The following is a 72089-nucleotide window of genomic DNA, read 5'->3' on the forward strand; positions in this document are numbered from 1 at the left end:
GCTCAACTGCGTTCAGAGAGAAAACTGACCTCCCCTCCCCCAACCAAAAGACTGACAGTACTACAAGCACAAGCTTGTTTCCCAACAATGCCTATAACAGCAGAGTCAGCAACAGGAAAGGAAACACACTGTCTTGAGAGCATTTGTCTCTCTGCTGCAGTGCGTATTGTGATTGGCAATGCTGCGCCAGTATGCAGCAAGTAATTTACTAATTCAGGCGACAGACTGCCTGGTGAGTGGTATATTATGTGGGAAGGCTGATAAAGCGTTTATTGACATTTAAAGTAAGTCATTATCATATGAGGCTCTCTAAATGTCATAATGTACAAGGTACGTTTGTTATAGTACATGTTTTCCAAAGAAGCAAGAGAAAATATATTACTATTTGTTGAAAAAGGCCACACCAAATGTGCTCAACGTTTTGGAAGAGTACTTTTCTCAATTAGAGAATGTGCTACTTTTACATAAAATGGTTGGTTTGAGTATCTACATATATCACATTCATGCCAACATTTTAGAACAGGAAAGTGGGAGATTTCTCCATTTATTTCTATTGAAGCGGAGGCATTTTCGGGTTTGAGATAGCTGACTTGACTAAAGCCATTTTTGGCTCCCAGAATCTGGAGTCTCACGCCTGATTCAGGTCCGTTCTCATGTATGAGATCAGAAAAGAATGATGGTCATGTTTTTGATGTTGCCTACTATCGATTCAGCACTACTGGATTACGTCTTAAATGGTAGGTCTCCTTCAGCCCATATAAATAATAAATGTTACCCACTCAAGTTTTGCAGTGTGGAGATTCATGTGATAAGTCATGAGCAGCATATTGGCCATTCATGATATCCCACTTCAATGTAGACATGGGGTCATATTTTTTATGATGCCACAAATGATTCAATGGAAAATATATTGGTCACCTTGCATGATCACTTTAATCAAAACCGTTGCAGCTGGTTTATGTCAGTTTCAGAATGCCGACAAACCCGATTCAGGAGGGAGATTGTAGGTAGCTAGCCGGCCACAACAGGGGATTTGGGGCTATGCATGCACTCGTACGGCCGGGCGTGGCCAACAAGATAAATAAAGGTGCCTGGACCACTCTAGGTCCAGTGCATGTTACCACCACAAAGTGTACAGTCATCATATGTGAGTGTGTGCGGGATGCAGCCCAGGAGATTGTCACTACATGACCTTCTACATTGGCGATGAGTGGTGAGCACTACTCACCATGTGTTGACAATGGTGGTAACGAGTTGCCAGCCGGGACGGAGGCGTCTGTGTCGGAGGGAGTCAGTCCAGGGGAGTTCCTGCCAGAGCACGGACGGCCATGCACACGTGGTGAAGGCTGGCCCGTCCGCACGACGTTAAGGGTGGCAGCACACCCGTGGAATATACAGCCCCATGAGGAACCATGCTAGGCAGGCGCGTGCCAGAGAAGCCTGGCAGCAGAGCATTTCAGCACGTGGGAGTGCACCTGTGACCTGAGCCTGCCAACGGGGGCCTACCAATCGGACTGGCATGTAGGAGAAGAATTTCCTCTTGCTCTTTGGCTTGTGGGACCCTCCCTTACAGCCAACCTTCAACATAACAAGGTGGACATCATGGTCACGTTCACCAGCCCAGGGAGATTCAAGGTCACGGTGTGGTATCGGGTTCAGTCAGGTCAACATACTCTGCAAAAACTCTTGAACACCTTAAAATAGAAGTTGGCACGGAAACTGGAAATGCAAAAGACAAGTTTATTAAGACCCCATGGGGTGGTGGTACAATCCTACAGCACCCTTCGGTAATGCAAGAAGTATCACACCGAACATCGGTGCGCGACCTCTTTGATACAGTTTAACAGTAATAAAAAGAGTAGGCGGTATACTTTTGAACAGTTTAGGTACATATAAGGGCATTTTTGGAACACAGCCAACATGTGGGAGGAGTTCAGAACCACTGGTCAGTTGTAGAGAACATTCCTAAGAGATGACCACTCGTTAGTCCATTTGTGCGAGTACGCATGTGCAAGATTGACCAATGCTAAAAATATCCTGTTGCTGGGCAGGGTAAATGATCATTGGTACAAAGAAAGGACGAAAGGGCATGCTGACCACGAGGCAGCATGTTCAAGCAGAATGGAAGCCAGGGAATACAAAATGGCTCCCGCACGTTTGGTCAAGTTAACGAAGAAAGCTCGTGTAGCTGAGCTAAATGCCAACTCAGGTGCTGCCAAATTACGACAGACGGCCCTTTTGGCATTTAGCTAAAGCTACCTCATAATGGAAGTAATCAGGATGTTCATCGTCAATATCTATCAGCATCAACTTCGCTATTTCCTTGTTAATTATTTTCTCATTTTGGACAATAGCTCGTTTGGATGGAATACAGGCAGTAATACATATAGAACATAAGGTAGGGCCACATTGAATACATAAGCAAAAGAAGAAAAGTATTCCAATAATCACACATAGGATCGTTAATAGTTTCCAACCCCAAGTACTAAGCAAAGTCCAAAACCAGCTAGAGAATGTCCATGTTCCATTCTCGGGGTGTATTTCAGCAGCAATTTTGTGCAATTTAGAAATAGCATCATACACAGAAGGCGAGTTATCAGGCACGTAAACACAACAACTACTTCCGATAATGCGGCACGCACCCCCACGATCAGCTAATACTACATCTAGAACCATTCGGTTCTGGAGCGTAACAATTCTAGTAATTTGAAGTTCTTCAGTCAAGTTCCCTAAGGCGGAGGCAGTTTCATTTGCAACAGCTTCTACAACACGTGTTAGTCGTCTTATTTTCCTGCTGTTTAAAGCAGCACCAACAAAGGAAAACAGGCCTAAATTGAAATCTACATATTGCTGTAAAGAGGTGTCGGTTTGGTCAATATTGTCAAGTTCTAATGTTCTCTTAACCCTATTTAATATGAAGTCGTGATACAATACAAAATCATTATGATACATAGGTGGAGCAATAAATACAGGGGGTAACACAAAAGAAATGTAACAAGTTCCTAACCACCCAATGGGAAGACGGTGGTATCCCTTATTTCCACAAATGAAGTAAGTGTTACGTGATGCTACAAAAGCAATACCATTTGGTGTATCAAAAGTGAGAGTAGTGTTACACTCACTTCTACCTACTGGAATGGTGCCTTTATTACGGACGTCAACACAAATGGAGGTTCCCCTATGTACTGTGTAACAGGGAGGGGGAATAGATACGGTAAGAAAAGGGAGAGTCCCTGTAAAGGGTAGCAGACAGGGATAGCTGTGGATGGAACTCAGGGGGAATGCTTTTGACCTATACCTGCTAATTTAGCCAACATAAGTATCAAACACAAGAGTATGCAGTACACTGTGACTAAAGCAAATGATGCAAAAAATTTGTTAAGACCTTTTTTATTGTATATCTTGTTTTAATTGTGTATTTCTTATATGTGGTACTATTCCGAATGGTATTGGAAGAAAGTTTTAACTTTGTAATAGATTGTAACCCAAGTGGGAGGTACTCATGAATAAATTCTTCATATTTTTTTTAAAAATTTTTTTGCATCATTTGCTTTAGTCACAGTGTACTGCATACTCTTGTGTTTGATACTTATGTTGGCTAAATTAGCAGGTATAGGTCAAAAGCATTCCCCCTGAGTTCCATCCACAGCTATCCCTGTCTGCTACCCTTTACAGGGACTCTCCCTTTTCTTACCGCGCCTTTATTACGGATGCATAATTCAGCCTTAGTATCAATAACTGTAATCACATGTAAACTAGACATATTCGCAGTTCTTTGATTGGTGAAAATGCGAGGTGTAGATACATTGTCCGGTCGGTATTCTTCCCACTCGAATTTAGTTCCTTCTGCTTGTGGATGACCATCTCTGTCATTAAAGCAGATTTTATTCAATCGAAAAAGCAGTCCACCTTTTGTTGGACATCTTAGGGTGAAAAGAAGAGTATACCAAGCATTACAAGAACCATTATGAGAAAATGGAAGGGGAATAAGTGGAGTTCCTCCTTTCTTTTGATGTCCAGGCAACATTCCACATACCCAACAGTTCGAAGTGTTCGTCATATTATGGGTATGGTGCAGAATCTGAATGAAACTGTTATTCAAGTAAGTCTGTCTATGTCTCTCTTCATGATAAGGCAAGGTAAAATGAAAATTTTCAGATGGGCTTGGCGTGGTAGGCAGTAAATATTCTCATGCAGGAAGCAATCGTTCTATAATCCAAGCTATTACTGCTATTACCACTATAGTCGTAACAAAAAGCACAGCACCAAGAATTTTCTTGTTTCTCGTTGTAGCAGGTACCATAGTTCACAGAACCAAAATCTTCAGAACAAAACTAAAAAATAAAAAAATGAGTGCTAAGAACTGAGGCTGCCGCTGGTTTCTTCTCCAAGATTCAAGACGGGTGTCGCTACACTGGACAGAACTGATCCCCCCCCCTTGATATTCTCGGTTTCCGTTTTCACAAACCTCAGAACGGTCACTCAGCCAGTCTTGGACAAAACAACAGCTTTTCTTGAACGCAAATTATACTTCGCTGCACCAGAAACAGTATGATCCGGGAAGACTCCCTCCGACTCGAAAGGCGTAGTAGCTGGGCTCTTCTCTGCATCCAAGATGTCTCGATAATCAGACAGCACCGCAGGATTCACCAGATCCGGAGAGACACGACGGCAGTGAGTAGAGTGTATCCACCGCTTCTTGTTCGTGCCTCGCACTGCAGTCCGAGTTGTCAGCAATATCTGTTCAGGGCCGCGCCATCTTGGCTCCAAACTGCTGGCTCCCTCGAACGCACGGATCATCACATAATCCCCAGGACGGAGATCATGAGCCTCTCCACTGGATTTGTCGGGGAGCGCTTCTCGAACCTGTTGATGAATAGAAAGTAAATCATTTGTTAATCGTGCCAAATATTCGTTCATCATTATACAAGGCACATCATGTATCAAACGAGGCTTAGGAACTCCCCAAATGTTCATTGGCCTTCCAAACACCACTTCATAGGGTGTGAGGCCAGATCGTGAATGTGGCACTGATCTAATAGACAGTAATGCCAAAGGCAAAGCGTCTGGCCATTTCAAAGACGTGGATGCCACGATCTTTGCTAGCTTCAGTTTCAGGGTTGCATTGTATCTTTCTACCAGACCTGCTGACTGCGGATGGAATACAGCATGGAATTTCTGCTTAATTCCCAATCCTTATAGGACGTACTCCACTACTTTCCCAACGAAATGAGGACCATTATCATTCCACAAAAATTTACAAACACCATAGCGTGGGAAGTACTCTTTAAGTAACACCTTTGCTGTGGTCAATGCTGTATTATCCTTTGTGGGGTAGGCCTCAATCCATTTACTGAAGGCACACACCACCACTAGGACATACTTCAGGTTATTACAGCGCTCCAGCTGGATGTAATCCATTTGCAGTACTTCAAACGGTGCAGTAGGTGGAACAAAACCTCCTTTAGGAGTATAAGTCCCTTTTGCAGGATTGTACTGTAAGCATATCAGACAGGTCTGTAGTACCCTTTTAGCCGTGCTAGCAATCTCAGGATGCTCCCAAACTCGCGTAAGCAATTTAGTAATTGCAAGAGCTCCAACATGTGCCAGCCCATGTGTCATTTGGACCATTGCTTTCAAATAAGCGGCAGGCAATTTCCATCTCTCCATATCCTTGCTACGCCAACAACCCTCATCGTCCAACACTCCCTCTGTTGCCCACATTGCAAGTTCTGCTTCAGACGCTGATTTTTGTATGTCTAGTATTTCTTCTCTAGCATCATGCCATCGCTCAGCCTGTGATTTCACCACATACATGGGAGAGACATTTTGTAACATGGCAGTCTCTCTCGCTATGCTATCTGCAAAGGCGTTTCCTTGTCCTATTTTGTCTGTCACTTTCTTATGTGCACTACACTTGATTATCGCTACTTTCTTTGGACATAATAGTGCATTCAGGAGATCACGTACTAATTCTCCATGCATAATGTGCACGCCATGTGAGGTCAGGAACCCTCGTTCCTTCCAGAGTAGGCCAAAATCGTGCACTACTCCAAAAGCATAACGACTATCAGTGTAGATATTCACACATAATCCAGCACTTAGCTCACATGCTTTCGTTAACGCTATCAGTTCAGCTGCTTGGGCCGATTTCTGCGGTATTCGTGCTGTTTCTACCACTGTCCTAAGTGTCGTGATCGCATAAGCTGCGGAAGTCGTACCATATGGCAATCTTAAACACGATCCATCAACCCACAGTTACCCATCTACATCTGGAAGTGGCGTATCCTGTAAGTCGATACGACCCTTTGTTTGTTCTTCGGTCAGAAAAACACAATCATGTTGTTCTTCCTTCTGGGTCTCAGCAACAGGATAAGGCAATAAAGTAGCGGGGTTCAAAGTGGCGCATCTCTTTAGTGTAATATGTGGCGCCAACAGCGTTAACTCGTATCCTGTTAAACGAGCACTAGTTAGATGCTGTGTTTTCGTTTGGTTCAACAAAGCATCTACCGCATGGGGAACTAACACCAATAATTTGTGTGACAACACTATTCCCTCACTCTGTCGTATGGCCACTGCTGTTGCTACAACTGCTCAAAAACAATCAGGCAGTCCTCGAGCCACTGGGTCGAGTACTGCCGAGAAGTACGCACAAGGTCTCTGTTTGTCTCCGTGTGTCTGCACTAAGACTGACAATGCGCACCCATCCTTCTCGTGTACATACAGTGTAAAGATCTTTGTATAATCAGGTGTACCTAGCACTGGTGCAGAACAAAGAGCTTGTCTCAGTTGCTCAAAAGCATTCTGACATTCATCTGTCCATTCAATGGGAATCTGTGTAGTTTTGGACAACAATGCTAACAAAGGTTTTATAATGTGTGAGAATCCTAATATCCATTGCCTACAAAAAGACGTTAAACCTATGAAAGCACGAACATCTTTTTGAGTGCAAGGGACTGGCGTATCTAAAATTGCTTGAATTCGATCTGATGTCAATGCACGCCCCTCCTTAGACAAAAGATGACCGAGGTAGGTCACCTTTGGTCTACAATATTGCAATTTCTTCCTTGAAACCTTGTGATTTGTCCGGGCAAGAAAAGAAAGCAGAGAAAGTGTACTCTCCTCACATTGCTCCTGTGTGTCTGCTGCTAATAAAATATCGCCCACATATTGAATAAGAGCCACCCCAGATTGTAAATCAAAAGAATCAAGCTGTCTTTTTAATGCCTGGCTATACATGCTAGGGCTTTCTGTGTAGCCTTGAGGAGCCCTACAAAATCTATACGATTTATTATTTAATGTAAAGCCGAACAAATATCGGCTATCAGGATGAATGGGAATCGAAAAGAAAGCGTTTTTCAAATCGATTACCGTAAAGGTAGTGGCTGTGGGTGGAATCAAAGTGAGTAGAGTAGTAATGTCAGACACCACTGGATACTGGGGCACTACTATGTTATTGATTTCCCTCAAATCAATAATAAAACGATGAATTTTAGTGTCCGTGTCTTTCTTGAGGATCGGCAGAATTGGACTGTTACACACATTATAAGAGACTTCCTCCACCACCCCTGCTGCAATCAGGTCATCTACAATATGTGTCAAGGCAACTTCTTCTTCTCTAGAGATTTTATACTGCGCTATGCGAGGCAAAGACACTCCCTCCTTTACAGTAATACGTACGGGAGGGATAATCATTTGACCCACATCGGTGTCAGAAGTGGCCCATAAAGTGCTTGGGAGAGAGGCTAACGCATCGGCCTCCTGCATGAGGCACAATCTCTCAACCTCTGGGTAGTTCTCATTCAAAATAACCCGCACCCCTTCAGGGGCACAGCGTATAGTTGCTCGAAAATGTTTTAACATATCCAATCCCACAATATTATCTGGCGTGTTTGGAAATAATAAGAATGGACATGGAGCAACAAATTTATCAATGTGAAATGTAAGGGGTTGGGACAGTGGGCTAAGGGAAGATGTTCCATCGAACCCTATTGATGTAATCGTTTCGCCAGACAGGGGAGCCCTTGGAACCAAGTGTTTGGACAGAGCGCTACGAGTAGCTCCTGTATCAACCAGAAACTGATCAGTAGAACCCAAAACATTCGCTGATATATAGGGACCCCTTTGATCTACTGGTACTTCCACCGATTCCATACCCCATCCCATGCAATCCTATGCATAATGACTATCCTGTGCCTCAGCAGATTCGCCCTCAGCTATCTGATACTGATTCCGTCGATCAAAAGTATTATGGTCAGTCTGACCACGACCTCTCGCTTCAATCCTTCCACGATCACTCGCTCCTCCACCCCTCGATCCTGTATAATTATTCCGAGACCTTCCACTCCCTCGACCACGCTGATTTCGCTGTTCTCGAAGCACCGGACAATCCGAAGCCCAATGTCCAAACTGTTTACAGTATGCACACTGATCTTCAGAAATATCGGTACGGGGAGAAGACGCATCATACGATCCTCGTCTACCCCTATTGTTCCCTCTCGACTGCGTAGCATAAACCTGAGCCAACATCACCTTCGTCTTCAAATCCTTCGCTTTCTTATCACTACATTCCTTAGCCTCCAATTCCTGTTGTTCATAATACTGAGCCATAGTCAATAAAGATGCAGGGGTTGCGGTGGTCCATGAACTTTCACTAGTCTTTAAACGTTTTGCAATCTCCGGTAGGAGGTTGGCCACGTACTTATCGACAAACAAATGCCTGTCCGTGTCCTCTGTTAATAATTGACCACTTTAATCATGAAACGCTTCCTCGAAAAGTGAAAGGAAGTCAGAGACCGTTTCGTCCGGCTTCTGTTTGCAAGACGCCAACATTGTCCAATCAATTTTCTTAGGGGGAACAAGCGTTTTTAATTTATTTAAAATAGCCTCTGGGAGGATTAATTGGCATGGTTTACACGCGGGTTCCCTGTCCAAATCAGCTTGAGCTATGTCCTTCCAATCTGCACCCAAAATCGTTCGATCATCAAACTTACGAATCGCCCTCCACATATCAGGAGGGAATATCAACCCAAAGAACAGAGCAATATCAACTAATGTCATAACACACGAAGAAATAGCACCTTCCACACCTTCATAGAAAGCTGCCGGATTTTTACGGGGGTCAGGCAAAGCATTCTTAAGCGCCATAACATCTGTTCTATTCCAAGGCGTGTAAACCCAATTATATATGAAATAACCCTTAGCGTCTCTGGACATTTTATCATCATCTGTGCCTAGCCCTTTAGGAGGGACATACAAAGGCGCGGCCTCTCGCATAGGCATAACATTAACCGCAGCGCTCTTATCTGTTCCAGAGATAGGGCACTCTTTGGACACTTCCGTAGTTTCAGACGTAGACGAACCCGGTGTCTTTTTCAATACCCGTAGCCGTGACACTTCATCCCGTAGCTGAACCAGACGCTGGAAAAACTTATCCGCATCTGTAAGAACAAAAAGACCTTTACGAAAATTATCACGACCAACTGATATATCCTTAGGTTCCAATTCAGAGGAATAAACCGTTCGACAACCTCATCTCCAAAATGATCCAGAAACTACAATCGTTCTTTATCAGACCATTTACCCATATGATCATCAATCTCTGAAACAGTTATAGAATTTGTATTAAGTTTACAAGCAAACCCGCGCAATTGCGTAGCTCGATCTGCAGTTATCCTAGTATGCTGTTTATTCTGATCTTCCTCATCCGAGTCCTCGTCCGGGGCCGTAGGCGGAACATACGGAGGCGGGCAACGATCTAATAATGAAAAATCATCTAATTCATTAGTAAGGACAGGATAAAGAGGACGTCGGACAGGAAACTGACCATTAACCTGTAAATTACGTTCTCGAGTCTCCCTCTCTTTCTGTTCCTGCAATTCTTTTTCCTGCAGCTGTAAAGCTTTGTCACGAGCAGCCTTCCGCTGCTCCTTATCCTCCAAGGCTTGTTCACGCTTCATTCGTTCACGCACTGCTTTCTCCCACATACGCACACAATCAAACATATCCTGTCTAGACCTGCGCTGAAACAAACACTGCTCCACATACTGAACCTTTCGTAAGTCAAACGACCCATGTAGTGGCCATTGCAATTCACGATCAGTTTTTGTATATTTATGCCATAATGTACTATACATTATTGGAGGGAGGCAAAATTTTATGTACATTTCACGGTTAGGTGTCCCCTCTGGGGGAGCCGGCTGAGATTCATTTAATCGATAATTGGTACCATTTCCAAGACAGCACATTCCTCGGAGTGTGCTTAAAACAGGCATGTCAAAATATCACGAAAACACGATAGTACATAAAATGGCACTTGTTGGAAAGGCGATCCCGGGGGAGGCAGACAATGTCTGACTGACCACCCCTAGGTCCACCTCTCCGTCGAGAAGCAGCCGAGCGTTATCGAGAGGCCTCCTGGGTGAGAGTCCTCTCCTAGGATCGTACAGCAGAGTAACCACAACACTACAAACGGACACCACACAAGAGGTTAAGTTCTTAAGCTTTATCAGGAATAAAGGTTGCTGGTTCTCAGCGGTGTGTACAGGCAGATCGAGGGATCTGTAGAGTCTCGTAAAAGGGACGTGGTAGCGGGACAGTCTCAATATGGGTGCAGGAAGGGATACCCTGCGCACAGCTCTCAATCCTCGAGCCGGGGATTCCGAGAAGCCGAGCCGCTGCAGCGCCAGCAGGACTCGACAGGTGGTTGGTAACGGAGAGGAGACCGCGGCAGCGCCAGCAGGCCTCGAGGTGGTTTCGGTGAGGAGGGGCCGCGGCAGCGCCAGCAGGCTCTCAAGATGGTTCAGCAAAGGTGGGCCGCGGCAGCGCCAGCAGGCTCTCAAGATGGTTCAGCAAAGGTGGGCCGCGGCAGCGCCAGCAGGCTCTCAAGATGGTTCAGCAAAGGTGGGCGGCGGCACCGCCAGCAGGCTCTCAAGATGGTTCAGCAAAGGTGGGCCGTGGCAGCGCCAGCAGGCTCCCAGGGTATCTTCATGTTACAGGAAATGAGTTCTTCTGGGGTCGGCCGTGACAGCGTCAGCAGGGCTTTCCAGTCCAGGATACAACTGGCCTCCTACTCCGGGGCTGGCCCAGATATAGGACTGGGGTCCTTTGATGTCCGGACCCTCGCGCCTGGGGGCCAGAGGGGCCGGGATGATGGTGTCCAGACACCCAGCAGGGGGTGGAGCCAGCGCCCAGGGAGGCCGGAGGGCAATCGATACCAGGCGTCCGGGGACGGCTGGAGGGCCATCGAAACTCCCCTTCCTCCGGGATCTGTCGAGTGGCCACTCGACCACCTGGGTGGATCTTGGTGCCTCGATGTCGGGGCTTCGCTGGGGCCTGGGCTGGGGCCGAGGCCACGTGTTCGTGACGTGGTGGTCCCAAGATGGAGTCGGGCGAGGCCTCGTGCTCAGGATATGATGGGCCCAAGATGGAGCCAGGCCGGTAGTGGTGATCCGGGATGGTAAACGGACCGGCAGTGTTGGGGCGTGCAGGGTCGGGCAGAAGGGGCTGCCCGAGGCTCGGTGGAGGTCCGATGTCGTTCTGGGCCCGCCATGCGGGAGGGGTAGGACCACGCCATGAGGCCGGGTCCAACAGCACTTAAATATGCTTTTACACACGGTGTGCCGTTCAAACAAAATACAAAGTCAGAGAAATATCCCTACATGCCTGCCTATGTGAGGTGCACTCCACATATAAGTCAAATCATAGGTCCAAATGTTAGCTAACTCAAACAAATTCAAAAAGCCACAGTAAGTGTCAGTAGACTACCTTACCAATCACAAGCTTACCAAAGATTCTCAAACATCCAGGTTCCAACTGCCAAGTTCTTTTAATCGAATCAGCCAAACGGGCACTGCACGACAACCCAACCGATCAGGATCTCAGTCGAGGACCGGCGCCACCTGGAGGGTCAGATCCGAAGGAAAGGAAAAGACACCGTGGGTGCCAACTCGGGTCACTCAGTGGCAGCGTACGCGTCCATGGCGAGTTTCCAATCCTTCATCACGACCACTCCTTCGGGCATCCGAGTCGCCGATGAGTCCCTTCGTGGTCGCCAATTGTGGTATCGGGTTCAGTCAGGTCTACATACTCTGCAAAAACTCTCGAACACCTTAAAATAGAAGTTGGCACGGAAACTGGAAATGCAAAAGACAAGTTTATTAAGACCCCATGGGGTGGTGGTACAATCCTACAGCACCCTTCGGTAATGCAGGAAGTATCACACCGAACATCGGTGCGCGACCTCTTTTATACAGTTTAACAGTAATAAAAAGAGTAGGCGGTATACTTTTGAACAGTTTAGGTACATATAAGGGCATTTTTGGAACACAGCCAACATGTGGGAGGAGTTCAGAACCACTGGTCAGTTGTAGAGAACATTCCTAAGAGATGACCACTCGTTAGTCCATTTGTGCGAGTACGCATGTGCAAGATTGACCAATGCTAAAAATAGCCTGTTGCTGGGCAGGGTAAATGGTCATTGGTACAAAGAAAGGACGAAAGGGCATGCTGACCATGAGGCAGCATGTTCAAGCAGAATGGAAGCCAGGGAATACAAAATGGCTCCCGCACGTTTGGTCAAGTTAACGAAGAAAGCTCGTGTAGCAGAGCTAAATGCCAACTCAGGTGCTGCCAAATTACGACAACGGAAGGAGGCGGCATACCAGTGTTTGGGTGTGTGGCAAGTGAGCACGCCTGCATGCATAAAAGGTAAATTAATTGGTAACTTGATGGATCAGCTTTGCTACATACAAGGTAACAAGGAGTGATGTCTCACCCCACGCAAGCTGCTGCGCCACCTGCACAGCGCCAAAGTGTTCAGGCTCCAGTGGAGACATTGCCACCCTTGAACCAGTTGGCCTATCCTGTGACTGCCGCGTTGGGAGGGTGCCAATGGGTAGGAAGACTACAGAATTTCGTCTCCGCGATGTGCGAAACGGATGGAGCAGTAAAACGGTCCCAGATGCTACATATGGGTGGGGACGAACTGTATGAGCTCTTCGAGAACCTTTCATACACAGGGGCATCAGATGACCATGATGCTGAGGTGGCAGCACAAATAGACACTATGATCCACAAATAAACCCCGACTAGTAGAGATTCAAACTTAACCAAGCATATCAGGTAGAAGGGGAGGACTGAGGATACTTTCTTTGTGAGAGCTAAATGCCAACTCAGGTGCTGCCAAATTACGACAACGGAAGGAGGCGGCATACCAGTGTTTGGGTGTGTGGCAAGTGAGCACGCCTGCATGCATAAAAGGTAAATTAATTGGTAACTTGATGGATCAGCTTTGCTACATACAAGGTAACAAGGAGTGATGTCTCACCCCACGCAAGCTGCTGCGCCACCTGCACAGCGCCAAAGTGTTCAGGCTCCAGTGGAGACATTGCCACCCTTGAACCAGTTGGCCTATCCTGTGACTGCCGCGTTGGGAGGGTGCCAATGGGTAGGAAGACTACAGAATTTCGTCTCCGCGATGTGCGAAACGGATGGAGCAGTAAAACGGTCCCAGATGCTACATATGGGTGGGGACGAACTGTATGAGCTCTTCGAGAACCTTTCATACACAGGGATCCACCCTTGTGGTGGATGCTCAATGTGTGGGTTGACACAGAAGACAAGCCAAATTGATATAGGGACTGGGCGCCCGTGGATTCTAAAGCATTTTTCCAACTGTAACAGCACAAATGTTATATACATTCTCACGTGCCCGTGTAATAAAAGATATGTGGGCATGACAACCCGGAAAGTACGCACCCGCATGCTTGAACATAAAAGTTCTTTCAAGTGCAAGAAAACGGTGTCCAAACTAACCAAACATTTTTTGGAGCTCAATCACAAAGAGGACGAGTTCAGTTGGGTGGTCCTAGAAAAACCATTCATACCCAATCATGTTACGAACCCCACACGGTTTCTTTATTTGAAAGAACAAAAATGGATTTATGTATTACGTTTGGAGAGCCAGGGACTCAATGATGAAATCCCGTGGACTACTCTGTAAGGACCATGGTAGTACTGTCCATTTAGCACTAGACATATTGTGCATAATTCAAAAGGCTTCTCAGGGTACTGTTTGCCTATAGACTTTTCACGGAGACACTGTCTGTTTATAACTCGTGAGTGGTCACCCTCAGCAAATTTGACGAGTTTAAAGCCCCCATTGGGATTCCTACCATGCGGGCAATATCTGTACTTATAGGAAGAGGCGCAGCGTTCCTTTAATATAACTTGGGAGTTTTCCATACAGCGGGGACTATGGTGTTCTAGGATACTTATCCGTTGCCTACACAGTCCCTAGCATAATAGAGAAGGCTCTTTATGCCTACAGCGCCTTTCCCATTCCCTTTGGGCTTTCGGAGCAGGCGCGAACTACAGGAGAGACGTGATTGACGTCATTCTGTAGTTCGCTAGTCTCGCGCGACTTCACCAATCACCATTGCGCATGCGCATAGCTATACACACAATCACCGGTGAGGCTCGCGGTGTAAACAAGTAATGGCGGTGCCGTTTTTCCAACTAAAACGGTTAGTACTGATACACGACCCGCGATTGACGGGAACAGAGGACACCTCCCTTTGGGCGGGGCCCGGCGCCGGTTCTTAATGACCGGAACTTCTCCCCCTCGTTGCCTCCCCCTGACTCAGCGTTTGACTGGGGCAACGACGGAGAGGTAAGGTTTGTCACGGGCAGATTGGGACCTATATGATAAGGTTTTCCTGGCATGCCTTTTCTGTGATTACACTGGGACCTTTTCACCTGACAGTGTATTAAGAGTAGTACTTTAATGGACTTATGATTACATGTATTGTCCTTAATTCACTGACCATCATATAGGTCAATAACTATTAGTTGAGAGGAGTGTTATGAGGTAGAGCTAGTTTTTCTTGAGTTAGTTGTTCGAAGAAGTGGATTTAGGAACAGAGGCTTGACACATTTGTGTGGAGGGATAATATGTTAAGCAGGGTAGTACACCTTTGCACTGTTTTCCACTCCTGACGCCTCGTATTTCCTTTTTAGAGCGTGGCCTCCCCTTTATTCCTGAGTTAGAGTCCAGGTGAGGTGAGGTCTACTCCCCGGCAGAATAGGGTGAGTGGTATTTTTTGACCCTTATGAAACACTGGAGGTTGTAGGATTGAAATGTGAGATGTTCTGATATTTGGGGTGTTTCTGTTGTTCTTGTAGATCACTGTTTGGAACCTTCTGCACGACGGAGTTTTGAACCCAAACGCTGTATCCTTTTGTTTGGTTATTACACTGGATCTGTAAATATTTGAAAATAAATTATTTGTTTCTCACTACGCAGTAGCAACATTGTGAACAGGGCCCTGATGAAAACCTTGGGTCCTTCCCTTTGAGGTTGAAACATGTTGGCCTGATATGCAGTAATTTGCTTCCATACTGCATCCTTGCACTGTTCATGCTGTTTTTAATTAGGAAGAGGACAGCGTCCTAATAAATCTCTTTTTTTCTGTCCTCTATTCTATTTTAAATTCACCACTCTTTTTAGTTTTGCACTGCACCTATACCCATCTTCAGTCTATCACTGGTTACTGAGTGCTTGTGGGCATTGACCCCGCTCCACTACAGGGGACATTTGGGTCTCAATGATCTAGAGACACCAGACCCCTGAGGATGACCAAATGATAGAATTTGATCATACAAGTGTTTGATGGGAATCCTCAAAACCGAGCGGGTTTCTTTGTTACAATCACTTACACCTCTTTATTTCAGTTGCATCTGTTTTCCACCCCTACTAGAGTTTTCCAGCAAGCTGGCGCTGCGGTTTAAGTGTACGAAAGGTACCATACTCCAGACCCCTAGGTTTTCTTGTGTTTAAATGTTCGCAAGTTGACCCAAGGAAAGTCAAAGCCATCAAAGTGACAGCCATTCCTCGCAATCCTTCTGAAATGCGCAGTTTTATGAGGAAGGCTAACTAATGCTGCAGGTTCATTCCAAACCTGGCCACACTGGCTAAGCCGCTGAGAGTATTAACTCGCAAAGATGCAAACTGAAAGTGGAACGACAGGGTTGCACAGGCATTCAAGGATATCAAGAATGCGCTCTTACAGGGTGCCACCATGGCCTATAGTGATCCTTTTCGGAAGACAGAACTAATCGCAGATGCAAGTCCGGTGGAACTCGGAGAGGTGCTACTGCAGACCAAAAGAGAAGGTGAATGGGTCCCCATTGCATACGCAAGCAGGGCATTATCAGCTTTGGAGACTCGCAGATCGAGAAGGAGACATTGGCCATACGTTGGTCCTGTAAACATTTCCATCTCTACCTGTGTGGCCACCCCTTCCAAGGTGTAACAGATCACAAACCTCTGGTGCCACTGTTTGCAGGATCAGCTCGCAACGGTCTGACACAAATCGGAAAATGGGCTATCCAGCTTCAGCAATACTCATTTGATGTATTGTACTGGTCCTAGGTGAACAACCCCGCAAACTATTTGCCACACCACCCTCTGAGTGAAGCTTCAAGTGCTCAAATAGAGGTTGATTCCAGGTCAGAAGCGCTAGTTAGGATGATCACTGAAATGGCATGCCCCAGGGTGCTGACAGTGGCAGAAATAGCTGAGGCAACAATGAAAGATACCTGCTTAAGCCGTGTGGCCGATGCTCTCAAGAGACATAAATGGAAGAACTTCCTTGACGGAGCCGGGAAGCGGAAGGCAGAAGAACAGAAAACCTGAACACACATGTGGCACTGCCGAGATGAACTCAGCGAAACCGAGGAAGGACGGATATTAAAAGGCCATCAAATTGTCCTGCCAAAAAAGCTGTGGGCTAGCACCGTGGAGCTAGCACACTAAGGACACCAGGAAATGGTGTCTTTGGAGATTGTAGGCATCAAAGGAACTATGGTGACGGCAAAGAGGGGAAACACCGAAGTGTCAAGAAACATATTCTGGTTCAGAAGAATCCACCCTGAAGTCATGGGGGAAAGTTGTGAGAACGGATAGTGGTGCGAGTTGGATGCAAGAGGGGTGAGCTACAAACTTGAGAACACCTGTCCTCCAGAAACCAAGGCTTACGTGGGAGTGGTTCCTGTAGATCGAGAGAAGAACACCTGGGGCAAAATCATGAGGTCCCGTCTTCCAGAGAAAAGAGTAGCCATAGGCGTCCATACAATCCGAGGGCCAACCAGCAACCGAGTTAGCCAATCCAAGACTACATCTGCTGTGAGCATCAGGAGGTAAGGAGTGACGAATGAGGCAGCCGGTGTTCCTGACCTAGAATGGCAGACAATGGACCTGGTGGTATTCTGTCATGTTGCTGTAATACCTATTTGCACACCCTTCGGTCTTTTTTCTCTCTCTTGTGTCTGACATTTCTTCAGTTGCTGATATTAATATGATTCTGATTTGGAGACCTTTGCATTTTGTTTATTAAGTTATCTGGTCAGCCAAGAATTGTATTTGTCCAAAGTTTGGATGGGATGTAGAGAGCCATCCGGCCATTACGTGGGAATTGGGGCTACGCATGCACTTATATGGCCGAGCGCCAGACAAGATAAATGAAGGACATGAAAGTGAAAAAAAATGGATTTAGGCCCAGATTTCTGTTCTGGGGTGTATGTATGACATTGTTCTGCATTCTGTCCATTAATTGTGCTTTTTGCATTCGTCACCCCGAGTGGAACGGGTATGCACAGACGTGGGTCCCGTGCTCTCCATGCCACTGGATTCAAGCTATCCTGGCTGATGAGGGCTGAAAGCCCGATACGGGTCCTAGGACACTTGTTTCCAGTCCAGGGAGGACCTGGCCTGGCAGTTCGGCTGGACTGTTCCCATTGGGCGCAGGGTCAAAACTGATTTGCATATGGCTTGGTTCAAACTGGAATGGCATGGTGAGCAAAAAAAAGATGGATGTAGGGCCAGATCTCTGTACTGGGGTGAATGTATGACATTGTTCTGCATTCTGTCCATCAATTGTTCTTTTTGCATTTGTCACCCCGAGTGGGACGGGTATGCCCAGACGTGGGTCCCATGCTCCCCATGCCACTGGAGTCAAGCTATCCTGGCTGATGAGGGCTGAAAGCCCGAAACCGGTCCTAGGATGCTTGTTTCCAGTCCAGTGAGGACCTGGCCTGGCAGTTCAGGCTGGACTGTTCCCCTTGGGCGCAGGGTCAAGACTAATTTGCATATGGCTGAGTCCAAACTGGAATGTTATGGTGAGCAAAAAAACAATGGATTTAGGCCCAGATGTCTATACTGGGGTGAATGTATGACATTGTTCTGCATTCTGTCCATCAATTGTTCTATCTGCAAGATAAATGAAGGTGCCTGGACTGCTCTGGAGCCAGTGCATGTCACGATCACAAAATGTGTGGGCATCATTTTTGAGTGTGTGTGGGTTGCGGCCCAGGAGGTCGTACTTTTTTTTTATCAGTCTCCCTTCTTAAACTGCCTCCAATATAAGGCAACAGGGAAAATACATTCCCACAATCCTTTTTTTCAAAATCTCCCACTGTCCAGTTTTAAAATGTTTGCTTTGTATGCAGTTTATACACTACTGTAATGCACAGAAGGGGTAACTGTCCCATCTGCCTGATTACATTTTCATAACCGCTTCTTGCACTCACAATAAAGTGTTACACATATGGCAATAAAATGCAAAAATTACTGAAAGCTGTGAAGCAAAGCAACTTTCCCAAGGACAACAACCGTCATCCTAGACAAAAGGCTCAACCAACATTCCTATATCAATACCATCACCAAGCATGCACGTTACCACTGCGCCTTTTCTGGAGGGGTTTGGCGTTTCTTTCCTGAGCAAGACTTAAAAATCTTGGTCCACTCATTGGTTCTCTCCAGCTTGGACTACTGCAACTCTCTCCATAGCTGCCAAGGTTTCAGATTGCTATGAGTGACGTGTTCATAATTTTAGGGAAATTATGAGTGACATTTCAACGACTATGAGTGACACTTTTTTGCGAGTAAAATCAAGCAATGAAAACAAGGGAAACGTAAATATCAGAAATTATACCCATTTGAGCAATGCGACTGTGCCACCAAAAGCAAATTTTCATAGCATAGAAAGTCAGTGCAGCAGTAGAAGATCATGACGTACACCATAACAAACACGTTTTCAGGTTGTCCTCATATGCTATATACCTGTTTTCCATGTCAGATTCCATTCATTTAAGCTTACTGAGGGATTTTATTTTCTTCAGAAAAATCAGCAGTCCAGCCTGACAAGCCGACTAACAGACAAAAAAGAAAACACCTCACACACTGTGACCTGACCCACCATCTGGAGTCGGACTGCACTGGTGGCAGAACGTCAACAAAAGAGATAGCTGCAACCTCATCTCAGGGGGGAAATCGCCATACAGCTTTTTGTCAGCGCATGCAGCTGTACCCTGCATGTGCTGACAAAAAGCTTGTGTCCAGTTTAGGCTTCATTGAAGCTCCGGGGCGGACCGCCGGTCCAGCTCTAAATTATCTATAGATTCTCTCACTGTGGCAAGCCGGATACAACCTCTTCCCTCCAAGGCATAGGCTTCCCCACTGTGCAGTTCCAGGTCAGGAGCTGCGACCTATGCTGTGCTGCCAGTGCTTGAATATCTGCTGCAATTGTGTAGCATGCACTTTGCAGCTGCAAACTGACTTTGTACTGCACCGGGCAACCTAACGGAGCTCTGGCCTGTGTCACCCGAGATTCGCTTTGGACAGGCAGGATCCGGCTGGCATGGGTTCCTCCCCGACAACCACCACTTTCCGATATTATCCTGACGTGGTCCTTTCTGCCTGGGAGTCCCGGTCAGAACCGAAATGAAAGGCCACCGGGCACTGATGCAGGGCCTTGTCAAGTGTACTGTATCCAATTAAATCAGGGGAGACAGCCAAGCAATGAGAGCAGTAACAGGCACACCACAGTGATTACTGACGCTCAAAAATAAATAAAAGACTATCAAATTACCTGATTGAGAACTTCTGGCACAGCGATCAAAGGAGTATTGTCGGGCCCAGCGCTATGAGAGGCTGCATGCAGGCAAAATGTTCTCCGGCAGCCGCACCTGGGCCCGAGTCATGCAGCATGATACTACAGTAGGCTACAGGCACCAACTACAGTCTGACCGGCAGCCTCAGCGGATGTACTCGCATGAGAGGCAGCAGGCACACACCAAATACTGCTGGCGGTGCAAGCACAGGTAAGCTCACTCTTGGCAGAATTAAACATTTAGAAAATGTCATAACTGGCGCCCATTTCCGCGCCGCGTGCAGCACCACGTCCTATTTATAATTTGCATCTCGTGTCTCGGCTGGCATTGCTGTGCGAATTAAACATGGATTGGAGCCAGAACATACATTTACAAATGGGCAGCCCTGCGTTATTAGCGGTGGTTGCACTTTAAAATGTCCACAGCTGCAGCAGTGAATTTTGCGGTGTTGGCGCCCCTGCGTCTGTCCATCCTGTTCCACGGCGCCACGGCCTGTAACCGAAACTACTTCGGAGGGCAGGCCCCGCCCGGGTCTCGGTAATTGGTCTGTCAGAGTCAGCGACTCTCCGTGACAGCCCGCCGTGCAGGCACTGGCAGCAGGGCAAATGGAAACATTTGTAGCACTGAGTCTAAGAGCACAGATTTAACCGTTTACTAACTGCGCTGCTGCTGGCCGCAAGTGAAGTCTGCTGCCTGCGGCCCGGGGCACACACAGGTGTGTCTGAGCGCCAGCGCCGCTAGCACTTGGCGTAGCGGGCAGCCAGTTTCAGCACTGTCAGCAGAGAGTGCGGTCAGTGGCAAAAATGCGTGACAATGCATTTCAGTGCGGTCAGTGGCAAAAATGCATTTCAGTGCGGTGTTGCGGGAACACCACACTGAAATGCGTTAGCATCACGCCCGATGTGTGACACTTGGCAGGCCTGTCTCTCCTTGTTGGCCTCCCCAAAACCCACCTTTTCCTGTCTAAAATCCATCTTCCATTCAGCGACACATTTCGCATATGGGGCCAAAAGAAATGATCACATCACACCCATACTGTTTTCCCTTCACTGGCTTAATTCCCATTGAAGCCATGTCAATTTAGAAGACTGCCTTTACCACTATTGAGCTTGCAATTTCATGACCCTCAGTGGCATTCACTTGAGCTCAACTTTGTAAATATGTATTCTATACATGTATTAATAAAATTTTGCCACCTTTAATTTGTTTTCATAATCCTGATTGTGTATGTAACTTGTTAGTATGCAACTCTTCTTATATAACTTACTTTGTTCTATTGTAAAGCGCTCAGACACCTTTGAGTAAAGTTTGCACTATATAAAACGACATTAAATTAATAAATGTCACTAATCCACACGCTAAATAATGGAAATGTCACATATAAGCATAATGAAAACTTGACACCTAAGATTCCTTTCGTGAATGGTCGCCACATATACTTTCGATCGGTGAGTTCGACGGAATTCCTTCTCTAATTTTCTTTGGCGGGTTCGAACGTATACTTCCTGACACGCCTAATATCCACTTGGCCTAAAAGGAATGAAAACGAAGACAGCCAAAAGCAACACATAAGAAAGAGCATAACTGAACCTCTGACCTCTACCTCTTGGATTAAATCGTTTCCAAGTTACGCAATAACGTACTTTTGTAATTATGACGATTTTGGAGTCTTTCGAAACATATATTTGAATTGAAAATTAAATTATCACCTACTCGTAAACGCTTGCAAGTTATTTTTGTAACTGAATTATTTGATTTTGACAGCCATAGCGTTATCGATGCCTGATAGGAAAATGCATTACTTTTTCGAGTCTTAACAGGTATCATACATTTTAAAAGCATTCATTTTTTTTTTCTTCTCTAAGATGCGTTTCCATATCAACATGTCCGCCGGATTCCATAGACCACATCGATGACTTCCTTGTCCTTTTTCTATGCCGTTGAACTGGTCTTTTGCCAACGATGGCAGTCTAGGCTATTCTGTCAAGAGCCATCGGACTACACTTCCCAAGTGGGCTTGCGCAGGCGCGGAGAGCCCTGTTTGTGTGCGGGCAGTGACGGTGTCAGAAGGGACTGTCGGCTGCCCAGAGTTCCGCCGGGGCCCAGGAAGAACACCCGGCCCCCCTGAGACCACAACAAGACGTCTGCGAGCCCCGGCCTCTCCCGAGCGCCGCCGCCGGGGAACGTAAGAGCTGCGCCCGGCGGGGTGAGCACAAGCGGCCTAGACAGGAAGGAGGAGGGACAGCCGGGAGGTTGTGGGATCGCTTCCTTGCAGTCACTGCCCTTGTAGTACTTATTTGGGCCCTTTATCATATAAATGACCCTTGCCCTAGCCTTCAGGCCCAATGACTTTTCTTCAGAGGTGCCTTTACCACTTCGCTTAGACGTTTCAACACCTCTGCCAAGTGCTCGATAATTTCTCAAAAGTACTGCTACTCCCAGGCATAGAGTTCCTCGCCCGTAGTGTTCAACTCTGTCAATTCATCCGAATACATGCCCTTTCGTCACTTCCCTCGTAAGTCTTAACTTGGTGTTCCGCTCTCTTCGCCATTTGCTAAATTGTTAGGTAGTCGGCCTGGTATTCCACCCATAGTTGATGACCTCTCCAGATACTACATTATATTTCCTTACAGTCCTCTTCACCGTTCTCATGCTTGTCTTTATCTTATCATTACAGGCACCCATTCTTGCTGACTATCCCTACTAGAAACGTTTCACCTGCTAAACCGGACCGGTGTTCCTTTCCACCAACCCAGATTAAGGAATCTCCAACTGTGAATCTGACAGCCCCCACTGTTGCACGAACGAAATAGTGAAAGCTCTTGTGTGAGGAAAAAAGTTAATCCTCAAATGCTATCCAACACGGAAAATAACATGACTGCACTTTTGCAGTGCACCGCGAACTGAAGGGTGCCAAGCCACAGATATCGAGGCAACAGTGTCCTCGGGAGAACTGCTTAGGAAGCAGAACCACAGCGGATCGGAAAGAATCAGTTTTAGTTGTCGAGAAGGTGTGGTACTAAGCTGAAGACACAACTTGATTGTGAGGTAATACACAAATGTATTTGGGGTAACACACCTTGTGAGAGGATAAACACCAGGAATCCTAACTGCGTCTGTTAGAACTTTTTATGAGTTTCCAAACTGGCTGTAACGAATGACATTTTCCCTTTTTTTGTACATTGATTTTTAAGAAAAAAAAATAATGAACCGATATCTCCCAGTCGCTCAGCAGCACTTCTTGGCTGTACTGGCCAGCACAAGTGTAGTGGTGAAGTCGATCTGTGCTACTGTCCTCCTATTGTACTTGATCACCTTCGGGGTAGACACTGTATCCACACTAGGTGTGACCCCTGGATTCCTTTTCCCACCCAACTTCTGGATATGGACACTTATTACGCATGGCGTGGTGGAAAAGCACATCTGGGATGTAGGTGTGAGCCTGGCCACAGTGGTGGTAGCCGGCCGGCTCCTGGAACCTCTCTGGGGGGCACTGGAACTGTTAATCTTTTTTGCAGTAGTGAACATTTCTGTTGGCATCCTGGGTGCTTTTTCATACCTTCTAACATATGTAGCTACTTTCAATCTGGCATACCTGTTTAATATCCAAATCCATGGTGTCCTGGGGTTTCTCGCAGGGGTCATGGTGGCTCTCAAACAAACCATGGGTGATAGCATCGTCCTGAAGGTCCCACAAGTTCGCATGAAAGTAGTTCCAATGCTCTTGCTGCTGATACTGGCTATCTTGCGATTAACTACATTGATTGAGAGCAATCTGCTGGCATCCTATGGATTTGGGGTGCTGTCAAGCTGGGTGTACCTGCGTTTCTACCAAAGGCACAGCCGGGGTCGCGGAGACATGTCTGATCATTTTGCGTTTGCCACATTCTTCCCAGAGATCCTTCAGCCTCTTGTGGGACTGGTTGCCAACTTGGTGCATGGTGTCTTGGTGAAAGTGCGCATCTGTCGGAAAACAGTGAAGCGATATGACGTTGGTGCTCCATCTTCTATCACTATCAGTTTACCGGGGACCGACCCTCAAGATGCTGAGCGAAGAAGGTACTATAATTCATTACTTTTAATTCCTGCTACATATGTGAAGTGTGTTCATACTTTTGTAAGACTTATTATTTGTTCAATCAATATATGAAAAAAGCAAAATTTTACTTTGAGTTTACAGGCAAGGATGTTTAATTTAGAATAACCATATATATAATTTTAAAATTGTACACAATTTACACTGTAGCTTGAAGTAACATCATACATAAGAAATGTTATTTTTGCAGTCATGCCATGTAGCAGGCAGAGAGAAAAGTGAATTTTTTACCAGTCTTAGCGGGCAAGGGTGTGTTTCATTGGTTTGATTTCCCAAATGGTTATAAAATGATACACTCCGCAGTTATCCTGAAAAATAAAACCTGAGTGTCCTGAAAAATATTTTGTGGCATTTCCAAGCGTGTTTTCAGCGCAGTAGTGTTTTTTTTTTTAGGTGTGACAAGATGTTTGTAGTTATTAAAATAAGAACAGCTTTGGAATATATTAACTCAGAACTGAAAAACATTTTTTTAAGTAGAGGTTAAGACGTTGCTCAAAATTGGCTTTATGGGTCACTGGGATGTCTAGCACCATCTTTCAATCCCCTCGGCCATTCTCACTCCTTAGAGACCCAAACCGGCATTTAGTGTTCTTTGAAATACACTTTGTGCAGCTTAATTTAACAAATTGTTAATTCCAGTAACGATCCTTGTATGAAAAATGGCATTCTATTGTTCATTGGTTAAAGTCCCTTACAATTTCCCCTGGATTGACAAGTCACACTCCTACATTTTGATATACCAAGCAAACAGCTTTCTAGTGATATAGGAGTGTAGTAGTCAGCTTGGTTTCTTGTTCTATCAGACTGTTTGTGCGGCAAATAGTGCGTCATACTGTCCTCAGAAGTACAAGGGATAAACTAAAAGACCCTTACTTGATATCCATAGTTTATAAACTAGTTTGGAAGGAAATAGCTGTATCCATCAAATATAAGTGTGTTGCCAAAAGAGTAATAGCACAAACGGTTGCCTCTTTGTAGTCCTTCTTTCATGTTAATGACTATTGAGCTTGCAATTAGAAATGACGACAGCCACCACCCCCACCCCGTTTTTAGGTCTGGCATTAACCAAACCTTTTGATTTTAATTAATGTTATAGGGTCTTTCAGCCCAGTCTCTTCATACATTGGTCTGTAGTGTCATTCACATTTATGATCCCACCACCAGAGGGTAGCATGTGGAACAGGGTCAGCCTATTTTTGCCGTTGGCTTACCTCTGAGTGACTGCATGCAGCTCTTGCCCAATATCTACTTGCACACAAAGTAGTCCCCTTAAACAGTTTTACAAAAATCATTACAAAATATTTGCAAAGCCAAAATTTGACTGCCAACGCCAGGCCGACTGGCTTTGACAATGCTAGTTTTTAGGCCTGTCGTTAGCGTTGAACTTTCAAATGGACTAATATGTAATGTATAATATACTACCTGGGGCTTTCAGCCAACCCCTCTTCATACATGGTATGTTATTGTCATTCACATTTCCACCCATTTTCTTTGACCCACTAAAGCATAGGGCAGCCCACTTCAGTCATTTGCGAATGTCACCGTGAGTGATTGCATCCTACTCTATTCACACACATTGAGCCTGATTAGGATGTCAAGCAGATGCCGTTACGGGGAAGGAACCGCCCGACCATAGGTCGGTGGTTCCGACATCCCAATTTGGATGCGACCGCACATAGTGCGGTCGGAAACATACATTTTCCAATAGGAGCAGGCTGCAAATGCCCGTTCACAAGCTCCCCTTGCAAAAAGGATTGTTTTCAAACATCCCTACACCATGTGGCCTGCATCTCACGGTGCTGGGATGTTTGTTAGGTCCCATACGTGCCCCCCCAGGCCATGATGCGCAGGGCCAGGGGGCCCCCAATGTTGATTTCCAATAGCCTTTCCATGTTTGAAAGGCCAACATGGAATGGCTGTCAGTAACCGACATCATAATCCTGACTGCAGAGCCGTGGTCATAAAGGGATTATAAGGAGTTTCCAACGTAAAGTGTTGGTTGGTCCTTTCTACTGAACGTATTGTAATGCGTTGTTCGGATCGCAGCAGCAGATAGCGGTCGGACCCAACAAGCCACCTGTTACAGTCTGACAGCCATAATAATATGGCCCAAAGTAGTTCCCTCCTGTGCCAGGGACTACTATGATAATGCGTGCTTCTTAAGACCAAAATATAATTGTTATTAGCCAGTTTGGATGTTCTTTAAATTGACACGGCGCGGTAGCTTTCAGAACAATATTGTTTTGCAAAAACCACAATAAAACAAGCATTGACAAAGCCAAAAGGATAGCAGCCAATGCCAGAACTTTTGGCCACATATCTACAGTACTGTAGCTCGATGGGAGTTCTATCAAAGAATACTTCTATTGCTGCAAGGATGAGTATACCTACTCCTGCTCAAAGATACTCAAGCTCCCTAGGGTTCAAGTCTCAACTTCTCTGCCAAGTGGAAGACAGAATCTGGTTGCAGGGTGTGCCAGGCAAACCCTATAACTATACAGGTACAAGAGCTCCCCTGCAGATGCCGGAGTTCCAGATGCCCTGCGAGTCAAGCAAAAGTGTCAGTGTGCAACTGACCCAGTGATTTATGCACTGCTGCTTTTCTGTAGGAAGATTAAATGACAACCGTCTGCTGTCAGAGATCCAGATGCCGGCGCCACGTACTTGCAGCAGTGCTCCAGAATCGGGACAAGTCGCACTAATTGGGCTGACGCAGAGCAGGCCATTGCCAAACTCTTCTTTTCTGCTGACTTTAGAATTTTGCTTTTTTGCTCTACCTTGGACGTTGCCATATTGTTTACACACTTTGAGGCCATCTAATACGAACACTCAAGAAGAAGGGAAGCTTGCCTATATTCTAGCTTTTTTTTCTTTTTTTTTTTTTTTTTGTGTCCTCATTAGCCACTTAATCGATCCAGGGGCATTCCAAACGCAAGACCCAGTAACCTCTGTGCCTTTAAGATACCGTCAAATTTTCCTGAGAGGCTGGTCTGGTGTCGAAGCTGAGAAATAGAACCCCACACGAGCTACCTCCAGTACAAGCCCAGTATGGGCTGATAGTCCAATATTACTATGGCTTGGGGTGCCTCCCATTGGACATGGAGACTAAGGCTTAATCATCAGACCCGGGGAAAAAAAAAACCCGGAGTCCTAACTGTTCCGACTCCACTCCATTAGTAAATTCCAAAATCTCACTGTACGGGGACTACATGTTCTGGCCAAATCTACTTTTGACGTCATGTAAAGCGAGGATAACCACTCTGCATGGGTTGGTGGGTTGATGTTGACCCAGTGTTTGCAGATTTGTCTTCTTGCTAGTAGTATGGCGTAGTATAGGAACTCTCTATCCAATCCTTTGATGTTATCACTCAGTCCAAATATTACTAGCGACCAAGAAAAAGGGATGGAAATTTTAAGGATTGACTCAAGTGATATCTTGACTTCTTGCCAAAAGATGGTAACATTCGGGCATTTGTGTAAGTGAGAAAGGTTTGCGCCACTGCCTGTAATGTTCATTGACTGTGTATGGGATTTTGTATTGCTGCTGGTCTTGTATATGCATAAGTAAGATTGCACTAATGTAATCCATGTTCTAATTTGTGCGTATGGTGGGGGGGCTTCCATTACCACGGCAGCATGGTTTGCCTACCTCCTCGGATCTGCATGTGTGTTTTTTAGGTTGAGCCTGGGTAGCGTATGATGCACTGCTCTGCGAGGTATGCTGTATTGGGGTAGGGGCTTGAAGCTCTGCCCGCTCTCTGCCTATATTTTTAATTGGCTTGTGTCATTGTCCACTTTAAACTGTGGCTGTTCATTGATCAAAAGTCTTAGTAGTCCCTCCTTAGTACCGCCTTGTCTAATTTTGTAACCTCCCGTGGCGACACACCCTGTTACCTGTGCTGTTACTCGGTAGGCTCCGAGCCCTATTTCTTTAAATGGTTTTCACCTGCCTGCTGTTCCAGGCAAGACCCGCTCTCTTCTAACACTTTATTATTATTATCATTTTTTTTTTTTTTTTAGTACCAAGGCACGCCACAGTGGCGGCCACTTCTTTGTTTTATTTGCGGTGCCGAACGCAGCAGCATGTTTTTTTTCCCCCTTTTTTTTTATTCACTGTTGTTTCTTTTGTTGTGAAGCACCCCATGCCACACTTTCACATTAATAGAGGCCACGCCCCTTTCTTTTAGATGAGCCCCGTCTGAAGAAGCAGCAGTAGCTATTAAAGTGAAACCTCGTCATGGGGCCCTTTTACAAAAAAAACATTTGTTTGTCAACTTGACAAACGAATGCTTTTTAGGTTTTGCCTGGAGCACGGAGCTTTAGCTCCGCCTCCAGGAGAAATCTGTAGCCTTCAATAAGGGACACTTGAATACGCCCTCTGTTCCATTGGCTAGCTCCATAAATGGAGGCTAGCCATTGGAACAGAGATCAGTCCGTCAAGGCCGGACCAGATTCGGGGGCGTTCCCGAGATTTTTTCCCTCTCCACCCTTTTTGCCTCGTCATCTGGCGGTGGGCGTGTTTATTTTTTTCTTCTTTCTGCAGCATCCTTCCTCACACCAGCTGGACGGCTCTACGTGTGAGGACGCAGACCTGACCGGCTCTCTACTCCGAGCCGACACAATGGAAGTGCCCGTTCCCGCCCCTGCCCCCCCTCACGCTCTCCGTGTGTTCGTTCCCGCCCCCCCCCCCTCCTGCTCTCTGTGTCTTCGTTCCCGCCCCTGCCCCCCCCCTCCCGCTCTCCATTTTCGTCCGTGGGCGTTTTCACTCCAGCTGGGCGTTTTTTTGCTGTCTGTTTCTTCCGGCCGGCCAATCCCTGCGCGGCTGGCCGGAAGTCCCGCACCCCCCCCCGCAGCCCGGGAGACAGGAGAACAACCATGGCGGGCGCTCTGCCGGGCTCCCGTGAGCTGAGGGAGCCCGGCGGCATCAGAGGCGGGAGAGCCCTGCAGCACCACCACGCCGCCCGCAGTGGGCCTTGGAGAGGAAATGCTGCTGGGATCTTCTTCCGGCAGGTCGAAGGATCCCAGGCATGTGTTGTGGGCGGGAATGGGAACAGGCGGGGAGGGGGTGCATTGATGAGTGCTGTCGTCATGCCCGAGCTCTGACCCTAGATTAAACGCCTGCTTCCAGGGGTGGGGGAGGGGCGCTGTGGACACCACATACATTATACATCAGGGCTGGCGCTGCAGCATCGCGCTGGGTCGATACCTGCTGGGAAGGGGCGCTAGGGAGGGGCCGAGGTGAACTCACGCGCATTCACCCTACACCCGCGATAAATGGAAGGCATTTACAGAGTCACCGGTTATCATGAAAATCTGGCACGGATCGGGCATTCCTTGACCCTTGCTGGACAGCTATTCTTCCTCGCGGCAGCACATAGGAGACTTTTAAAGGCTGAGGCTGTAACAAGAGGTCAATCCTGCTGTGTCACTGGGGTCACTAGTGAGAGAGGTCACCCCCGCGGCGCTAACCAGCGTCTGCTGCTGAACACACGCCGACAGGGCTAGGGCAAGGAAGCGCTCCACTCTCGACATATTTGTTTAAAACACGTGCGGCACGTTGTATTAAAGCTACTGTAGGAACATCGGACTACCTGTGGTATTCAGTGTCTTCACGCCAGGATTGGTGGCCACCATTGCACTGGACCTGTCTCAACAGCAGTGACTGACGGTCACATTTGCACAGCCAGGAACACAGATTCTTAGCTTCCAAACTGTGCCGTCTTTTTTTTATTTTATTTTATTTAATTTTTTTTTTTTATCCAGGAGCACTTTACAGGCTTGGGAGTTTGAGCGCAGACTTTAAATGTCAAAAGTGGAACTACGAGTCCCATAATGCAACATACATAGGTGGTGCTGATTGGCGCCGTCAAACATGACATGGGACTACTTGTCAGCTGAACGGATTTCAAGGGATTAGAAGGTTTTACCACTTCCCCTCCACCCCACAACTCTAACTCTACCCTCACGTAACACCCCTTTCTGTCCGTCACTCCTTTGCCTTGTAGCCAGGTTTGAGTTATTTAAATTTCCATGCATACGTATGCATCTTAAACCCTGGATTACAATATATAGGCATGCATCTAAAAAAAAAATCAGCTTGCTCTACATAATCATGGAGGCACACATCTTGAGACAGGGCGCGCCGGGCATAACACGGCAAGCCCAGCGAGTGCTTGCAACATGGCTTGGCAGGCACATCAAACGGCTGAACTTCCCTGGGCGTCCAGCAAAACCAGCGAGTATGGAACCACAGCGAAGACGTCACAGCCATCTATAAGGAGTGAAATTCTTACATGGCTCAAAAAGTTACCAAAAAGGTTGAGCAAAATGATTCTCCCTTCGTTTTTTCATGAGTCTTACTTACTTGCCCTCTTCCCATCCTAGGGTTCTGGGAAATCGGACTTCACAACTAAGCAATCTAAAAGAAAAACTTTATCAATTTCGCTCAATTTAAAAACAAAAGCTAAACGCCTGCTATTGCATGAGAGCAAAATTTGTATAATGCATATTTTGTTTGAAAATGTTCCCTTATTCCTGGAAAAATCAAGACAAGTGTTAAAGGGCAAAATAAATACTGTCTCTGAGTGTATGTCCGAGAGTACCGACAGTAAAGAAAGAAGGGCTCCCCACTGACCAGAGATGAGCACCCCACCTTGATTCAGGTATTCAATTGTGGAGGAGACGTGATCTTAAAAAGCAAGTACAAAGCAATTCAAAGACTGAAAGGGACAGCTAACCCCTGCGGGTCACCAGCATTAGTACGTAGGTTTAGTGCAAAATAACCAACACGGAAACCAACAAAAACTGTTCTTAAAGATATGTAAATAACGGCTCCGAGCTCATAGACTGAACCAAAACACTTCATCCACCGCAACTCAATTTCATGACACAACTATCGATTTTACTTGAAATCGAGGGGAACCTGGACCCACTCTGCCATTTATTTATAGGTGTATATATTTCCCAATTCTCCGCAGTACGGTCTCTATGTTTAAGGTACCAGGCAGAACAAAGCTGGTTAGGACCAACACATTTTTTTATTGCAATTCAGATCCAACCATGTATTGTCTTGTGTGTCCCTGCAGTAAACAATACATTGGAAGCACCACATACATCCAACCTAGACGAGTATTCTAGAACATGTGTGAACCATAACCAAGGGGGATTCTTCATACCCAGTGGTTAGGCGCTTTCCGGCACCTCACACCAGTAGTTGGAATATTTTGAGGTTTTCTACTGTGTAGAGTAGTTCCCAATGAGGTGGTAACCGGGCTTCGGCGCTACGAAGACTTGAAATGAAATTAATTTTTACCTTGCAGACCAACATTTCCCATGGGATGAACATTGATGACGAGCTGGCAGTGCATTTGGGGTAGTGGGTGTGCCTTACCAATTCTAGGAAGGTTGGCGGCACCACCAGGAAAGGTAGGGAACCATGCAGGTCAAGATCGCCAACGTTTGCCCATCAGGGCTTGATATGTAGCAGTGACCGACTTTGTATAGGATGATAGACAACCAGGTGGGCACATATACGAAATCCGATTAGAAATGATTTGGGGTCTGGTCATAGTGTATCTGTGGGTGAGCCTTAACACCTTTCTATGTTTCTGTTCTGTTAAATAAGTATGAGCAAAAGGCAAAATAATTTATTTTGTTTCTGGGGTTTTATTATTCGTCAAATGATGGTATGGGATCTTCGAGATAACAATCAATGAGTGAGTGAAGAATGACAGTGTGCGAGAGTGACAGTGAGTGCAGAGTGAGTGAAGAATGACAGTGAGTGCAGAGTGAGTGAAGAATGACAGTGAGTGCAGAGTGAGTGCGAGTGACAGTGAGTGCAGAGTGAGTGCGAGTGACAGTGAGTGCAGAGTGAGTGCGAGTGACAGTGAGTGTGAGTGAGTGAAGAGTGACAGTGAGTGCAGTGACAGTGAGTGCAGAGTGAGTGCAGAGTGACAGTGAGTGCAGAGTGAGTGCGAGTGACAGTGCAGAGTGTGTGTGCAGAGTGAGTGCGCGAGTGACAGTGAGTGCGAGTGACAGTGAGTGCGAGTGACAGTGAGTGCGAGTGACAGTGAGTGCGAGTGACAGTGAGTGCAGAGTGAGTGCAGAGTGAGTGTGAGTGCGAGTGCCTGTGAGTGCAGAGTAAGTGCGAGTGCCTGTGAGTGCAGAGTGACAGGGAGTGCAGAGTGAGTGCCTGTGAGTGCAGAGTGAGTGCGAGTGCCTGTGAGTGCAGAGTGACAGGGAGTGCAGAGTGAGTGCCTGTGAGTGCAGAGTGACAGGGAGTGCAGAGTGAGTGCCTGTGAGTGCAGAGTGAGTGCGAGTGCCTGTGAGTGCAGAGTGCCTGTGAGTGCAGAGTGAGTGCCTGTGAGTGCAGAGTGACAGGGAGTGCAGAGTGAGTGCCTGTGAGTGCAGAGTGACAGGGAGTGCAGAGTGAGTGCCTGTGAGTGCAGAGTGACAGGGAGTGCAGAGTGAGTGCCTGTGAGTGCAGACTGAGTGCAGAATGAGTGTGTGCAGAGTGAGTGCGAGAGCGACAGTGAGTGCAGAGTGAGTGCGAGAGCGACAGTGAGTGCAGAGTGAGTGCGAGAGCGACAGTGAGTGCAGAGTGAGTGCGAGAGCGACAGTGAGTGCAGAGTGAGTGCGAGAGCGACAGTGAGTGCAGAGTGAGTGCGAGAGCGACAGTGAGTGCAGAGTGAGTGCGAGAGCGACAGTGAGTGCAGAGTGAGTGCGAGAGCGACAGTGAGTGCAGAGTGAGTGCGAGAGCGACAGTGAGTGCAGAGTGAGTGCGAGAGCGACAGTGAGTGCAGAGTGAGTGCGAGAGCGAGTGCGAGAGCGACAGAGAGCAGAGAGTGCGAGAGCGACAGTGAGAGCAGACTGACTGCAGAGTGAGTGTGACTGCAGAGTAACAGTGACTGCAGTGTGTGAGTGTGCAGGGTGCACAGTGTGTGAGTTTGCAGGGTGAACAGTGTGAGTGTGCAGGAAACAAACACTCAAACTAAGTCCACCACACACTACTGCATATACTAGTGAATACAGTCATCTCTATATAGCGAAAAAATGAGTTTTATTTAGAGGGGTCGGAGTGAGACACAGTGGGTGGGTGGATGGATGCATGATGAATGGATGTATGCATGATGCATGGATGGATGGGTTGTTGGTTGGTGGATTGCATAAATTGTTGAGGGATTGGCTGTATATATGCATCTATCTATCCATCCACCCATCCATGCATCTATCCATAAACCCATCCATACCCCCATTCATGCATGCACCCATGCATGCATCCACCAACTCATCCATGCAAGCATTACAACAAGAGCCCGCAGCTCTCCTTCGTCTCTCCTCGCCCCCCTTCCCTGTGCCCTGCCCTGCTATTGTAAATGACAATGCCATTTATTTATGTTAAAAAAAAACATAAATAAAAAAAATGTCAAGAGCAATGCCAATAGCTCTAACTTTAACAAAGGCAAAACCATTGCATTGTAAATGCTTGTTATTTTGTAAAATCGCCCGATACAGCGCTTTTACTTTAATTGTGGCCGCAGACCTTTCTTCAGATGCGGCTCGTCTAAAGAAAGGGACATGGCCTCTATTGATGTGAAAGCGCAGTATAAGCGCTTTTACAAACAAAGTATTTGCAATGCAGTAGGTCTCGCATTTGCGAGAGTTTAAGCAATTGTCATTTACAATGCCAATAGCTCAAACTCTTGTAAATAAGAGACTTGTTGCATTGCAAATGCTTGTTTTTCTGCTATTCTCTCATGGTTGCCCTGAAGATTTATTGCTGTCCATTGCACTAATCCTTCCAGTCATTTCCCTTCCGTTTTACTCTTCGCAGTCCATTCCTTTTACCCTCCTGTAACACAATTACCAGTGCCTCTGCCTGTGCTTCCCCATGCCTAAACAACTCTCTGCACCAAACAGCTGTGCCACTCTCTCTTGTTGCTTCTGTACCCCCAATTTCTATGGCCACGTTTTTTGTCTCTGTGCACCTTTTTGACCTCGTTTTTTTTACCCCCTGTGTTTCCCTCCATGTTTTCTCTTGACTTACCCACAAATTCACTGCCTCTCATCTCGTATATTTTCCCCTGCCTTCCACCCGCCTGTGTCTCCCATGTCTCTGTACCTCCTTTTGTATACGTGGTCATGACCTCCACTGTTGCTCATGTGCGACACCAATTACCCTTTCACCGTCCGTGCTTCCCTGCAACCTTCCTTTGCGACCATACAATAAATGTGACTTGTCCATTTGCGCTTCTCTGACCTTCTTCCATCCCATCCATGTGCCCCCTGCCTCTACAACGGCGTGTAGCTGGCTCTTGATCTCCGGTACCTCAGTTCCTACACCTTCTTTACTCAACCCTTTGCACCAACTCGCTAATGAACTCCCTGCGTCTCCATGCTACTGTACATTCGCATTTCGACTGGTGTGCCGGAACCGACGGCCAATTCCTGATCAATTCAGCATCATTGTCAGCTAACGGCGGCAACGTACCGGTTGATTGATCCCGAGGCCCACCCCGAGGTGTGTCCCTGCATAATTCACTTTGTGTATCACGCACCTCGATAACTCTTTCCTGATTGTCTCTCCTAGCAATTTGAAGTCCATGGTCGAAAGCAGAACTCTGCCCACCCCTCCTTTCTTGTCCTGAAGAAGACCCGTCTGGAAGGGAATAATCACCCTTCACTTATTTGGGTCGAAACGTAGACAACTGTCCCCCTACCAGCTTCCATCCCAAGCAAGAATAATACAGCTTACGTCGGAAGTCTGGTTGTGTTTTGAGAAACTATATGATCATGTATGATACTTATGTTTGGCTCCCGTGTGAAGCCATGTAATTCTTTCATTTGTAAATAATGTATTTTTGACCTGCACTAAGTTCCCTATCCTACAGCACTTCCTACCACATCAACCCTCCCCCTCCCCCCCCTTTTTCCGTCTGGGCACTAATGAATACCAATAGATATTTCTCATGTAATATATACCAATGTTGTGGTTGAGTACTATGTGATTAAATAACATTGTACCTAAAAATCTACAGATTTTCTTTGACTTGTTTCATCTGTCTTCCCGTTCTGGGACCCTCTTTTACTATAAAACTGTACAAAGTAACTCCCTTCAACCATGTTTTGAGGGAACTCGCCTGTTCACCCATGTACTGAAGCAAATGCTCAATGTTCTTATTTTGTGTGGGTGACGCTAATACTGATGCTTACAATGTTGTCCTTTACTTATTTAGTGTGTGATAAGTTTGACCTGTTTTATATGCTGTGCCTGCTGTTTTGGTGAATGAAGTTCACACCGATGCTACTAATGTTCTGTTTGTCTCAGTGAAGCTTTAGAAAATTGTTTTGCATTAAAATTATAATGCTTCTTTGCACGGTAATGATGCAGTGTAATGTAAACAGTTTATTTTGAAAATACTTGTATTGGTCAATATTTCCAGTACAGCAGTGTACAGTTATTAGGTGTTGGTAATAGTTTGCGCATGTAGATCGAACATTCTCAGCTTGTCAATTATTGGTCATTAATGTTCAACAGATAGTTTGGGAGGGCTAGCTATATCTCCCAGTCATGTAAGGCTCGATTTACAAGTGCCCCAGAGGGTGGTGTGGTATTTAGCGCACCTGTTAAAAAAAAACATACCCAAGGTTCCTAATTTAAAGGGTATGATACATAGTACATATTACAAGTTCAGCCATAAAAAACGGACATAATATGGATTTAAGTGCATTTGCTCCAAAAAAATCCATTTAAGTTTTGGTGCTTTTGATATGCCTTTGCTCCTACCTGTATCCCCCTACCCTAGTTTTTCTACCTATGCTATACTCTTATGCCTTCTCTTCTACCTGTATTCTTTCTACCTACTCCCTATTATTGCCCCTTATCCCGATATTCGATTCACACTACCTATCCCATAGTCCTTTTACCTTTACCGTAGTACCTCTACCCTGCATATTCCCTGATAAATATGCATAGCTCCCTCCATCCATCTGTACTTCTTCCCATACCATACTCTACCACTACTTACATCCTAGTCCCTTTACCTAACTACCCTGCCAATATCCTAGTACATTTACAACTGCTGATATCCTAGCAACTCTACCTGTAGTGCCTATAATCTCGCTGCTCTGCTCCTACCATACCGTAGTACCTCTCCTTTTACCTATCGTCTAGTGTTTCCACCCCACCTGTACTTTAGTGCCTTTACTCCTACATATACACTTTACATATACCACAAGTTTATTACTTCTGCCCCTACCTACACCATAGCACCTATACTTGTCTGTACACTAGTACAACTGCCACAGACTATACCAATAACCTACACCCAAGTACTGCTACGTATACCCTAGTACCTGTTTATTCCATTGACACACCAAAAACAGCTTTATAAACACTTTCCTAGTGTGAGGTTTTAGTTTGTATTTTATTTAATATTTTTTGTGTGTTTGTTCACTGTTCATTGCACCTATACTATTTCTTCCTAGGCTCCATGCTCACTTCTGAGAGCTCTAAAACTTCTCTATGTAGTCTCTTTGTCCCTTGCATGTTTCTGTGCAATCCGTTTCTTCCCTTTTACCACTAGGGCCTCTCAGTAATGCCCAAAGTCTTTCTCACTCGTATCCCCGGTCTTTCTAATTTATCTCACTTTGATACGTACTCCAACCACATCCTGAATAACATCTCTTCCTTCTCTTGTGTAATGCTCCTCAGCCGTGGCTATGTTTCCCTTGGTAATTGAGCTCAATGTTTGTTCTAATGATAACAGAGCATGTCCTTGAATTTTGTAAGGCAAAAGCAATCTTAAGCAGCACAGCTTGGATAAGTTTGTCACTGGAATAACCGAGGAGATGTTATATGTTGAAGTTTATTTGTCAGTTTTCTGGAACATTATGAGTTTTTTTTGTGTGTGTGGCAACTTGTCAATAGGCCTAGCTCGCTTCTTAAAGGAAATACCACTCTAATAGAAGTAGGCTTGTGCCATTTTTCATCCTCTTCTGTCTTTCACACTTGAGAGATTTATCAAAGCCCCAAATACAATTTTTGCATCCCCAAAATGATTTGTGACAGTAAGCTTTAATTAAAGAAGAAAGTGTACAAAGAACGGGCAGGTGTCTTGCAAAAAAATGAATCTGTGTATTACGCATATTGAAAACTACTAGAGTGATATAGTAGCTAACTGAAGCGCTTTCAGAGAATGGAAGGAAGAAAGCTGACGAATAGCCAATTTGTACATGGATTGAAGTGAAAAACTAGCTGACTGCACAAGGAGGAGCACACTTTGTTAGTATTCTGGCCAAGGAAACAGCTGCACAGTCAATTTCCTTATTAGTTAATGTTTTTTTTGTATCCACAAATTAAGGCATTTTGCCAAAAATTAGTATATAAAGGAACTGCATAAAAATTTGAAAAACCTTTTAGCCCCTTAGCAGAGCCCTTTTATTTTTTTTTTTTATGTTTGGGGCGCGTAAGCCTTCAATTTTCTTGAAAAATGGGGGAAAAGTGTGCAAGGAGGAGTTGTTTTTTTTTTTTGTCTGTTCATATGTGGCATTATCAGGTTTGCTGTGCTAAGCTATCCGTCTGCGAAATTTGAGCAACATTTTAGCCATGTGGGTGGCTGCTGTATTTGGGCCCTGCTTGCCCTCCAACAAGAAATCTACAAAAACCAGACATTTCTGAAAACTGGACATCCAGGTGAGTCTAGGGTGCTGTGACTTGCGTGGATCCCTTTATTTTCTTACATCAAATGCCCTTCAAACTTAAGCTGAAATTGCCTATTTTCCTCCCATTTCTGTGAGTGGATCCTCAAATTCTCATCACTTAGCATTATCATTCTTGCCCCAATTAAAATGGTACCCCATTTGTGTGGCTAAGAGGATCACCTGCGTCCACACTTTTTTTTGTTGTTTATAATGTTCTCTTATCCCTGGTGTCCAGTGAGCTTTCTATACCCCTTGAGGTGCAGGAGGTTGACATATGGGGTAAGCTCATTTTCCCTTCCCTTCGTCTGCCTCCCAAGCATAGGCAGAAGGCTTTTGGGATCATTTGGCGTAGGGAATGGCTGATTGCAGGGTGGACCGCTCCCACCCCTTTTTATTTTATTGATATAGCTGGTGGTCAGCTGCAGTGGTTCCCAATCTGTGTGCCCCGGTTCCCTGGTGCGCCGTCAAAACTAGCCAGGGGAGCTGCACACCAAGCACTTTAATGCATTTAATGTTGAATGGTTTGTTGGCTTCAGTTAAACTATTTCCACTTAAACACATGATGTAGGTGATTTGTAAGTGACATGCCTAAAGCTGGAAACGTAGTGTTTAATTGATGGCATGTCAAAGTAAGTGGAAGATGCCTGATTTATTTTGTTAGACTCGTTCATAGTTTAGTTTTTTTCCGAATGCATGTTACACCATTTCAAGTTATCGGGAAAGTAAAGTGTCCTGTCTCTCAAGCAAAACTAAAGGGCCGATTAAGAGTGCGGTGGTCCATGAACCACCAGACTTGTGATGGAGGCTGCGGATTTCCCTTGCTGTGTTGCAGCGGTCAGGAGGACGCAATATGCTTGGCGGGACCACCGCTGTCCCGCCAAGCATTTTACCAGTTTCTTCACCGCCGGCGGTGTCATGGAGGTTCCTACTCCATGAACACTGTGGCATAGAGGAAGCAAAGTGGGCCCTGCAAGGCCCCCTGTGCCTCCTCTGCATGGGGATGTATGCAGGGGGCATCAAATATGCCCCCGTGTGCATGCACCCCAGTTCCTGCGTGGTACAAAAGGGGGTGGTGATGGACGGAGCATCTGAACCAATCAAACACTCACACCCAGTCAACAGATCTGGGTTTAATCCATCACCGTTCTTTAGCCCACTCTGCCACCCCAGTTCAGACATGGCCATATGCAAATCAGTCTGACCCTGTGCCTCATGGGAACAGTCCAGCCGGAACTGCCAAGCCATGCCTTCCCTGGACCGGAAACAAGCTTCCGAGGACCGGTTTCTGGCATTTGAGCCGTCTTCAGCCCGGCTTGCTTGAATCCAGTGGCAAAGTGAGCAAGGGACTCACGTCTGAGCATACCCTGCCAATTTATGGCGAACAAAGTGGTACTGCACGGCATGGACGTCTCAATCCATGTCATGCAAGAACTGTTTTTGGCGTTCCCATTGCCGTGCCCATATTTTGAGGCAGCGCTGTGGGAATGCCAGAAACCAGCCTACTAGATAGGAGAAACTCATAATCTGGCATGCGGTCTGACCACAGCTTTGGTGGTGCGCCGGCTGGGCTGACCAAGCTCCACCGCTGAAGTCTTAATCAGACCCTTGGTGTTATTGCGTATTGACGTGTTCTTGAACCATAGGTACTTCCAGTTCACATTTCTTCCAGTACACACACATTTCCAGACAGACCTGCTCTCCCCATGAGCACAGGAAAGAAATACACCATATATGGCATAATGCCAAAATTTGAAAGCAAGAAAGAGGGACGTTTAAAAAAAAAAAAAAAAAAAAATCTGAGGAATTTATTTGGCTTGCTTTGAATTGGTGGCAGTTTTATAGAGACAGCTAAAATAAAGCTGTATTTGGTTAAAAAAATTCCTGAGACAGGAGTATTGGCACGTATGACATGGGTAGAAATGGAAGTGCATGCAAATATTCAAGCGCAGAAACACTTTGGTAATGGGGCCTAAATGTTTAGGGGTGCTATCTAGTACTTTAAGTTGGATAAAAAAAAAGTTTGAGAAGGTTCTCTAATAAAGGCATGGGCAAAGAAGTGTAACTAGGAATATTTTATTAGAGACTCCACCTTAGTAATATGAAACACTTGTATATGATTATAATACCTTCATCAGCTTCATCCAAATTATTTTCAGGGAGAAAAAGGGAAGTACTTGCGAGGGCGGACTTACATCCCCCACACACAAAAAAAAAGTAACATAGTGGGAAGCCGCGGCCAGCAGGCAATAGGTCAAGGGAGCCGCAGGTCGAAAAAGTTTGGGAACCAGTGACTTGCCATGTACTTAGCTTCTTACTTAATTTATGTTTCTCAATTAAACTCTCATCGATACTTTGTTTCTCCTGGTGAAAGCAAAAGCTGCTGTGCAAGGCTGCAGGTAACAGCTACACCCCAGTTATGCAAGAGCGTTAAGTGCACAGAGCTGCTAAGCAATTTCTTAGGTGTACAGATGAGAGTCCAAGACAGGATTGAGGCGACAGTAACAATCTCCCCTTCCTTCTCTAGCCCAGGGCCAAAGGCAAGAGAGGAAGGTAATTGGAAACAGCAGTCGGAACCTGCAAGATAACACACTCCTGGGGCACACTTTTACAACCCAAGCGATTATGTCCTATTTTATGGCACTTTTTGCTACCTGAATTACCTTTGTACATGGTTGAGTTTCTGCTTTTGCGTGTCAGCCTGTGCGTAATTCCTATCCCTCTTCCTCAATTGTACATACATCAGCTTATGTGTCATCCTGTTTGTTGATGTGTATATGCACAAAGGTACGTACTATCTGCTACTCGTTTAACATGCTTGAATATGTGAGTTCACCTCTAGAATGAAGTATGCAGAGATTGAGCGATTTCTGTCAGAAATGCATTCAATAGTGATTTGTGTTGAGTAGAATAATTGTTCAGTTTTGGTGTACATAAAATAGAGCTATGCAGTTTCTCAGGTAGATTAAAATTCACTTTTGTCAAAATAGCTTTTTATACATTCCGGATACAGCTGATTTCAAAGCAAGCATTCTATTTGCAGCAGACAAGGTTACTAAACAAAATATCTACTTCAGACTAATGAAAGGCAGAGTCAACTGTGTCGATTTGAAATAGTACCATGTACCGTGCTGTGCACTTGGAGCATCTTCACTAGGCTAGCAACCTGATGTGCTAGCCCCAGTATGCAAAATAATTAAGTGGTTGGGCGAAGAAGAGTTGGCTTAGGCCATGGAAGAAGAGCTTGATTGCAAAAGAATGATACGTCATGCGTGTTGGCCATTTTTCAATAGTCTTGAAAGGACAAAAAAGAAAGAGCAAAGGGAGTTGCGAGGATGATGAGTAATCTGTTGGAGGATCAGATCCTCATTATAGGGAGCATTGTCTAAAGTAAGCATTTCTTTTCTTTTAGAGATAATGATTTTGAAAGAATGCCCTCTTCCAAAACTGTCTAGAGTAACTGACGAATTGGCCAGGGGACTTTCAGTCACCCACAGAGGCAGCAGATTTATTGTCAAAAGATTTGAAATCTCTCCAAGCAGCTCCGCCCTTGTTGTGAAACATAGAAACATAGGAAAAGGTCAGGGCGGTTGGTAGTCCAAATTCAGTCACTTCCCCATGTGCGTGGAGATTAAGGCACTGCCACGTTATGCTGTGCTTGGGCTCATGGAGGTGTTTTACTTTATATGTGTACTGGGCCCAGTGGATGAATGTGAGAGTTTCTCGAACAGTCACTGAGAATACTTAGTACATTTTAGGGCAGGAACGGCGAGTCTGTTCTGGATTTTATCATTGGGAGTGTAGACGATGAAGGTCAGTGATAGTTAATAGTGAAATGTAATACCATGAAGCTGTAAAGTTTCGGATATTGCTGTTGTTGCTTTTCACAATTGAATGCTTTATAAATTTCCTTTTCAAAATGGGCCAAGAAAGGACTGGATTGGCCTTTCAAGTTTATTGACAATAGCACTTCTTGTCTGCGTTCGTGTGAGTACTCTAGACTGGCATAGTATTCTTTTTCCCTGTGCTTCGTCCTGATATTCGGTGCACTTTGTATTTTATCTGTATATCCATGTCTAAGCTGTCAATGTATGTGTGTTTTGTACCTGTTTATGTTATCTGTGAGTTTAATTTTGTGTATTCTTGCTTAGATACATTTTGTATGTGCCCATAAGTCAGTCTGCATTGTTCCCTGGTGCACATTTGTAATAAAGCCAGTACTTGCTAGTTTTAGGGTGGAGTAACACTCTAGTGCGAGTAAGTAAAAACGTTTCAATGTGTGATTGCTATTCATTCTTTAGATTGAAGAAAGCAAGCCTTGGAAACGTTAGTTCCCACATCTGATGTTCTTCTGTTGGTGACCTTTAGAGCTAATTGCTCTCCAAGGGACAGAATATTGAAGATCAAAGTGAAGTGTTGCTGGCAATTCCATAGTTGTGCCTGGCAAAAACAAATCAGTAGCTTGGCATAGAATGGAGTGGTGTAGCGTAGAATAGACTAACCTAGAGAAACGCAGTCAAAGGCCTAGGTCAGAGCCTCTGTTCAAGTTCTACGGGGTCCTTGATCTGAAGAAAAGCCACTCTTGTGGGTTTTGTCAATGTTTTACAGAGTCAAACACGAGGAGATGAGGGACGGAGCGCTGAAACTTCTCATACACTCACCCCTAGTCACAGATCTGGGTTGAATCCATCAATGTTCTTTAGCTCACTTCACCACCCCAGTACAGAGGCACTGGATGAACACTGTGTTTTGGGCAAAGTAGAATGCAGTAGAAATAATATTTTCTATTATGCAGCAGCTGTCTTTGTTTTGAAGGCACGCAGACTCAATCACCCTTTACAGTATGCCTAGGCAAAGTACCTATTTGCTATCATATATGAGCTGATATGTTTACATTGTTTGGCAGGGGTGTGGGAGGGGAAGAAGCAACATGTAAGGGAAGCTGGTGGGAGGGAATAGAAGCTACATGGATGGGGATATGGGAGACAGACGGAACACACAAGCCCCCCCTCCCCCTCCCCCTCCCCCAAAAACAACAACATATTAGCGCCAAAAACTGGAGCATTGTAAGGACACAAGTACTTAGTCAATGTTCCAGGGGAGGGCCAATCACAAAAAGACGACATGATGCAGACATGCCAAGACAAACAGGATGAAGAAAATGAGAGCAACACTGACACTAACAAATGGTAAGCTATAGAAAATGTCTCGCAGAGACGGCGCATGTGCTGTCTAGGCGACACCTAATGACCGAATAAGTGAGACAGGCAACTGTTATATGGAGTTTCACGAATGCTGGGTCCCTGGCTGTTTTTCAGGTTGACATAAAATGTATTTAAATGCAATACTTCTGAATGGAAATTGACGGGGTGGGCACTTTTTGTTCTTAATACATCTAACTTTCTTGTACCTACATTACTCAAATCAAATGAAAATATAGTTGAAAGAATGTGCCAGTAATGGAAACATTTCAGACGTTAATGCTGATAAGACATGTATGAACGACTGAGCAGTGAAGTAGAGGAGTAAGATCTAATAGCCACAAAATAAAAACACCAGTCCTAAAAAGTGACAGCCCTAGAAAGGATGTCTATCTTAGAACAAATAATTCCAAAAGCATATGTAAACAGCAAAGGTCCACAACTTTCTTTTCTGGGACCGTTAAACAGCAAAGTTATGTTCTAAACGTATCCTCCTAATTTATCTTGAAAAGGGACAGGCCAGCATGAAATACAGTTAGTAAAAAAATGCTGCAGTGGCCTTAATCTACTCAGGATAGAACTTAAAAAGCACGTGTTCCCTGCAAAAGGCTTTGAATTACATGTATTCCTTATTTGTTACATGTTCATGTCCTGGTGTCTAAAGACGTTGTGGCTCATAGGAACATGACTGAACAGTTGTGGTCAGTGAGGTTTCTAAAACTTGGATATAACCGCCCGATTGTTAAAACTAAAATTAATGAGCAGACAGGCTACTACACGCAATGAAATATGGCTGGAGATCTCCCCTCATTAACTAAGGGGTATGTTTTCTGTCTCTGTAATAGGATATGTTAAGTACCTAAGCCAGCCAAATGTGCATGCGGTGCCCTCGTTTAAGATTCACAGGTCGATAACAATTGTCTGCCCAAAGCTACACAGTGTGGCATCTGGTTCTGCACAAACCTTCCTCAACCCGACAATGATGTAAGCTGAACAATTTTGGTATGTAAATAGTTACGTTTCAGAGCCCTCCCAATCCCTAGCTTTAGAACTCCTCAACCCGAACAAAGTTCATCTGTGCAAAGTTTAGTCCTGACCACTCATGCCTTTCGAGAAGAGATATCCTGGCGCCACCTTGTATTTGCATGCCAGGCACCTCGCTGCACATAATCTGACTCATTAAGCCATACCTGGCCAAACCACATAGTTAAGCCCTAATTTGGCTGCTTGCTTATTTCCAATGTTTTGTCAGGCTTGTTGTACCAGTTCTTTAAAGACAGTCTTGTGACTAGTATGGCTTGGGAGGATTGCCGAGCTATCAAAAGTGCCTGAGGGTTTTTCTTGGCAAAGATCATATTTGCACCATGAGGCTCTGTAAGTGATTGCTTTAGGTGCAAGTTTGCATAAAGTGAATAGAAAGCAATACATACAGTGGATTGGCTGGCGTCGCATCGAACGAGTGCAGTAAGCTCCTCCTGTGCCCTGAAAACCTAAAACAGTTGATTTGTAGATTCATGGTCTAAAGATGTGTGTGCCCTTAGTTGGACCATCGGCTGCATAAACCTGTAAAATATATGCAGCCTAAGGAGCTTGCTTTTTAGCCTCCGTGACATGTATTTGCAGTTTGACCTGAGAGTGAAACCTTATGGCGAATTCTATGTCTTGAGGTTTGTTTCCTGAACGAGGCAAGCCCAGGGCGATACCTTCTATTTCTAACTTGACCCTGCAGAATTTTGTTTACGTGATTTACTTTAAAAGTGGTTTATAAGCTCTGTGTGCATGGAGACATGAAGTGAAGTTGTCTCAAAATATTAATTTCTTGGCTAACATCGGCTAGGGTGTATATAGCTTCTGGGTCAAACCTCAGCTGTTTGAAAACATGTACAGCTTCCACCTCATTCTTATTGCAGAGTTTTGTTCACCAACTCCTCTCATTACTAGTTTAATTATCTATATGTTGAAAATCATTTGTAATCTGAATTAAACACAAGGTATTGTCTGTTCTTTGGTCATTACTGATGGTCTCGCCCATATTCTTCTTGAGATGTTAGCCAAAGTGCTTCATGTTTTTCACATGCTACTTATATAAACCAGTGCTGTATTTGTGTAAGAACTGTTTTCCTTGTATAAACATGTTCTATGGAGGTTAACTCTGCTAATTTAAGATGTAAACCATTGAGTGTGGACTTCCTGCACGATCCCAAGAATCTGGATGCATGACATGGTCGGCTTTAGTAAACCTTGTCTAAAAGGACATTTTGGGTTCAACCATAATACTAGAAAATGTAGTTGATGGTGTCTATTTGCTACTGTAGACCAGGAATTTGCAAAACATTTTCATTAAAAACTTTCCATAGATTGTAACTGTGCCTCGTCTTTCTGTTCTCTAGGCAGCTGGCCCTGAAGGCATTGAATGAGCGGTTGCAACGCGTTGATGACCAATCCTCATGGCCTAACATGGAAGAGGAGGAGGATGAAGGCGCCAGCAGCAAACCCAACAGCCCGCTGCTACCAGAGAAGGCTATGGGCAGCCAGGAGTCCAGCTTGATCTCCTTTCATGATGCTCCTTCTCAGCTATAGCTTACCCAGTGCCTCCCGATCCCTCCCTGAACTTTCATTCTCTTTCCCAACGTCGGGGAGCTGTTGCTGGAAGACCTATGAATCACTCACTTGTTCTGTACTTCAATAAAGAAAGGAAAAGGCCCTCTTTCTGCACTTTCTGCACTTTCTGCAAACTCGTCTCTTGCCCTGCCAAATATTTATGCAACTGCCCTGGCTTGCATATCTGCCATCGGGAGTGTAACAGGTGGCAGAAAATGTACAGGGCGTTCGTTCTTCTTCTATCGTAGTTGAGTTTAAAATGCAGTCCAGTTTATTCAGTTGCCACTGAGATGTGCTCTCCTTCCTGCCTACCTTTCTCATTTGTGTGCAGATGCGACAAACCTATTCTATGGTGGTTCTCAACCACTCCCGACTCCAGACCTTTCTTGGGAAAAAGTTACTGTTCATTCACACCCTTAACTTCTTATTCTACCCTGTTGACCACCCGTGAATTCCTTCTTCATTTTTCTTTTTTTTTTTATGACTTCAGGCACAGACTTCCTCTCATCGTACTTTCATTCAATGCGTTTATTACAGTGACTGTGAACAACCTTCCGTGATAGTTGTTTCTGCACTGTCTGTCTTGTGGGGACGACTGTGACTGTTTTGTATGTAGTTATTGCATTCATGTCTGTTTTCTACTTTTGTACTTCTGTTCTGAACAGATGACTGTTTTGTCTGCCACTGTGTGGCTGGGCGTTACTGCGCTTGATTGTCAATGCTCTTTGATTTTCTCTGACTGGCTGCCGGGTGTTATTCAGTATGCGTGTGCCTGCTCTGTGGGTCATGCTGGTTGACTGTTCTGAGATTTAGTTTATCAGATTGGCTGCTCTGTAGTCTGTCCTGGGTCAGATAGTTGTTACTTCTAAATGAGTTCCTCTAATTTGTTGGTGTGTCAATGCGCTGTGAATTACTGCTTGGCAACTGCTATGTAAAATACTCTGATCTGTGACATACTGTTAGTGAGGTGATCGAGGTCGTATGGCTTGGGAATCTCTTGGTAACTAGTTTGATTTCAGATAGTGGAATCTGTACGAGAGGTTTTGACGGGACCATATGCAGCAATTATTTTCTGTTTTTTGAGTTTGGTATTTTTGCTTTTTTGGCCATTAACATTCTGTCAGTGGGTAAGATACACTGTTTCCAAGGATGGCAAAAGGCGTGTCTGGACCAGGACAGTTGAACATTTGTTTATTCTTTTTTTTAATTCTTATTTAGTAAAACAAAAATCGTGTTTATACAGCCGCCAAATGTTGAAGAAAGTGCAAATCGCTTAGCATGGCCCAACCTGATGGTATAGATGCATTCTCTCATGATGCATAATGATTAATCATAATCTTATTCCTTCAATCTGTGCTGATACAATTCTTATTAGCCATGCAACTGAAGTGGTTTGTATCTACAGAATCCTAACATTTTATTTTTTATTTTTGTCCATAATATATGTAACCTATTATGTATTTTGTTTACGTTTCATGTAAAACAGTTCTAGGCTTCCCGTTGGTTAGAATCTGTAATTCAAATGAATTATGAAACTCGTCTGAATTACTGATTTTAGAACAACTGCTCTTTGCTCGTTAACATTCAGTATGTCTGATCACCACTTGAACAGTGTTCATGTAGCTGCAAGTGTGCGTGTGCAAAAGGTATTGTATCCCTGGTAACTGGAATGCACCTAGCATTCCAAGAGGGTGTCATGTTGTATTTGAAAACCAAATGAAACATGCTTTCGGCAACTTTAAAAGGACTTGTTCAACAGAAGATGGGTCTTGTTAGATCCAGTGTGCGATTCCAAACACTATTTGATTTTGAAAAGTTGTAATCTAATTACTTTTTTTCTTCCCATCTGTTATGACTACAATCCCACCTTCCACACATATCTTTAATATAATGGGGGAAATTGGATAAAGTGACCCAAGAGGGGTTATGTTGTACTTATTTACTGATTATGAATAATGTTATTAATTAAATTATTTTCCACAGAACACCGAAAAGTATACAGGTTTATTGAACCAAGGCAAAAAGTGTGTTCTGACTCCAAAATCCGTTTATTTATTTTCAGGATCCCAAAATGCATTAAGGGAATCTCCTGCAAGTTACAAATGTCTGGTATTTTGGTACTCGAGATGGCATCACAGAGAGAACCTCTGCTGCGGAGTAATTCATGAGTTCACAATGACAAAATTCAACGAGGAAAGAAGGGATGGCTTGCAATTGAAAATTGTATTTTGGCTCATGTATTTAGATCCGTTTTTATCAAGTTCTGAGTCTATGAAACTTTAGAATTACCACGGTTTTGAAATTTGCCAGTTAGCTGGCGAAAGCCTTGTTTTAACACTAGGGAAATGCACCCGTTTTGCCAAAATCTTTGGTGTGGTCGTGATCTTTATTGAGAAGCGTATAGATTATTCCTCATTAATTTTAACTGTACATGGATTCAATTCTGATGAAGATGTTAAATGATAATGTAAGTTGCGCCCTTTCGTAACTACTTTTACGGTTCGAGGGTGAGTTACGGCCATCTGGCAATCTAAAGTGCCCTTTTCTCCTAAGGCTTCGCCGTCCTAATAATGTTGAGCTTTAGAGAGCGCATGCCTTGTCATGAATCGATCGAGTAGTACCAGAAAATACACTTGTGGTATGTTCTCGGTCTCCTATGATAATATTTTTTTCCTTTGTTGATACCAGAACTGAAAAATGCTTGCCGCAAGAGTCCTTGGGGCATAAGAACAAGGACAAATCTAGAAATAAGTAGTCTAGACTAGAGCAATTTACCAAGTAAGAATTGGGCGAGCTGGCTGGCCTTGTAAGACATTCATATTTGTGTTGGCACATCGTGAAATTCCAACCTCAAAGTCACTGTTATTCACCCTTGCTGTGGCGTGGTGTGCGTTGGCCTACTATTGCTATTGTGTCACTCTCCAACATGAAGAAACGTCTTCTGAAACAGTTTAGTGTTTCTATTCTTGAACATACATAATATGTTAAATTAACAAGGGACAGAGGAGAGTAGCCGCTGACTGTGGAGGTTTGTCTCAACCTTTTGCCATGGAAGCCTTTCCTTTGCAAGGTTTCCATATAGCGACATTGTGAACATTTGTAGGTGGTGATGGGGGAAGAGGAGTGATGGTGGGGGAAGAGGAGTGATGGTGGGCGTCGATGAGGTGTCGAAGCTGCTTGCGCACATGGGTTGGACAGACTAATCAAACTCTTAGAAAGGTATCCTACTGCAACGTTGATGAAGAGTGATGTTTTGGAAACTTGAATTTGCAATTCCTTTGCAGTATGGAAGCAGGTTGCTAGAGGCATTAACAGCATTTTGTTGAATTTTGAGTCCAACAGTCACTTCTCAAAAGGAATGCAGAATGTAGTCAGTGTAGAGGATGGTTTTAGAGCCGCTATGTTTTGTGTGGAAATAATGAGGCTGTCTATTTTTTGCAAAGTATTGGTTCTTTCTCTTGGAGCTTAGTCTGTGCAAGACATAAAATGATAAAACCCCTAACAATAGTGCTGCCAACGGATGTCCAAAATAGTGTTAATCAGGTTTAGAATTGTATATTCGTCTTGTTGGTGACCATAATACCCCTGTGTTATGCTGCTTTCTTACAGTCTTTCAAGAAGCTTATTTATGTTGGGCTCAACCGACTTCAGTTTTTCGGCCACATCTGTTACCAACAGTTCCATGGTTTAAACACAGCAAGGCCTGGGGACTCTTCTTTCTTTTGGATATTAGTGCACGTTATAAATTCCCCAAAAATTCTTCGGACGGTCTGTCATATTAGCATGAGATGGACGCACAGCTTCTCAAAAAAATATAACAGTGTCCTCTAATGAATCCAAAGCATTGTCATTATTAACCCATATCTTAAGAGATCAGTTTTTCTCGAAAGCAAAACTGAAATAATAACTAAAATGGCCGCCAGTTTCACCGTGGGGGCAGTCAAAGGGGGTTGTGGGTGTGGTTGGCAGGGACTTTGAGTCAGGAGATGCATGGAAATGCCTTGTTATCACTTCAGTAGAACTAACGGTGAAATCGCTGCTAATTCACAGCCATTCTACCCAGTGCCTTTTTCCCATTTTAAAAACGAGCTTTAAATGACACCAAGCTTTGACGCTGTTCCTTTTATCTCAGGAATGAAAATAATCTTGCCTGAAGACTGATCTATTAGTTCTTTAATGCATTAAAATACTGGTAAACATATACTGTCAGCTAGAAAAAAATGGAGACATGTTCGGTGCCTTTATTTAGGGAAACACTACTTTTAGAAGCTTGTAATGTAAGGTAAAAAAGTGAAAGGGAACATGTAGTGACTTGGGCAATAAGTGGCGTCACAAGCGTCACTGGAATTATGTGGCCAGGGTGGGCCAAATTATGAAGCACATTTGTGATAGTATTACTTCATTATTTTGTCATTGTTTTTACTCTTTTAACACAGTCTGGGCGTAGGTTGCACTTCACTAGTAACCATGTAACATTCAAATTTAGCAATAAGCAACAGAAAGGCGACCAGTCTACCTTTGAAAAAGATTCTCCCACTGCTCGGGAACACGTGTTGCAGTATCTAGTAACTTTTGAACCGTACAGGCTAGATTTTTTATTTTGTTTGTTTAAAAGCTGCAGATTATGCAGCAGACAATGAATTATGTGGGAAAAACAGCAAATCCATAATTCTGTGAAAAACAGCTCAGCTACGCATTCGCATAATTCCAGTGGCCCTGGCAATAAGTCACTTGGGTAATTTGGACTCTTTGTCTCCAGTCTGGTGCCTCGTGCTCCAGTTCCTCTTCAGCCAATTGATGCACTATGCACTCTTTCCAGGCATCAGTACCAGTTTATTTACGGGACTAACGGCCTGATTCATGAAGCTAAATTGCGCCCGCAATAGCTGCGAAAATGCTATTGCGGGCGCAATTTCCCTAATCGGCATTCAACAAGAAAATATCCAAAGCGCAAACATAAAATAGCGAATTCGCAAATAGATTCTCAGATTCCCGGCAGGAGTGCGCCAAACCACGGAGTCTGAGAAAATATTTAGCGAATTCGCAATACAAGCGCAATCGGTATTCATGAAAAATCTCTAATAGCGAAAAACCACAAATTCTCTATTTGCGAGGCGCAAATTAAGGACAACCCAAAGCAGGTGGTAACCATAAAAGCCATTAGAATTTTTTTTTGAAAAACCGTTGGCCAATCAGGAACAGGTGCAGGCCTGACCAAACACACATAAGGAGATTCAGCACCAGCAGTTGGAGTCTCACAATGCCAGGAATGTACATGGTGGTCAGGCGGCGAAGGCTACAGCGAGCAGCACGGAGGAGACGCAGAATACAGGACAGGATATTCCGCCAGCGGGTCACCCTGCTGGGCCAAACCAGGGAGCAGATATATGCAAAGTACCGCCTGAATGGGGAAATGATAATCCAGCTAATACAGGACCTTGACCCCCTGATGCAGCACCCAACAAGGCGGACCAATGCTTTGCCTACACATGTACAGGTATTGTGTAGCCTGCACCTCCTGGCCTCTGGGAGCTTCCAGGGGATAGTAGCGGCTGCTGGGGGGATATCCCAGCCCACCATGTCACGCTGCCTCAGGAGTTTTGTTGACGCAATGCTTACCCAGCTACACCGACACATCAAATTTCCCACCAGCCAACAGGAACTGGACTTGACAAAGCTACAATTTTACAATGTGGCCCATTTCCCATCTGTGATAGGATGCATAGACTGCACCCACATCGCCATCTGCCCACCAGCTGCGACGGAGTACATGTACCGGAATCGCAAGTCCTACCACTCCCTTAACATACAGATGGCCTGCAATGCCAAGACATTCATAACTGACATTGTGGCCCAGTACCCAGGGAGTACCCATGACTCATTTATATTCCGGCACAGTGGCCTCCACACACGACTGGCCAGGGGAGACTTCGGGGAAGGACACCTACTTGGTAAGTACACTTTGTCAACAATGTCACATTGCAATGAAGTAGCTGCGCAGCACAGGCACTCACCCTCTGCTCCTCTCATTCAGGTGACAGTGGCTACGCCCTCCGGGAATACCTCCTCACCCCATACCTCAACCCTGCTACACCACAGCAACGGCGGTACAATGTTGCTCACATACGGACAAGGAATTGTATAGAACGGACTTTTGGGCTACTTAAGAGCCGGTTCCGCATACTGCACAAGACCGGTGGGGCCATGTACTACAGTCCTGATGTGTGCTGCCGCATTGTGGCTGTGTGCGCAATTTTACACAACATTGCAACCAAGCGCCGGATACCTGTAGAGATCTCTGGCAGTGAGTCTGCAGGGGACGACCGGCCACCAGCACATGTGCGTCATGCACGCGGGGAGAACCCATCTGAAGGACACATACGCCGCAACCACATCACTATGAACAGTTTCTAGAGCCCACACTCCCCTCACCCAACAAATCACAATTGCATGCCAATGTAAATAATGACAGGAGGCCCATGTATGATGCATGAATAAATATTATTGTTAAATGCACAATAATAATGTTATGTCTACATTCATCAAATGCCAGCAGTATTGTGCCATACTGCTCCTAACTAGACACTGGACATGCTTGTATCAGCAGCATTTTCCAGGAAATGTACATGAAACTCAATTGCGCTTCCGGCGCACAGCCCCCAAACGCCTCTCTGGCTCTTCCTCTGGGACGGCACGTGTCCCTGTAGTGGGCCTGGTGCTGCAGCGTAACACGCCAACCACTGAGGCAGACAGGCTGCTGACACTGGAGGTGCCCTCACTGGTGTCGTCCCCCCCACAATGCCTGTACCAGTAGGATGGAGTGCCAGCACGGCAGTGGTGACCTGCTCCAACACTCGTCCAACATCCTCAATGCATTGGATCAACTGCTGCTGCTGCGCCAGGGACCGTCGTGAGAGCTGGGAGGTGGCATTCACAATTGTATAGTTAGAGCGGGTGTAGGCTGTCAGGCGCGTAAGGAGCTGCCGGTGGCGGCGGCGGGCGGAGTTGCGCTGCGATATGAGCGCAGCAGTGTTGGCCTCCATGGCTGTCGTCATGCGCTCAATCCTCTCACCCACATGGGCCACATTACGGCCAATGTTGTTTAGCTGCAGTTGAATGGCCCCTTGCCGTCGTGCCTGCTGTTGGTGTATGCGTAGCATCCGGCGCTCAACGCTCAGGCCTGGCATGCGCACAGCCATCCCCCTCCTGCCGCTGCGTGATGTGTTCTGCTGGCGAGCCCTGACATGCCTGCTCTGCTGGCTGCCCACAGTGGGTGTGTGCACTGTCACCACAGTAGCTGCACCAGTTGTAGATGGTTCAGCTGGTGGTGGAGTTGTGGTTGTCAAAGGTTTAGCGCCTGATGGTGCTGGCGCTGTTGGTCTTGCCCTGCCTGCAGGGTTAGGTGCTGCGCCGGATGGTGCTGGCGCTGTTGGTCTTGCCCTGCCTGCAGGGTTAGGTGCTGCGCCGGATGTTGCTGGCGCTGTTGGTCTTGCCCTGCCTGCAGGGTTAGGTGCTGTGCCGGATGTTGCTGACGCTGTTGGTCTTGCCCTGCCTGCAGGGTTAGGTGCTGCACCGGATGGTGCTGGCGCAGTTGGTGTTGCCCTGGCTGCGGGGAGAGGTGCTGCGCCGGATGGTGCTGGCACAGTTGGTGTTGCCCTGGCTGCGGGGAGAGGTGCTACGCCTGATGGTGCAGGAAGTGTAGGTGTTGCCACCTCCTCGGCATCCTCTTGTGACTCATCAATTAGCAGCATGTCGCTGTCGCTGCTGTGTCGGCGCCACCTGTGAGGGGAATTGGACTTAAATTAATTGCATGTATCTGTCACACGTGCAGTTGCTACATGCATGCTGGTTGACATTCCCTGCCTGGCTTTGGCATTGCTTATTTTGGGACATGTGAGGCTGCATTGGGGTTCTTTTACATTATGGGCAGACTATATGTCCCACAATGCTTTTGGCCATGACCTAATGTGCATTGTTTGCATGACTTGGGATGTATATGGGAGGCTATAGGGCCATGACCATTGTTAGGGGACAGGGTCGCTGTCGCATGCCACTTACCTTGGCTGTCTTGGCTGGGTCGGGATGTGTCCAGGTTGATGACACCTATGCACGCCTCTGTCTCCAGGGTGTCCTCCACGCGGTCCTCCAAGGGGGTATTGGGAGGGACAGTAGGTTCTCCGCCCCCAGTAGCATATGTCTCGCCCAGCCTCTCTGCCACCCTCTCCTTGGCACGACCTCGGAGGTCGTACCACCTCTTTTTGAGCTCATCCAGTGACCTGTGTGTCACGCCCACAGCGTTCACTTTTGCAGATATCCCAAGCCAGATTCGACGTCTCTCCATCTCCGGCACCCTCCTGGAGTCCTTCCCAAATAGTTTGGAGTGGTTTTCAACCACTCCCTCAATGAGGTGCTCCAACTCTTGCTCAGAGAACTTGAGCTTCCTCTTGCGCCCGGTGTCACTGGGCCCTGGTGCAGGCTCCTCTGACATTGCTGCTGTCCCAAATGGGTTACTTTAGCAACTTTGGAGGTGTCCAGGAAGGAACTCTGTTCAGCTGCAGCCTCGAGATCAGCCTCACAGTTCTGAATGGGGGTGGGAACTGCCTGCTTCCTGGTTGTGATGTCATCACTGTGCTCGAAAAGCGACTTCCCGTTTTAGCGATCTCGCTACTAGCGAGATTTCGCTAATGGGGATTTGCGATGGCGCTAAATAGAGACGGATTATCTGGGTAATAGCGATTTTTCTGCGATTTTCTTTTGTCGCTATCGATTTTTGCGGCCGTGTGCGATTCGCTTTATTTTATCGCTAATTATGATGAATTCCGATCTGCGACTTTCGATTTCCGATTCGCTGTGAATCGCAAATTGAGAGTCGCAGATTTCATTTTTCATGAATCAGGCTGTAAGTGAAAGTGACCCTGGATGAAAATGGGTGCAAAGTTGGTCGTGCCTTCCAGGGATTAACAGCATAAAAGTCTTGGACCTATAAATTCTCTTTTGTACTGTAGATCAGAAATTAAATTAGACTACAGCTTCTCCCCCACCTCCCTTGTGAACTTTCACATGGAGGACAGTGGGCGCATTTAATAGTGACATTCTAATGCAGTTAATCCTGTAAGTAGTGTGTATGCTCTTTTTAATAGTTGTTCGAATTATGAGCAGTTCCTTTCCTTTGTTCGTGTTAAATGATTTTTTTTAAAGTTATTTAAATACATCAATATTGTTTATTTTTCATTCCTCTTTAGAAACCGTGTTGTGTAAAATAGTATTTTTACCATAAATCATTGAATAGCACACACGCCAGTCTAATCACCATTGCAAGACTGAGCAAGAGATAGTATCACAGGCTTTATACTTGGTAACTAACTTTTGTCATCCTCTTACGCTCACCGTTTTCCATTTTCCCGATATCCAAGTACATTTCAATTTTTCCATTCTTATATTTATAAAAAGTAAAAAAACAAACGAACAGTTGTTTGTGATAAATACCTTATGTTATCACTAAGCCTTCTAGGCAGATTGACGTTATGGAAAGGTGGCCAACAAATCGGAAGTAGGCTTGTATGTAGCATTATCCTGCAGCTAATCAAATCTCCTTTTGCCATTTACCCTTCAATCTAATTATCTGCTCCCTCATCTTCACTTTAAAGTAAAAGCTTGCATTATTTAAGTCTCCGCTACAGCCAGCTTTGTTTGCAAACCTATTGTTTCCAATGCATAAAATATATTTTAGAATGGGCTTTGAATTGGCTCCTTGCCCATGACTGAATGGCTTTGCTGATTATCTCAGTTGTATGTTTTTGATTTGACGACTTTCCTTCCTGACTTGTGTGTGTACCGCTCACAGTGTGCTGCTTGTGTGTTTTGTATCTATCCAAGCTTTCTTGAGGGGGAAACTTTAATTTTGAGCACCTCCTTGTTATCGCCCTCTTGTTCCAAGATTTCTGGCCATGTGTTTCAATGCATATACATGCAAGTGCCATTAAACCTTGCCAAAGCCAACTGCTAAGTTTTTTACAGTTGAGCTCTATAGGTGTTTGGAAAGAGTTTTGAGGTAAACGTATTTTGTTTAACCGAAATAATCTTCTGGATTCTTCTTGTGTGTTATCCTGCCAGGATGACTATCCACAGTTTTAAAAGCACAGGGATAACTTCTTTACAGCAAAAGGAGGTTCTTCGCTTATTGTTGGGCAGTGGAAACTAGTTCACACAGCTATAGAGAACTTTAATTTCCAGTGCTGTTAACCCGGCAGTTTGCACACGAGTATTTCTACTAAAAGTCCTAGGTTACTTCTGGTTTTGAGCGCTGTAGCAATAAAATAAAATCACCATGTGTATCTATCAAATTAAAATGTACTGTTGTCTTGTAAATGGCTACCTGATATAGCACATCAATTCTACAGGCATCGTAGCACAAGATACTTTTTCCTTCAAATGAATGTGAAATATTACTAGTTGTAACTTTGTTTTTTACAGAACATAAATAGATGTGGATAAATGTAGCCAAAAACCTCAAAATTGAGAGATGCAAATGTCTGAAAATGAAGACTATAAAGGCATTAGCTTTAACCCTAATTTATCATTTTACAATTTTCATCACAAGGTCATTGGGAATTGGAAAATCTGTAAATGGGTATAGTTTGTTCTCTTTTGATGTTTTAAGCAAATACAATGTGGGAGAGTGTGTTTATCCATGGCGCTGTGGAAATCATCAGGGTTTTTAGGTCTCGGCTGCGTGGGCTGCGCAGTCTCGCTGCGAGATTTTATGTTTTAAGGGGAGCTTAAGTATCAGGCTTTAAGCCCTGCCCCTCTTTCCCATTGGCCGGCGTCGCCGTTTATTCTAAACATTCGCCAGCCATTGGGAAAGAGTTTTGTCTTACGTAGACTTTTCTCTTTTTGAGCCGTCCCACTTGGACTGGCTCGTCTGCCTTCCTCCCTTCGTAAAAGGTTTGTTATCTTTATGGGGCCATGTGTTAGAAACACATGGCCCCATAAAGACAAGAAATTGTCACGACTACAGGAAAGCAGGCCGCATGTTTATTTTTGCATTGCGCTTTAAGCGAGATGCAAAAAGAAACAGTGGTTGACTGGCGAGCGGTTTTTTCGCGTGTGTGCGCTTTCTTTCCTTATTTTTTAGGGGTGTGTGGGCTTTAATAGCACACGTTCATAGTTGAGTCTACACGTTTTCCTAACGGAATTTTTGGCGCTGAGATGGTGTCCTGCAAGCCGGGCGCTGCTCTGGTTCCATGCACGGCCGTCGCCCTCCCCCCTGTAAGCCCGGTGGCGGCGCTTCTCTGAAGTTAGGCGGAGGGGGGAGACGGGAGACTGTAGTGGGCATGGGAGCACCACGTTGAAGGGGTCTGAGGAGGGCGCTGCGGGCACTGCCAGGGCTGACAAGATTAAGTACCCTGCAGCAGAAGGATGGCCACGGTAAGAGGCCAGCGGCGCTGTGTGCAGCCTCTTTGCATTCAAAGCTCCTGAGGTGTTGCAATGGCGCCAATGCCCTCCCACTAACCGGTTCACATTAAGAACCAACCAGGCGGCCCACTGTCAATCCTCACTATCCGAAGCCCCTACTGCCAAAACAATCGTACAAATCCACCCTTCAAACGTCCAATGGGTGCCGCTCTTGAAAAATAGCCCACCTAGATGTCAACCTTCATAAAACCGGTGGGACCGTGGATCGGCCACTAGTGCGATATACTAGCGGTACGAGAATATGGTTTTCACTTAAATGAACACTCCCACTGTGACCGCAAGTCGCTACCTAACTCACCACAGAATATCCCAAGGTATCTCCTGTGGCCCCCATCAGTGAAGGTGGTGGGCGCCCCTGACCTACAGCCCGCCATCTGTGCGAAAGATGATTAAATACCTTCTTTCGTGTTTTTGCTCCCATTATACCCATGTCCTTTCTTTATTTCTGCACACACTGGGGAGGAGCCTTCCCTACACCCTACTTCCTACTATATGTTTGCGGATGGGCTTCCGCACTTCGCAATGAGCAGGCGCTCAGTGCCAATGTTTGCAACCGTCTTCATTTTATAGCACAAGTCCAGAGGGCTCAATCACTTTTTAAAATAAAATCCTTCTGGTTGTTTTGCTGTCCATCCGGACCACCAATGCTGTGGCCTCGGGGTCAAATCCGTACAGTGATCTCTCTGCAATGATTTCCCAGCTGGAGGGAAGCCTGTCAGCACTTGCAAACGTGTAATTGCTTTGAAAATATCAGACAGTTTGACAGGCTTTGTTAGAACGTCTGGCCTCAAATCGACTGGAAGTTTATTGGTGAACATTCGATCACCACCACTCTTCAGCTTCTATACTATTTTATAGTCGAGCTGCTTCACTCCCACCACCTCCTCCTTTCTTACCTCGCGCCCTCACAAAGGGCCCCTCCTTAGGCAAAGAGCAGCGTACTGTGGCCAGAGAAAACGTGTTGGGAGGAGGCATAACAACTGATATTCATCTGTGTTTGCCTCTTCAAAGAATACGATTAAAAAAAAAGTATGAGTCAGAGAAACACACGAGTCTGTGGTGTTCAGTGTGGAGATCAGCAAGCGCGCAAGCTCCTGTCATGCAATCGTTCCTTTATTGCACGTGGGAGATGGCAGGCAATGTTCCAGTCTTCTTCATTACGGTTCTGTGACATTATTTTGTCACCCACCCACTCTCCCTCTCCCGCAGTTTACTGTACCCCTCGCATTTTCAGTGTTGTCTTTTCTTCTACTCTCAACTACTCACTCTCAACTACTCACTCTCAACTACTCACTCTCAACTACTCACTCTCAACTACTCACTCTCTACTACTACTCACTCTCTACTACTTCTCACTCTCTACTACTTCTCACTCTCTACTACTCTCGCTCTACTACTCTCGCTCTACTACTCTCGCTCTACTACTCTCGCTCTACTACTCTCGCTCTACTACTCTCGCTCTACTACTCTCGCTCTACTACTCGCGCTCTACTACTCGCGCTCTACTACTCGCGCTCTACTACTCGCGCTCTACTACTCACGCTCTACTACTCTCTACCTGCCACTCTACTACTCTCTACCACTCTGCTACACACTCTGCTACACACTCTGCTACACACTCTGCTACACACTCTGCTACGCTCTCTCTGCTACACGCGCTCTCTGCTACACGCGCTCTCTGCTACACGCGCTCTCTGCTACACGCGCTCTCTGCTACACGCGCTCTCTGCTACACGCGCTCTCTGCTACACGCGCTCTCTGCTACACGGGCTCTCTGCTACACGGGCTCTCTGCTGCCCACTCTACTGCCCACTCTACTGCTCTCTCTACTGCTACTCACTCTCTACTACTACTCACTCTCTACTACTGCTCACTCTCTACTACTGCTCACTCTCTACTACTGCTCACTCTCTACTACTGCTCGCTCTACTACTCGCGCTCTACTACTCGCGCTCTACTACTCGCGCTCTACTACTCGCGCTCTACTACTCGCGCTCTACTACTCGCGCTCTACTACTCGCGCTCTACTACTGCTCGCTCTACTACTGCTCGCTCTACTACTCGCGCTCTACTACTCGCGCTCTACTACTCGCGCTCTACTACTCGCGCTCTACTACTCGCGCTCTACTACTCGCGCTCTACTACTCGCGCTCTACTACTCGCGCTCTACTACTCGCGCTCTACTACTCGCGCTCTACTACTCTCTACCTGCCACTCTACTACTCTGCTACGCACTCTGCTACGCTCTCTGCTACACGCTCTCTGCTACACGCTCTCTGCTACACGCTCTCTGCTACACGCTCTCTGCTACACGCTCTCTGCTACACGCTCTCTGCTACACGCGCTCTGCTACACGCGCGCTGCTACACGCGCTCTGCTACACGCGCTCTCTGCTACACGCGCTCTCTGCTACACGCGCTCTCTGCTACACGCGCTCTCTGCTACACGCGCTCTCTGCTACACGCGCTCTCTGCTACACGCGCTCTCTGCTACACGCGCTCTCTGCTACACGCGCTCTCTGCTACACGGGCTCTCTGCTACACGCGCTCTCTGCTGCCCACTCTACTGCCCACTCTACTGCTACTCACTCTCTACTACTACTCACTCTCTACTACTACTCACTCTCTACTACTACTCACTCTCTACTACTCAACTACTCACTCTCTACTACTACTCACTCTACTACTCAACTACTCACTCTACTACTCAACTACTCACTCTCTACTACTACTCACTCTCTACTACTCAACTACTCACTCTCTACTACTACTCACTCTACTACTCAACTACTCACTCTCTACTACTACTCACTACTACTCAACTACTCACTCTACTACTCAACTACTCACTCTACTACTCAACTACTCACTCTACTACTCAACTACTCACTCTACTACTCAACTACTCACTCTCTACTACTCAACTACTCACTCTCTACTACTCAACTACAACATACAATACAACTGCATATCTAAATAACGCAACATCTAAATGCATGCATGCATACATATGCATTTTATGTACGTTGCACAATGTTAGCACAATAATAAAAACACTTACAAAAACAAACACAATTGGCAAAAAAAAATGCTTTAAGTTTTAGGAAGACGAAACCTGTTGCATGTTTAATGCTTGTTCTGTTTATTGCCTTCCGCATGTTGATTTAGTGCAGTGTAATTAGCTTCATTACCATGTAGTGAGATGACGGCTCGGCATCTGCTACAAAGTGGACAAAATTGTGGATTTTTGAAACTTTGGTTTATGTATGTTGAATAGAGTACGTCCGACCTATATAAATACTTTATTTAGAGAGAAGGAAGTGTAAAACTCCTATTTTAATATTGCAAAGGAAAAAACTAAGTGCACTTTTAGTTTTAGGCCTTTGTGTCCATGTTTTCATCGAGTGCATGTCTGCTTTTAAGTTAATACTTTGTCGTTAAATTAGTACGTATGTGATGCATGACGTTCACCTAATCTAGTCAGTTCAATTCAGCCAACTCCTTAATGTGATATGACACCAGTGTTATCCAAGAACCTGCCTGACTAGTGTATATTAACTGGCCCAAAAATGCCAATACCGTTCTTTAGGCACACTTTAGTTTTCAAAATACAAAAAAGAAAATCGGAATTAAATTGTTCGGACATGAGGCGTGAACTTGTAAGCATTAGAGTTGAGAAGTTGATGCCCTAGCCATGAATATATAAATAAGTTTCTGATAGATACATCTGCCGTGTGGATTCCTCACCTTGTGAATACCCCCCTGCGTCAGCAACATTCGGAAATTCTTTTTTCGTAGCCTCGCCCGACGTGGACTCCTGACGTCATAGAGACACGACCTCGCTCGCGACTCCGCTGACGTCACCGACGCCTATAATAGGCCCACGCCGGCGTGATGACATCCGTTCCCTTTTTTCCGCGTCGTCGACGCTAACGGTTATCGGGAATCTCTGTAGCCAACGGATACTTTGTTGTCTATATTGTTAACATTTTCTGCGTCTCTGTATCCTGTCTCTTCGACAATGTCTTCGAAAAAGACCGGCTTCAAGCCCTGCAGAGAATGCGGCAAAATGATGTCCATTACCGACCCACACAGCGACTGCATCTGGTGCTTGAGCTCGGACCATGATGTGGAGGACTGCTCTTCGTGTAAGAAGATGAACCCGAAGGCCCTGAGGGAGAGAGAGGCGAAGCTCCTGGTGGCTAAGATGAAAGCTGGAAAGGAGAAATCGTCGAAGTCTCGTTCTCGAAGGGCGAGGTCGAAGTCAAGATCGAGGTCGAGGTCTGGATCTCGAGGAAGGTCGTCTTCGAAGTCTGCTTCGGATCATGTTTCAAAAAAGAGGAAACCTAAGAAGAGGAGACATGAGTCCCGACGTCGTTCTGGTAAGGAGTCGGGATCGAGGTCGAGGTCACCGAAGGTTCGTTCGAAGGTGGTGACCATTGAGGTTTCGGATCCAGAACCTGAAGGTGAGGCCTCCCCTTCTGAGTCACGGGCGCCATCTCCGGCTCCGTCTCCGACTACGAATCCGGCTCCGAGGCCATCTCCGGCGCCGTCCCCGGTCCGAGATGAGGAGGAGCCTCGTGAGGATGAGGGTTCCGAGCCCTTAGGTGAGCCGAATCCGAACGCTCCTCGGGACAGGCCTGAAGGTTTTCATCCACCATTTCCTGCCCCAGGCCAGGACCCTTTTGCGTTTCTCAACGCGATGTACGGAGTCTTTTCGAGGTCGTGGTACCCCTCTGGTGCACCTTCGGGTCCCATGGGTCCTTTGGCTTTTAGCTTAGGAGTCCCTCACTCCTACCCTCCGGCTCCGTTTATGCCTTACATGCCGGCTCCGACGCCGCCGTGGCATTTTCCGGCTCCACCGAAGCCGTCGACGCCGGTTCCGGCTTCGCCTGCTCCGGGTCGGCCTAGAACACATCCCTCTGAGCCTGCGGATTCGATCCCGACGTCGATTCCGACTCCGTCGGAGCCGGTGGTGGATCCAATGCAAAACGGGTCAAGATGAGATCCAGAAGAGAGGCTCAACGCCTTCTGGAGGAAAGGAGGTTTTTGGATTCACAATCTGACCTTGAAGAGGGTGAATTGGATGAAGATACTTTTGAGGATTTGGCAGAAGCAGGAAGCCTGGATTTCTCTCCAGAGTGGGAGTTACCATCAGGTTCTAGCACTCCTTCTAAGGACGTTCAACCCTATCATTTGATTATGAGGAAGGCTGCCAGTCTCCTTAAGTTGACTTTGCCTACAGCATAATTCAAATCTAATATTCTGACTGAAGTACTTCATTCTCCGAGTTCAGTGGTGGAACCTCTTCTTCCTTTCAATGATGCTCTGAGAGAGCCCATTCTAGAGGTGTGGAAAAAACCTTTGTCGGCTCCAGCTGTCTCTAAAAGTGTAGCCAGAAGATACAGGGTTGCCCCTGAGGATCCTGCCTTTTTAACCTCTCATCCTTCACCGGAGAGTTTGGTCATTCAGGCAGCATGCTCCAAGAAGAACGTTAGTGCTTTCCCTCAGGTTCCTTTTGAGAAGGAGGCAAAGAAGCAGGATCAGGTGGCAAAGAAGTCCTTCTCCTCTGCCAGTATGGCATTGAAGTCATCAAATGCCACTTGCTTGATGGGGAGATATTTACACGCTCTGATGGACTCTTTGCATGTTCTTGTTCCAAAAATTCCTGATGACAGCAGGAAGGATTTTGAGGAAGTCATCTCTGACGCTCAGGCAGCGGCTCGCCAGGTCATTCAGAGCGGTTTGGATACTGTAGACTCTGTGGCGCGCATTATGGGCACTGCTGTCGCTACTAGGAGGTCTGCCTGGTTGAAATCTTCTGACTTTTCGGCTGATGTTCAGGCGACATTATTAGATCTTCCTTTCGATGGTTCAGGCCTTTTTCGGAAGAAGGCTGATGCGGCCCTTGAGAGGTTTAAAGATTGCAGGGCGACTGCTAAATCCTTGGGTCTTCAAGTGAGAGGCTCTTCAACTGGCAGAAGATTCAGAGGTTTTGGCCGCCCTGCCTTTCGGAATTTCCGGCAAGGCCAGCAGCAGCAGCAGCAGCAACAACAACAGCAGCAGCAAAACCCCTTGTACAGGTCATACAGGGGAAAGCAAAGAGTGCGTCCTCGTGGACGTCAGGTCTCTTCCTCCTCCACTTCCTCCAACCCTCCTGCCCCTGAGAAGCAGCCCTAGATCCGACATTCAGGATCATGTGGGTCCGGTTGGGGGCCGGCTTACCCATTTTCTACAGGATTGGGAATCGGTTACGTCAGATCTTTGGTTTCTCAATCTTGTAGAAAATGGGTAGGCCCTTCCCTTTCGGGAATTCCCTCCCAATTTCCCTCCTTGCCAAGGGTATTGCTCCGAGGAGCATCTGTCTCTTCTGCAAGAGGAAGTTTTGACTCTGATAAGAAAAGGTGCGATAGAGGTGGTCCCAGAGCAGGAAAGGGGTCAGGGATGCTACTCCCGGTATTTCCTGATTCCGAAGAAGGATGGCAGGCTTCGTCCAATCCTGGATCTCAGGATCTTGAATCTCTATCTGAAACAGGAGAAATTCAAGATGCTCACCCTTGCTCAGGTTCTTCAAGCGCTGCAAGAAGAAGACTGGATGGTGTCACTCGACTTGCAGGATGCTTACTTTCACATCCCAATCCTGAAGTCACACAGGAGGTATCTCCGTTTTACGGTGGGATCGCAGCACTACCAGTTTGCGGTCCTTCCGTTTGGACTTACTACTGCGCCTCGAGTCTTCACCAAGGTGATGGCAGTGGTGGCTGCGCATCTCAGAAGGTCAGGGATTCCTGTATTCCCTTATTTAGACGACTGGCTGATCAAAGCGGAGTCGTCAGAGAGAGTGCTCCATCATTTGCGGGAGACAACCCAGTTGTTGTACAGGTTGGGTTTTTCAATAAATGTACCCAAGTCTCACCTGGTGCCCTCCCAGCGCAACCTGTTCATAGGTGCGGTACTGGACACAACCGTATGTCGTGCATTCCCTCCCCCTCAAAGGATTCGCGACATACGGGAGATGATTCCTTTGTTTTACAATGGAGCGGTCGTTCCAGTCCTGAAGGTCCTTCGCCTGCTCAGTCTGATGGCTTCATGCATTCTGTTGGTCAACCATGCACGCTGGCACATGAGGGCGCTCCAGTGGTGCCTGCGCAAGCAGTGGTATCAGCACAGCGGAGATCTCAGGGAGTCAGTGAGGATCTCCAGAGAAGCTGCAGCGGATCTGTCTTGGTGGGGCGTGGAAGGCAATCTGTCCCAAGGAAAGCCTTTTCAACTTCCCCCATCGGTGGCCACGGTGATAACGGATGCATCCACTCTCGGGTGGGGTGCTCATCTGGGGGATCTGGAGGTCAAGGGCCTTTGGTCTCCAGAGGAAAGGTTGCTTCACATCAACCTTCTAGAATTGCGGGCGATACGTTTGGCGCTCAAGGCCTTCCTCCCTTCCCTTCGCGGTCAGTCTGTTCAAGTCCTGACGGACAACACGACTGCGATGTGGTACATCAACAAGCAGGGAGGGGTAGGGTCGCAGTGTCTCTGCAGAGAGGCTCTGCGTCTCTGGTCCTGGGTTCAGGACCATCAGATTTGTCTGATGGCAAATCATCTGGCCGGGGTTCTGAACGTTCGTGCAGACAGTCTCAGTCGGCAGTTCTCTGCCGACCACGAGTGGAGGCTTCACCCGGAGGTGGTTCACAACATCTTTCGGATGTGGGGGACTCCTCGGGTGGACCTGTTCGCCACTCACGAGAATGCGCACTGCCTGTCGTTCTGCAGTCTCCAGTATCCGATGCAAGGAGCCTTGGGGGACGCGTTTCAGTTGAGTTGGAGAGGTCAACTCCTTTACGCGTTTCCCCCCATACCCTTGATTCCGCGGGTTCTGAGGAAGATTCGCCAAGACCGGGCCCAAGTCATATTGGTCGCCCCGGATTGGCCAAGAAGGGTGTGGTATACAGATCTACTCCACCTCTCCTCTCACCCGCCGCTCCGTCTCCCTCTCAGGGCAGACCTCCTCTCTCTGATGGAGGGGCAGGTTCTACACCCCCACCTCCAGACATTGCACCTTCATGCCTGGAGATTGAACGGGGCAACCTGAATTCCTTTTCCCTCCCGCCTGACGTTGTGTATGTCATCTTGTCAGCCAGGCGTGACTCCACTAAGTCCATCTATTCTTATAGATGGTCGAAATTTGTCACGTGGTGTGGGGAAAGGTCTGTTGATCCTTTGAATGCCCATTTGTCTAATGTTCTCCAATTTGCTCTTTCTTTGGCGCGGCAGGGTCTGGCGGCTGCCACGGTAAAGGGTTACCTGTCGGCGCTGTCGGCTTTTCTCTGCTTGCCTGACCAGCCTTCTCTTTTTAAGTCTCCTGTGGTCTTAAGGTTTTTGAAGGGTCTTACTAATATGTTCCCTCCTTCACCTTTCATTGTGCCTCAGTGGGATTTGAATCTTGTATTGACCTTTTTGATGGGTGCTCCCTTTGAGCCTCTCCACAAATGTCCCATGAGGCTTCTTACCCTTAAGACAGTCTTCCTGGTTGCAATAACCTCGGCAAGGAGGGTTAGTGAGCTTCAAGCTCTTTGTTCCAAGCCCCCATTCCTGACCATTCATGCTGATAGAATGGTTCTTAGGACCAGGGCTGCTTTTCTGCCTAAGGTGGTAACTCCCTTCCATCTAGGACAGTCCATTACCCTTCCTACCTTCTATCCTCCCCCTCACCCTTCCAAGGAGGAGGAGAGACTGCACCGTCTGGACCCTAAGAGGGCGGTGTCCTTTTACTTGGACAGATCCAAGGACTTTCGTTTGGAAGACCAGCTCTTCGTTGGATTTGCTGGCTGCAAGAAAGGAAGAGCGGTCCATAAAAGAACTTTATCGAGATGGATCGTCCTCTGCATAAAGATCTGCTACTCTTTGGCCGGTAAGGAACCACCAGAGGGTATAAGGGCTCATTCAACTAGAGCTAAGTCTTCAACCTCAGCATTGGCTAGAGGTGTGCCTGTTGAGGATATTTGTAGGGCGGCAACTTGGTCTTCCCTCCACACTTTCGTGAAGCATTACTGCTTGGATTCCGAAGTGAGGAGGGACGGCCACTTTGCTCGCTCTGGCCTTCAGGATTTCCTGGTTTAGAAGAGTGGACACCCTCCTCCGGGAGTGGGGACTGCTGTGGGACTCTATTCACAAGGTGAGGAATCCACACGGCAGATGTATCTATCAGAAGAACAAGTTACTTACCTTCGGTAACGCTTTTTCTGGTAGATACTATATCTGCCTGTGGATTCCTCACTGACCCACCCGCCTCCCCGTTGTCCACTCTTCTATGCCAGAGTTACTGTAATGTAATATATATATATTTTGTTGTCAAGGAAATGTTTCAGTTGCTTTCCTGCTTTTGCTTAACACTGTGTGTTTTGCCTTGAGTACTGTGTATACTTGTATATTTCTACTGTCATTGGTCCATCCGTGTGCCTCGATGGCACGGAAAAAAGGGCGGAACTGATGTCATCACGCCAGCGTGGGCCTATTATAGGCGTCGGTGACGTCAGCGGAGTCGCGAGCGAGGTCGTGTCTCTATGACGTCAGGAGTCCACGTCGGCGCGAGGCTACGAAAAAAGAAAAGAATTTCCGAATGTTGCTGACGCAGGGGGGTATTCACAAAGTGAGGAATCCACAGGCAGATATAGTATCTACCAGAAAAAGCGTTACCGAAGGTAAGTAACTTGTTCGTTAGGATTCTGGAAGGCTTAAACCAGAAAATTGTCAGTGCATTGACCAATAATATTCCACGCTAGGCCTAGAAATTGGGAAATTTGAGACATGGAATTGGTCATGGAGTATCTCAGGATTGTGTCATATATAACAGGTCGATTGTTTGCCAGTGCGCACAGATATGTCAAGGGGATGCCAAATTATGATCTATGGGGTTTCCCCCCGTTTTTTGTAAGCATGGTTTACAAAAGTTCACACACAGATTGCTTTTTACCGAGATAAGATATAAAACTTGGCCCCTAGCACTCAAAATAACATGATTCAAAATATTTAATGTCATTTATTTATTTGCGCGTACAGCAGAAACATACTATTTTCCTTGAAATGGTCTTAAATGTATTCTAAGGGCAACTTGAGAATGTTTTGATTGTCTATTGTGAGTGCCTACACATAGAGGTTCTCCTGAATATTGCTAGGATAAAAGCAGGTATTTACCTTCCTGATCTTTAGATCTATCTCCCAAATTACCCTGATATGCTCACCCACCAAAAACTCGCATTTCTCATCAAATCTGTCATTCTGTATTGACCACATATCTTCAGAAAACCTAATCAGACGGGTTGGTGTGCAGTGGGCATGGTTGAACAGTCATTGCCTGGAGTTCTCCCATGTTAATGACAGAAAGTATATTGAACAAGTACTAATAAATAATAACAAAGAACTTGAGATGTGCTTGTTGACTGGTAAGTGGATAAAGTATAAAAGAGCTGTGGATCCTCGATCGCTGGAGTGGTGAAACAGAGAATGTAACTACACATGCTGAAAGTACACGATGGTTATAATAGGTGTGTATGTCCACTCTTTCAAGTCAGGCTGCTGTCTCTTCTGGGACAAACAGATTTTTAGGTCTGTGTGGTCAGGATGCCAAATGGAGTACTTTATGGTCTCAAGAACATTGAAGAGGTCCGAGTACTGATTAATGTAGAGCTGGGGTTGGACAATGGAAATAATGATCAGACAAGAAACACAGTCGAAATGGAAGACAGTGTCCATCATAGACTGATCCAAAAGAAGAGACCTGAGGGCATTTTCTAGGTTTAAAAGGCAGAAGCTTGGTGGTGGGAGCTTTTCAGTCCTAACATCTGTATGGAACACTACTCTTTTACAGTTCCAATTCATCACAAACTGCTGTTGTTCTGGATGTCTTTGAAACGCAAGTTTTTGTAGTCTGCCAATAAATAGGTGAGAGAACTCCAAGAAATACTCTCTCCTTAAGCACCATGAAGTGTTAACGGGTATCCACTCCTTTTGCGAAAACATAAATGTTTTAAGGGTGAAATAAAAATGTTGTAACAGTCAAAGGCAATAGATGGGTCTGGAAGTATTAGAAATTGAGATCATTAGAAGGAACTGTGTGGTGTGTAGTTATCTATAGACGAATGGTCTGCAGAGGCTAGAGAATAGTTCGTGTTGTGAACTAGTGAAAGCAGATTCTATGCAAAGCAATCATACCTTATAGGAAAATGGTGGCATGCTCGAAAGAGGAGGGGAAAACCAAAACAACGTGAAATAAAGTACTTGAGACTGCGAAAAACGGACAACTGAAAAATCACAGCAAAACGGATTTGATTTCAGAGATCTGGAGAATGCTGACAAAGCTGCAATAAGAGGTAGGGCTTGCAGTGGTAAAAAAGTAAGCCAGATATTTTTTTTGGGGGGGGGGGGGGTGGAATGCGTAAAGAAGGGTAGGACTAGTGCGAGTAAAGATGCTGACCACCAATAGATGGACAGAGTTTGAACGGACAGGGAAAAGCAAGGCGTGAAGGGGTATAATGTGCAATGAGAGAGAAAAAAGGACTTGCAAAAGCTTCATAATTTGTAATGAAGTCCTTGCTCATAGATGCAGAAAGCATATGGGTATAAATGGATTATAGAATCATTTCACCTGAAAGAACACTTGGATTGTACAACGTACACCTAAATGTGTCCCAGCCTGTGCTTTTGTTGTTCCACCAGGCTCGCATCACCTTGATTGCTGAATCGGAAGCTTGCCTCGCCTTATCCTGCACAGCTTTTTGTACTTCTAAGCATTTTTTTTCTACAATATTGCATTCCAAATAGGGTGTGAAACATTTAGGGTTCCCATATTGCTGGCAGGCATCGTTGTTAATGGGCGTGTACACAGTCGGAGGCTTTAGGGCAGAGGTTTGTGCAATGTACTGCTCTCGCAGCACCCACCTTGCTCAGCAATGCATGCAAATAGTTTCGATCATCACATGTATGAAAGAATGTTACCTAACTTGGAACGCCAATACTGAAAGAGGTGGGTTGAGAAAAATGTAAGGGCTATAGTTAGATCGGGCTAGGCAAAACCAGATATGCTGTGAAATGACATACGTGAACCTTTGAAACAGCCAGTCTTTACATTATTTGCAAAAGCATGGTTTAAATCAAATTATGTTTATTACTCACAAGGAAGTGTCAGTGTTTCCTTTTCACCGTTATTGATAGTGGCCTGTCTCTCTCGGGCAAAATATGTATTCCATGTCGATTGTGTTTGAATCTGAGATGAACTACCCTATGCCTAACGCTCTGGCTCCATTGGGCCACAAAAGGCAAGGACGCAAGTCACCCGACCACGCTCCTCCCTTCCTCATCTTCAGTAACTGTCCAGTTAAGTATGTTGGGTAAATTCCCGCCGTTCTTGTGGGACAGTTTTCAGAGGAATTCAGCCTTTCTACTAAGATTTATTTTCTTGTTAGGTCTGTTTTGGTTTTGTTATTAACCGAGGCCTTTTGAGTTTATTAAACGTTTATAATATACTCACTTATAAGACCTTTCAGCCAGCTTTTTTCATACGTTTGTCTGCAGTTGTGTCTTCCACATGTTACTTCTACTCACTACCGCACACATCCTGGCTCCAGTGGCTAAATTAATTGTGAGCATTCTGCTCTTTCACAAGAAAGACATTTCGCACAAAGTAGTTTCCATCAGTGCCAGGGACTGCTATGGCAATGTATGCTTTATAAGACCCCAAAAAGTTTTTTTTCTTCCAGCGAATGTTTGTTTATATTGACAGGTGCCAGGCAGTTTGCCCAACAATAATATTTTACAAAAACCATTACATATGAGAAAACAAGACTTGAAAAAACCCAAAAGGCTGACAGCCACCACCAGGCTTTGCCAATTCTTTTTTTAACAAGCTGGAAGGCTCATTTCAAAATTAAGGTTTCTACGTTAGGATGACTGTAACAGTCATTTGAAATATTTCCCAAAAAATGTAAATTAAAAACCACTGGTGAACGTTATTAACAATTCAGTTTGATAGTTGTGAAATTCTTGACGAAAAAAAACCTAAAATGTATATCCCTATCTCCAAAAAAAAGTCTAACCCCACCTTAAATAATGCGAAACCCCAAACCAAACACGTCAATGTTTTGTGGCATCGGTGTCACCATGGCCACCTTCTGCATGAAGTCTTCAGTATGGAAATCCAGGTATGGGAAAATGCCTTTTGTCTATGTCAGAAGTCTCTACCTGAACCTCTTTTATAAAAGTTGCTTGACCCCAGATGCAAATGACAAAGCTAGGACTCCTATTGCCATTTCACTTGTATTGTATTGCTTTGCAGATGAAAAAAAAGACCTGCCATTGTAGTGTAGTTCCTATATTCCCAATAGGCTCTGCGCATTGGAATAATATAAACAGCAGTGTAGACGTAGGACTGAGGTCGACTAGGTCTCTACTGACTATATTAGTCTTAATTAGTTTTGCCAGCTAGCTCAGAGGTCATAGAAACTTTCTCGAATAAACAAGGAGGAGTTTAACTTCCCTGGATAGACAAGAAGGGATTAGCTTCTGACAACCATAAAACATGACAACTTTGCTCCCTCAGAATAAGAGTGTATCTCTAGAGTCGTGTGAAAACAATAGACAGCTATTTCACTCAGTCAATCGCGCATACTTAGTTTCACCAGAGTGCAGAGAATAGAGGAACGGGCGTTTTCAATAAAAGGTTTTATTTATTGTGCAGTCTTCTTTCTCATGCAAGAGAAATGAATTGCCACAATTGCAATACTTAACATAAAGTAAAGTGCATACAGTAAAAGGAGTATTATGAAATAATACTGTAAAAGCATTGATATGGTTTCTTAGCCATATGATACTTAAAAATGGATAATATATATATATATATATATATATATATATATATATATATATATACATATACATAAATACATTGACTAACGTACTCAACTGGTGCTTCTAAATACGCCTACCCCGGTGTACCTGACCTAAGCCTAATACGTGGGAAGGAGTAAGTAAGTAGCAGTTTAAGTTAAGTTGGTTTTTGCCAAGGAATCTGAATCAAGAATTCTCTTTAAGGGTTTAGTCAGCTCCGTACCTGGGTAATAGAAAGCAGGAGGTCTGGTATCTCTTTCTCAGGACTCGATATCCCAGCAACCTGCAGGGGCGGCTGGAAACGCCAGAGCTGGATTTTCTCGGCTGGAGAAAAAGACAGCGTCTTTCTCAGTGCGCCAAAAGGGAGGGGCAGCGTCAGTGGGCTCTCGCATCAGCTGGGCTCTCGGGCAAGTAGATAGCCGCTCTGTTCCAAACCACTGTGTGTTTGCTTAAGGCAATGTTGGTATATTTATACCTGAAAGGTGCCGTTTTTGACGTAAGGTTGGACATAAGACGTCAATAAAGATGTCACCAAGAACTGGCCATTCTTTCAGTGCTCGCAGGAGTTCTAGGACAAATCAAAACAGAAGCATGGGGATTTCCCAGGTTGCTGGAGGTTTGCTTTGTTTAAAGAACGCGTTGTACTCTCTAGGAGTCTGGGGAAGTAGCCTTGCTTAATTTGGACTGCATGGGCTATGACTAAATATGGATATGATTCTTATGCCTTTATTAGGATATTATTTATTATAGCCACACAAGGGCATAAATTAGGAATATCGAATTAGGGTCCTAGATAGAAATACAACACCCAATCCACGATCTAATGTCCCTCATTACTAAAACTAAGCAGAAGTAAACATATAATGATGCATGTGTTTTCCAACCCACCCCAAAATACATAATTCACATTTAAAATGGTATATGGTAAATACATGAAAATGAGTATTGGTACTGTACGCTTTTCAAGCAGTGGTATAATTCAGTTAAAAGTGCATATATATATCAGCTGAATGAATTGCGAACATTACACATGAAATGGCTCTGAATACAGAAGAGAAGGTCGAGACCATTCCATCACATAATAATACAAAATGCTGTACATATGCTAGAGGCTGAGGTAAAATATTGTCTCTAGAGTTCCTAAAATAGAAGCTCTGTTCTCTAAGAATAGTTCTACTTTAAGAAGAGTACTCT

The 72089-nt window shown here is 45.6% G+C and overlaps 1 protein-coding gene across 2 annotated transcripts; it reads left to right on the forward strand.

Annotated features, from left to right (window-relative positions):
* The first annotated feature begins 21979 nt into the window (after positions 1-21979).
* On the forward strand, positions 21980-45660 carry LOC144782132 (transmembrane protein 115-like). Of its 2 annotated transcripts, none has more exons than XM_078661308.1 (3): positions 21980-22135; positions 22628-24009; positions 45336-45660. In XM_078661308.1, the coding sequence occupies exons 2-3, from the start codon at positions 23156-23158 to the stop codon at positions 45523-45525; spliced, it is 1044 nt and encodes a 347-aa protein (XP_078517434.1). In that variant the 5' UTR covers positions 21980-22135; positions 22628-23155; the 3' UTR covers positions 45526-45660. The 2 variants fall into 2 exon arrangements, with proteins under 2 accessions (XP_078517434.1, XP_078517433.1); XM_078661307.1 differs by having other exon boundaries at positions 21991-22156.
* The last annotated feature ends 26429 nt before the right edge of the window (positions 45661-72089 follow it).

This window comes from Lissotriton helveticus, chromosome 9 (genome assembly GCF_964261635.1).
Source record: "Lissotriton helveticus chromosome 9, aLisHel1.1, whole genome shotgun sequence".
Lineage (NCBI taxonomy): Eukaryota > Metazoa > Chordata > Amphibia > Caudata > Salamandridae > Lissotriton > Lissotriton helveticus.

What these genes read in the sequence shown, in the direction of transcription:
- LOC144782132 (XM_078661308.1), top strand. Translation starts at nt 23,156, where the DNA reads ATGAACCGATATCTCCCAGTCGCTCAGCAGCACTTCTTGGCTGTACTG. An exon ending in CAAGATGCTGAGCGAAGAAG is followed by an intron (nt 24,010 to 45,335) that starts GTACTATAATTC and finishes TCTGTTCTCTAG; the next exon opens with GCAGCTGGCCCTGAAGGCAT.